This window comes from Aplidium turbinatum, chromosome 10 (genome assembly GCF_918807975.1).
Source record: "Aplidium turbinatum chromosome 10, kaAplTurb1.1, whole genome shotgun sequence".
Taxonomy (NCBI): Eukaryota; Metazoa; Chordata; class Ascidiacea; order Aplousobranchia; family Polyclinidae; genus Aplidium; species Aplidium turbinatum.
Window position 1 is genome coordinate 24638703 of NC_137481.1, and position 60596 is coordinate 24699298.

At 38.9% G+C, this 60596-nt stretch overlaps 3 protein-coding genes across 3 annotated transcripts; 1 reads left to right on the forward strand and 2 right to left on the reverse strand.

The window, feature by feature from the left end:
* The first annotated feature begins 6944 nt into the window (after positions 1 to 6944).
* On the forward strand, positions 6945 to 21871 carry LOC145778821 (CDK2-associated and cullin domain-containing protein 1-like). The gene is made up of 8 exons (XM_082590405.1): positions 6945 to 7039; positions 8688 to 8820; positions 11674 to 11905; positions 16025 to 16127; positions 17920 to 18030; positions 19663 to 19783; positions 19941 to 19983; positions 20133 to 21871. Exons 1-8 carry the CDS (start codon positions 6946 to 6948, stop codon positions 20187 to 20189), a joined length of 894 nt encoding a protein of 297 aa, XP_082446531.1. The 5' UTR covers position 6945; the 3' UTR covers positions 20190 to 21871.
* A 4176-nt stretch (positions 21872 to 26047) lies between these two features.
* Positions 26048 to 27856, reverse strand: LOC145779088 (general transcription factor II-I repeat domain-containing protein 2A-like). Its single transcript, XM_082590660.1, has one exon. It carries the CDS (start codon positions 27854 to 27856, stop codon positions 26048 to 26050), a length of 1809 nt encoding a protein of 602 aa, XP_082446786.1.
* Positions 27857 to 38405: 10549 nt separating this feature from the next.
* LOC145779089 (uncharacterized) lies at positions 38406 to 41987 on the reverse strand. Its single transcript, XM_082590661.1, has 3 exons — positions 41877 to 41987; positions 41163 to 41807; positions 38406 to 40886 (listed from the first exon to the last, which is right to left on the reverse strand). The coding sequence occupies exons 1-3, from the start codon at positions 41985 to 41987 to the stop codon at positions 38406 to 38408; spliced, it is 3237 nt and encodes a 1078-aa protein (XP_082446787.1).
* Between the last annotated feature and the right edge of the window lie 18609 nt (positions 41988 to 60596).

Genomic DNA, 60596 nt, shown 5'->3' on the forward strand with positions numbered 1-60596 from the left:
GATACGCTTCCTTTAAAAGTTCTACGCCTCGTAGCCTACAATTTCTACCTTAGTTGCTTTCAGATTAGCAAGAAAGAGGAACATTTCTGCAATGTCACTGTACACATTAGCTCTTCTTCTTCAATTGGCTTCAAGTGCGTCGAGCATAAGGATAAAGGAATTTCTTTTAAACCTTTTCTTTGAAGAGAGTTCCCTTAAAGCGTCAGGTGCATTTCTTTGTCTCCTAGTGACAGCTCTGTAGTTAATATTCGGCAACGTTGCTTTTGGTTGCTGATCAAACTCGTCAAACTCATCTCTAATTTTGCTTGAAAGTCTACAAATGAACTGCACAATTATGGCACAAGTTCTTTACATCGAGTGTGCAGGGAGCTTTGTATCAAGCGTGTAATGCTCTCTATTCTTCTTGCAAATCATCTAAATCTTCTTCGTTAATAACAGAAGAAAAGTTGATGCTACCACTCTCAAAATTAAAAAAATAAACACTAGATTCTCCAAGAAAACCATTAGACTACTATATTATTTCAAAAACCACTAGATCTAGTGGAAAACCACTAGGAGCAGTGGCGTAGCCAAAGGGGGAGTTTCAACCCCCCCACTTTAGCACGCGTGTGACGTCACGATATTGAGAATGATGCTTTCAGTCTCTTTATGTCTCTAAAACAAAGGTTGCCTAAATTCAAGCAAAACTGCATTAAAAGAGCGACTTTTGCCAATACCTAATCTTCAAATATCACAGCCAGGAATTAGCAACAAGAAAACATAGAGACTTAGCTTCATTTCCGAAAAATGCAGAAGAAAACATAATCTTATCCCTTTGCTGGGCGACCGGATAGCACCATTTTACAGAAATATTCATACCCACATTTTTATTGAAAATGCTCTCAGAATGCACCAAATTCAAATTAATTTTTCAAAAATTTCTGGGGGAAGCCCCCAGACTCCCCGCCGCTGGGTGTCGTCTTCGGCGAAATCGCCGTCAGAACCCCCCGTTTCAAAATTCCTGGCTAGTCCACTGACTAGGAGTGGCAGCCCTAATGTCAACTACAGATAGGCTACTGTTTTTTGCAGAGAAGACTATGGTACTTTAACATACAGTAGAAGCTTCCAGGAGAATGCGCGTAATAATTGCTTTTTTTATGATCGATGCAAACGAAGTAATAATGACTGTTTACTACGTGGTTGCAACCAGTTGTGTATAGTATTTTCTACTCTGAAAAGCTTGATATATATATACTTTAGGTAGGGTTTAAACTTGTCAAGTTTTTAAAAGAATTACAAACTTCGAAACCGAATTTCGAGGCCCCTGGACGTTGAGGCCCTAGGCTTCAGCCTGCTTAGCCTATTGGTAAATCCGGCCCTGCCCTTACGACCATCAGCACTCTTGATAACGCACCATGGCCGATCTTCATAGCAACTGTCCATACAAATCTTAAATATACTGTATCAGCTAAAGCTATGTGGGCTAATAAAGCTAGAGCCTAAATTTATTTTATTTTTATTTTATTTTTTTTGTTTATTAACATATTCTTTTTTTATTTTCTTATATCTTAAATTTTTCTGAAGGTGTTGCGACCGTGCCAAATTTTTTTTTTTTTTCAACTCAATAACTTACTTCGGTCACAAGCACGTTTTTAACGTTCGCGTTTTGTCGCTTTTACCTTTTTCTCGACCTTTGCTATGTTGACGTGTATTGTTTTGATATGATGGTCAGAAATAAAAACAACTGAACTGAACTGAACTGAACCGACTGAACACATTACTGTGATATTGTAATTTTCTTCCTTGGGTAGTCATAGCTAAATGAGAAAAGGTTACAAAGGCTAGTTTCCTTTAATGCTGTAGGCTACTAAACAAAAACGTGATTGACATAAGTTATGACCACTGAACCGTAGCATGGTAGTGCCACACAGCAGTGCCGGTCTTTTTGGGATGTGCAAACCGTGCGATCGCACAGTGCCCAAAAATTAGGGGGCCCGCAATTTACTCAGAAAATGCAGTAATTTTGTCATTTTCAAAGGAAAAATTCAACAAGTAAATTCAGCAAAGGAATTCGCAACAAGAAAACATAGACACTCAACGAATTCAACCTATTTCGTCGCCTGACTATTTCGTACCCTAAAAAGATCGGGAAAAAAAAAACGACATAGCCGAAATCGCTGATCGGAGTTGCCGCAAACATTTCAAAATTTCTCGATCTTTTCAGGAGACGAAATGAGTCGAAATTTAATTTTGTTACACGATTTCAGGGGACGAAATAGGTTGCATCCAGACTCAACATACTGTAGAGACATAGCTTTATTTCCGAAAAATGCCAAAGAAAGCATGATCTTATCCTTTTGCTATGCCACCGGACAGCACCATTTCACAGTAATATTCATACCTAAATTTTTGTTGAACATGCTCTCAGAATGTCCCAAAATCAAACTAATTTTTCAAAATTTTCTGGGGGAGGCCCCCCAGACCCTGGTTGTCGTATTTGGCAGTCATGCCGCCACCACCGCCCCTCTTAGCTACGCCACTGAATTGGGTTATTGTCATTGGGGCCTGCAAAAGCATATTCCGCACAGGGCCCGAAAAACCCTAAGACCGGCACTGCACACAGTTTATCAATGGGCGTGGACATTAACATAAAAATGTCACAATGCATCATTTTAATGTTTGTTCTTTGATAAAAATTAAATGCCCCCCCCCCGAAAATATTTGCTGGTTGCGGGCCTGGTTGATGATGATGATTGATGATATCCAAAACGAGTCAATTAAACTTCTTGAAAAAATGTAAAATAAATTCTTCTGTTGTAAGAGAAGTGAATGACGTGAAATGCCTTTCTTTAATATCAATCAATCATCAATCATTTTTATTTTTTACGTACGGCACTAACTACAAAAATCGATATAAGTCAGACAGTATAAGTCAAAATCGATATAAGTTTTAAAGTCAGACCAGCACGTTAATGAACGGAAAAAGGTGGCAAAACCTTGAAAGGTTTAAAACGTGCCTGAATGAAAAATTATGTAGTAGGCTATACCGTATATCAGTAGTTAGCACGGCCACAAAATCCAAAAAACAACAAGCAAAAAATAAAACAAAAACAGAGAGAAGCACACACGCAGTAATGAATGACAGCCTAATGAAAAGTGTTGTGGATTGAATTTGCCAGTTCCAATATTGATGTGGATGAGCAGTCATAATAAAAATAATAGGATGGAGACAGAAAACCGGACATAAAAGAAACCCATCCTCAGGCAAAAGCCCGTTTCGATGTGGCCCAGGAGAGCAGGTGTTGAGCTCTTTCTATGGTGACTGCACATCACACAGTAGCCTAAGACGATTGAAGTTTGATATAAAGTTATTGTTTCTTGTCCTGGTGGGTGATGGAATGGATGAGCTGGTAGATGACGTATTTTCGATGATGATCTATGATTTAGATAATGATCTATTTTCTTAATCTTGAAATGAAAGAGAGAAAAAAATGTAATGAAATACTACATTGTAATCATTAGTCTCTGAAATACTGTAGATTAGCTATAAAAGCTGAATCATGGCTAAATGGGAAGTTACCTATAAGGCTATACTTGACTACGATATGTAATACCTACGGTATAGCCTACGCATTTTGACTGTTGACAAAAAGACGAGCGACGTATCTCAAGCAAACCTTTCAACAATTTAGTTCAATATTGGCAACATTATTATGTTGTGCACCGCACTTGGGAAACCACTGAACCAGGGATGCCAGGTTGGCATGTTTAATGCCAAATTTCACAAACTTGGCATTTTTTTATGTTGTTTGGCATGAAAAAATCCTGTTTGGCATTTTTTTTAAATTCTTTTTTCTGAAGAATATGGTACTCTCAAAAATGGAAATAGCTAGATTGTGCAATAGCAGCAAGTGTAGACTGAGCTTTGTTGCAGTTTTATTCATTTTTTTTACTGAATTCAGTACTTATTAATGAAGAAACCTTCGATTTTGCACCGTTTTTCCTGTTTAGCATTTTTTTTAGGTCATTTGGCATTTTTTTGACCAGTCGTTTGGCATTTTTTCCATAAGTGAACCTGGCAACCTTGCACTGATCTGAAAAACCATTTACAGTAAAAATGAAAAAAATTTCTGAAATTAATCCCGAATTCCCGTCCCGTAGACTAGGCGAAGTAAAAATAGCCACCATCCTCTTGGAGGATTCCTCAAGGTGTTAAAGATAAAAAGAGTCCAATTGCCGCAGTTTGCGGGAAAATGCTTTGATCATACAACCGATTGCTGACAATGCACTGTGTTGTGTAACAAAGCACTAACAAACTTGGATGAGCCCTGAAAAGATCGAGAGAAAAAATTAAAAAGAGCGGAAGTCACTGATCGCAGTTTCCGCAAACGTTTTAAAATTTTCCCCCTGAAAAGATCGAGAGAAAGATAGCACAAAGCCGAAGTCGCCGATCGCAGTTTCCGCTAACCGTAACCCTCACCCTTGCTGATAGCAGTTTCCACAAACATTTTTCTGCACTTTTCGCTAACTCTAACCATAGACTAATCTATGCTCTAACCCTAACCCTCGCTGATCGCAGTTTTCGCAGACATTTTTCCGTAGTTTCCGCTAACCGCAGTTTCCGCCAACTCGTACCCTAACTCTAAATCTCTAACCATAGAGTAGCCTAATCCATGCTCTAACCCAGGGGTGGGGAACCTTTTTAGTATTGCGGGCCACATAAAATGAGAAATAACACAGGCGGGCCACTAAAAATTTCGAAATTTTATTTACAGATAAAAAATGCAGCGAAGTAGACAATGATTTATTTCACTTTCACAGCTAGTAGGATGGCTGAAAGTTTTTTTTTTTGGTGAGTCGTGTGAGTCTGCTGACACGGAAAATGTTGCAACTCTTAACTGCATCTCTACGTTTTTATCAGTCAGTCTGGAGTGAAGCCGACTTTTTGTAAGATTCAATTTGGAAAAAAACTGTTTGCAACGCTAGGTGCTTCCAAACAGAGACACATATTTCAAAGCATGTTTCCGCATGACTGAAAAATCATCAGCATTTATGTAGCGTTGATAAAAGTTGAGCAGCGGAATGTTTTGGTACATCGCTTTCAACGTAGGCTACCGGTCACTCTGGAGCTCTACTATTTCATGTTGAAAATTACTAGGAACATCAGTTGCAACCACATTGAAAGGAGAGGCAAAAATATCTAACTCCATTTCTTTACTCTTTTTGTCCAAAAATCTTGCACTAAATGTCTCCATAAGATTGACGCATACATCGGCATATTTGGCTGTTGTAGAAGGCTTTTGATCTTGCAAGGTAGGGAAATGTGCGGTGTTATTGTTTTCAAGTTGTACTTTCCGCAGATGTAGTTTAGTTTCAAATGATTTCACTTTTGCAAACAAGGAGTTCAAAAGCTGGCTCGGGCCCTGCAACATGAGGTTAAGCTCGGAGACGTGCTTGCTAATGTCAACCATAAACGCTAGGTCACACAATCATTGGCTATCACTCAAAACGACATGGTCTCCCCGATTATTCATGAACTGATCGACTTCGTTCCGCAACAAGTAAAAGCGTGTAAGCATGTCGCTACGACTCAGCCAACAAACTGCACACTGCACAGTGGTAGACAAGGTCGTGGAAATCAGTATTCAGATCTTCCAGTAGTTGCTTAAACAAGCGGCTGTTCAAACCTCTGCTTTTGATGAAATTGATGAATTTTATCACTATTGGCATGACATTACTAAGCTGAACTGACTTCCCGCACAAGTTTTCTTGGTGAATGAGACAGTGGCATACCACTAAAGTCATAGAACATAGAAGGCCATTCGCAATATACGGACATTGCAGAGCCTACTCTTTTTTTGAGCTTTTGTTTCAATATATTTTGGGTAAAGAAATTTTGACGCGGGCCACATGGAACAGTCACGCGGGCCGCATTTGGCCCGCGGGCTGCAGGTTCCCCACCCCTGCTCTAACCCGTAGTTTCCGCAAATATTTTTCCGCAGTTTCCGCTAACCCTAACCCTCGAGTTATTTGCGAAAACTCCGATCAGCAACTTCGGCTTTGTGCTATTAATCTGCGATCAGCAACTTCGGCTTTTTTTAATTTTTTCTCTTGATCTTTTCAGGGTACAGACTGAGGGTACGAACTGTTCAGGGTACGAACTAGGTTGCACCCAATAAACACCTCCAAGTTTAATGAAACTTGTTAACAGTTGTAGAAATAAACCCCCACAGCTGTGAAGCTCAAGGTAACCGAGTTAGCTCATGCACATTCCCAACCATAGGCTTATGTCTGATCAGTGATCACAATAAACTTATTTTCTTAAGCAAATTGGTTAATCGTATCAAAAGGGCTGATACGATTAACCGATTTGTCTATGCTTATTTAATGAAATTTCAAACATAAAATTACTTCGGATCTGTTTCGATTCTGGATCTGAGATATTTAAAAATTGCCGGATCAAAAAACAAGATTGGATCAGAATCCTAAAAATCTTGGATTTGTATCCTTTGATAGAACATCCACGGTACTTTTTCACTGAAAATCGAGGCCACATTGTTCTCTCATGCATGAGTCTATATGTTTCTTGGAAATTGTAAGTATGTAAATGGTTACATTTGATTTCCCATTCCCAATTATTAATAAAATTAGGATAAGCTTATGGAAGTTGGTAAGTAGAATCCTATTATTTTCATAGATTTGTGGCATGAAGGTGAAGGCTCAGCTAAATCTGTTTTCGGGATTTTGCTCTGTACTTCAGTACCACAAATCTTACATGTTTTTGATAGAACACAAGCGTCGGCTTGCCTTCGTTGAGCAACCCAACATCGGGAGCTCTTGCATGAAAGGCAACGTAGAGCAATGGGTTTGAGGATTAGTCACCCTCTCCCCCAGATTCTAATAACTAGACATCAAAAAACTTTAAAACTGTATTTATTTTCAGGCCTTCTTTTATATAAGAACTGCATGGTGACAAGTGGGTTAATAGTACCTAGGTGTAATTATTCTGGAAACAGTTTCAACTTATATCAAGGTTGGATTGAAGAAATGGATTCAAAATGTAATTCCTTTAACCTGTTGTTTTTATAAAAGATTTTTTGGTTACGCATGTTTGACACTGATTTATAAAATTGATTGAGCTTGATGAAAAATCATATTGTTATTAAACAAATGCATATGTACTACATTAACTTCAGACACATTACAAATTTAAACATTATGTAGGACATTAATAACTCCTATTCTACAGCTCATTATTCCTTGTATTGCCAGGATTGAACATCAGCAAATGTTCATCTAGCTTTCTACGCTTTCTCTGGACATCTTCCAAAGATACCAACAGAGTGTTCCCCATGGCATGATTTCTTTTATTTTGTGACTTTAATGCATACTTCTCAGTGCTTTGTTCACCAGCCGTTTCAGCATATTTACCTCATCATAGCATAGTCATTGCAGTTCAAATAGTATGATATGGTAGTTGTCAACCTCAGGGACTGGCCTGCCTTACTAGCATAAAGCATTATGCTTCTGACATGCATGTTGTAACCCTGTCTAACTTCCGAAGGCAATACTACTGCTTGTCAGAATAAGAAAGATCTCTTGAAAAATTTTCTGTGCAGACCTAATTGTAGGTGTGACCAGGGCTGCGGAGTCAAGCGTTTTCAATGAAGCTGTAGCCAGAGCCTTTAGTCTATAAAAAGGTAAAGGGGGTCCTATACTTAATTCAAGTGTCGGGTATGAGAAGATAAGGTTCTCATTGTACTAAGCCTTTGGCACTAAGTAAGGAGAGTAGGGTGGCCAGTTCCTTTCTCTCGGCCGCCTTTACTTCAGCAATTACGCCTACCCAATTTATTATACCCTGGGTAGAGGTGAGCGGTGTTTTCAACAACCAGCATAAACCAGGACCAACGCCTTATCCATTGTGCCATACCACCGCAATGATGGTAGGATGGCACAGACACTTTTGACACCAGTCCGGGGGGTGATAAAGCGGCATTACTCAAACATTACGCCTCCCGCCACTCTTTGTACATAAACACAAAACCACCTATCGAAGACTGTTTCACAGTGAGATTTGTTGAAAAGACACCCGCTGCAGATTTGGACATGTGCAAAGACAAATGGGCTTTACTGATCAAATCTTCGATTAACATCAAGAGAATGATTTTGCCTCTTATTAAGTAGAGGTTTCAGTTCACTGGTCCTGCTTTCCAATTTCATTTCATTGTGGATTTACCGCTGCGCTATCTTATTGATTTGCACTTAACACTTAGGTCGTGGGCCCATTGTTTTTTGCCATGTTCTGTCACTTAGTTTTATTTTGACGTGCTGTCTTTAGTTACACAGTTTCATTGTGTATTTATTGCTTTAGCCAGTCGACTCTCAACCTTGCTTTGCTTTTGCGCATTGTCTCTCATCATTATTTTGTCATAGTAGTTAGGTTAGTGTAGTTTAAATTTGCCTATAATATTTTTACTGGTTCCTAAAATCATCCCGGACCAGAGTCCAAATGTAACTCCTGGACCCCCTGTCAATGCTACTGCTTTTATGCAAATATGGTCACACTTAGCATTTAATTTAACTCTTTGCAAACACCAAAACCACTTTTTTCGTTAACATTAAAGAATTGGTATCGGCCTAAAAAAGTTATATTGGTGAAATATTAGTATCAGTATATGCATCTCTAGTTTTTTTGTTATTTTTTTCAGGGGGTGATGGAGAGCAAGCATTGGAGATTTACAATAACATATATTGGCCCAAGTTGAGAAGCTTCATCATCAATACTCTCAGAGATGATGGACAAAAGCAGGCCTCACTTCAATCATTTGAAGAACTTTACAGGTGGTTGAAAACTTCAACTACGGTATTGCTTAGTTCTGAGAACTGCTTTATTTAGTAGAACTAAGGAATTAGTTTGTGAAAAGCTACATACCAAAATGGATTATAATGCCAAGCGTGTACGACGTACGTTTGCTAAATCATCTCAATGCATAAGCCTGGAAGCCATTTCAACCTCATGTCAAAAGACTTGTCATCGTCGTGTGAGCCTCTGGACCGTGGGTCTATATGTTTACGGAATGGCCCGTTTCGGCTAGTCCGATTTGGCTATTTCCCTATTCAGCTACAGTTTTGAATTGTATTTTGTATTTTATTCCACAATATCGTTTCTTTTGCATTCCGACAAAGAAAAATAAATTGAAATGAAATTTAGCGCAAAGTGTTTGAATTATTAAATTGAAATGTTTGCTCACATAAAATTGACATGCATCCTACGTCACCGTCTGTATGCAAACTTAGAATATATTAGAATCCTCAACTATTACAAAATTCCAAATCTAACGACGCCTTCTGTTTATTTAGAGAATGTTGTATTTTATTCCACAATATCGTTTCTTTTATAGTTGAAATTATCGAAGCTTTAGATGAGTGAGGTTTAGACCTAACCACTAACCAGGGGCAGCAAAAGTGGTTATTACATGTGGTGTTTCAAAGATAAAACACTTCGCGAAAGAGATTTAGATTATTTAAACGGACTTAAAGAGTGCCAAAAGCGAAAAATAGCCTACGTTGCTCTTGCCCGCAAAACAGCAGCTGATCGCATGGCTTTTCTCATACGGTATGGAAATTTCAAAGTAGATGATAGAGTTACTTATGCTGCTGGAATAGTCTCGTAGCTATTCACTGCAATGTTAGGTAAACCAGCTAAATTAGACGCGCTATTTTCAACGAGGTCTTCCCGCTGTGAGATCAATTATGATTCAACAGAACGCATTGTTTTGTTAGCAATGTGTGAGAATTAAATTGAAAACCGATAAAAGAAAAGGTGTTTAATGGTCTTGGCCGCAGATATTGCCTGCAGTAACGACGTCTCTTACCGCTATTATCACCTAGCTAACCTGACCTCATTGTTTTATGCGACCGCTTAGGTTTAACATTGAGTTCAACGATCATGGAATGTTACGTAATAAGAATGATTATATACATCCTACACGCAAAAATAAAAAAATCGATTTCTTAAAATCAGCTCTTTCTGTTTTGTCTTGTGAGCTTTGCATATTGCTCAACAAGTGCATAAAGTTTACAATTGACAAGAAATCATTGAATTTGAAATTGAGGTTTGAATCACTGGAAATAAACGTATTCAAAACTTTTACTTTTCGACGCCGTTTCAAACTTCGTAATCTACGTCAACAATGATTTTGCGGCAGTAAAAATGCGTTCATTTTGAAAACTGCCAAGCTGGAGACAATAGCTTGTCCGGTGTATAGGTTGAACCTATCTTTTTGAGGTGAAATTTACTTGTGAACATTCCGACTTTTACTTGAGTATATACGGTATTCGATAAAAGACTGTAAAGACTTTCGATAAAAAACAGAAGAGAAAACACTTTACCGTTGTTAACGCTTTGAAGGTAAGTAATTAGCAAAACGTGCGATACGAGGTTAATAAAACCGATAGCGGGTTTCCACTCTGCTTGAAATCATGATTTTTTGCGTTTTATTTCGATAACTTCACTGTCTTGATCGTTGTTATTCACTCGCACAAAAAGGAAAGGAATCGGCTTGTTTTCCAATTATGAGCTAACAGTATCAAAATTTTTATGACTAGGCGTACTGCATGCGTAAAACTAATCGTTTCAAGCAGCGGTTCTAATAAATTCGATTTGCGACCTAGTCCTAGGTGTCAATATAAACAAGACACTAAACTTAATCAAAAACTACTTTAATTGAGTAAAATAGCGTTATGGTTATGACATCATCACCTTTCTCGCCCCCTAAAGTTTTTTGAAAAGTCGGCGCCTATGATTGTGGAATAAAATACAAAATACAATTCAAAACTGTAGCCGAATAGGGAACTAGCCGAATCGGACTAGCCGAATAGTAGCAGACCCATCCGTTTACCACCCCAGATTCACAATGTTCCCGGACTACACCGAAAGGCTACTAGAGAGCAGCTAGTCTTTGGTTTCATCATCCAAGGTGCGCACACCTTCCACTCCGTTAGGTGGCTTGAAGATGGTACAGTCATTGATGATGTGGTCGGCACTCGGCAGTCTGTTCCTTGGCACCGCATTTACAGGAGAAGGAAGAGGCCTTTCCCCACGGTTGAGCAGAAAAGCCAGACACCAGAGAGTTGCAACTCTCTAGCCCGAACAACCAGCTTCCAGCCGAAATGTTGCATCCGGTGCCTCACTAGTTGTTTAGCGGACTTGGGTTGAATTTGTACTTGTATACAACATCACTCGTCCAAGTCTAGCATCCTCACTACCACGTCAATGTCGTGGTTTGTACAGAGTGATTTATATGATGCACTGGCTTCAAGCACTGAAAGTTGCTTAAAACTATTTTGTTAGGTCCATTGAACTATTTGGCGTGGGTTATAACCACTAACGCGACTTTGAATGCGTTTTAAAGGAAAAATTACCATCAATTTTAGTGTGACCTTTTAAGTAATATATACACTTGTTTTTTTTTCATCTGTTTTGTTAACTTTTCACTATTATTGCAATAAAGTTTAAAATGTGAACGTTCCTCAGTGTGAACTTTTTTTACCTTGATATAATGTATCATATACCCTAACTAAATGAAATATTTTTTCATGCAAAGTATCACCTACACGCTTTTGTTTAATTTTGCAATTACCGTATGTTAGTTTTCGCAATGACAGGTGACAACATTATCGTTTATGTTTCAGTTGTGTATACAAGTGCATGCACAACCAGCATGCAGAGATGCTTTATGAGCATCTTGTTGCACTCCTAAGGAACCATGTGCAAGAAATTAATCAAGATCTATGCGCTGCAGCCAATGAATGTTCACAAACAGGCGGCATTCCTTCCAAGTGCGAATATATCATCAAGTTGTGTTCCGTTGTGAAGCTTTATGGTCGAGCATTGCAAGGATTCGTGCCTTTGTTTAATTATTTGGTATGAATTGATTTTATTGATTAGTAATAGTAACCACTGTTCTTGATCTTGTTCCTTTGGTATGTTGGTTTTAAGAAAAGTTATTTTAATTATTACTTTGCTTTGTGAGATGTTTAATCTTGGTATAAGTTTAAAATTTTTCAAAATTTTTTTTTGCATTTTTAATATTTCTTTGACATCTACAAGTATGCCAAATTTCAATAAAATCTATGACATGTGGTGTAATTTTTCCAAAAAATTTGCTCATTTGGCATGGAATGACCCATTATCAAGGTGTTAATTCTGTTTGTGGTGTGAATAAGTAGCAGAATGACATCTTCAAAAAAGTGTGAAAATGACCCTGATGTTCTTTGTTACAAATGTAGCAGTTATAGGCTACTGTTCCTAACCAAAGGCAAACCATAACAAGTTTTGTGAAACAAGCATATCTTACATACTTTAAAATTCGCCTGGGTGATCAGGACAAATCATGGGCTCCACACATGCTGCATGTAAAGCTTGTGTGGAAAACCTAAGACGATAGATCAATGGAAATCCTAAATCCACTCACAACATTCACAAAAATCATGCAAGCAAAAGTTTGTCTCAGAGTAACGTTTCCCAAATGTGCATGTGAATTTCCTTTTTTCTGTAGAATTGAACCTATTTTTAAGTGTCTATTCTATTCAATTTCTTCAATTTTATTTTTCTTTGCTGGCGCAAACATAATAACGAATGACATTACAAACACACAACTGTAGCACCAACAAAAGGAAAAGATGGCAAAACCAAAAGGTTTAAAATATGTATTGGGGATTTGCACAGCCACCAAACCTACTTCTTAACACGAAAAAAGTAACAATGTAGCCTACTCTTGTAAAAAAAATGACGTTGAACGTTTAGTGTTAGCAGATAAACTTTGAAGAATTGGGTTCAAGTTACCACACTTCAATAAAATAAAATAAAAATCAAACAGGTCTTGAAATAGGCCTACCTCAATGTTTTCATTAATATTATGTTTGTATCTCTTGTGTAGACTTTAGACTTTATCACAGACCTTGTTGACAAAAAAGAGTTCAAATTCCATGAAACGCCATAGTCTACCAATACAGATCAGGAGTCGATTTTACCCATTTTTACCAAAACAGCATTCAGATATCATAAAATCCTGATGTGATACAAAAAAATCTGATGTGATTTTTGAATTCAGCACCCAAATATACCCTAGAATGACATTTACTATGCTGACACAAAAAGTGTGTTGGCTTGTGTTATAAATCCAAGCTGTCATTTTTTTTTCATTTCAAAATATGCTTTCCTTTTTATGACAAGAGAGCAACGGTATAAGTTATGCTATAAAAAAACCTGGATTGTGGATTATGGTTTATAATATAAGCACAGCGTTGTACAGTATTTCTCACACGGCAAGTCGCTACTTGAAGGCTGTCCCTATAAGATAAAGTCATCTGAACATCTCTGGACTGTTACTATCCCCTTGTCTGTCTTCTTAACTCCTGGCTGTCTGTCTGCTTACTACCCTGCATCAATTGCATAGCTGAATGGTGAGAGCTATGGTTCGACGTTCGAAAGGCTGCTGGATGGACAATTTTTGCCACCCGTCTATTGATTTCATGCCATTTCAAATCATCACTGAGCAGGCTTCTTACCTTATCCTTAAAGCTCTTTTGAATATTCGACTCTTTCAACCTCCATGTTTTGATTCTCTTCAATCCTATTCAATGTCGACAAGTATTTTCAAGTAGAATATCCATTACATTGAGGCGATGTTGCATCATTACCTTACCTCTTCTGGAAGTGCTTTTATGTTTTCACCTTGTCCTCTTTTCTGACCAGAATATAATCAATCATTGTCTTGTGGCCACCAGATTCATATGTGACTTGAACTGTGTTTTGACAATCTTCAATTCAAAGCTTTCAGCAAATTGTAATACATACTCTTTCTCCGTCATTTTTGATGCCCTCCATGAAAACCTTTATAACTTGCACTATCTTTTCCCACATGGCCGTTAAAATCAACTAGTACTACTGATTTCTCTTGTGCTTTCAACATTTCCATATTATATACAAATTATTATAAAACGAGAAAATGAAATATCTTCTGACGGGTGTCAAACCCACAACAATGTTTAATGTGAACAACTCGGTTACATGTCTTGTAATACAAACGAATTTATTTTCACACGAATCAGTTCAATCATAAACGTTCTTGCAGTCTCGCTACATCCATTCTACGTCTGTCGTCTATGCTGCATATCTAAAAATTCAGCACTTCTTCCGGACGAGCCAACATTTGCTGTAGCAAATCTAAAGGTCTGTTGCGGTTTTCGTCGATCTGTGTGAGGAATCCTGGTCTCCGTAAAGGTTGTCACAGAGTCCGTCATAAAGCGTCCCCTAGTAACCACACCAGACACTTTCTTCACTGTAGCACCATTAGTCCCAACTGACCTGGGGGCTTGCAATTGAGCCATTATAGATATAGTTTGGTCACTGCACATAACTTTTAGGTGCACAAATATTATGGCCCTTTCCCCTTGTTGGCTCCAACCAAGTATGCCATTGTAAATGGTAGACACCTGCCTAAAGACTGCTTGAAGCGCCTGCATGTTTTTATTGAGGTTTGCCTTCTAGATCTTCCCAGATTAGCGAAAGTAGGCTTACCACATAAGTTTTAGGTGCACAAATATTATGGCCCTTTCCCCTTGTTGGCTCCAACCAAGTATGCCATTGGAAATGGTAGACACCCGCCTAAACTCTGCTTGAAGCGGCTGCATGTTTTTATTGAGGTTTGCCCCTAGTATGGTAGTTGTCGACAAAGATCTTCCCAGATTAGCGAAAGTAGGCTTTCCACTAGGCTCTGGGATGAGTGGGATGGTCTTGTTGGACAACCTGGAATGAGGAGAACAGTGATCAGAGAGAGGTTATTGACTTGCGCATCACCTTTTGAAAGGTGCTTTCCCTCTAGAGCCCTTGAGCCCAAATTCACTTCTGCTCCAAATATTTCGGAATATTGACTTCAAACTCCACTTCGATTCCAAATGCAAATCATAATCCACAATCCAGATTTTTTTATAGCATAACTTATACCGTTGCTCTCTTGTCATAAAAAGGAAAGCATATTTTGAAATGAAAAAAAAGACAGCTTGGATTTATAATTAATCCATAGAAGTAGGATACAGACAAATAACAACTGCACCAAGTACAACGCAAATATATGTAAGCTAAAAGAATGATTTGGACATCGAACATCACTAAATGGACAAAATTAAGTTATGAAAATGCAGTACGAACAGCTCATGGTCGAGAACAATGGCGCATTGTGTATCCAACCCTCAATACGAGGAAGAAACAAAATGATAATAAAAAAATCATACTCCGGCTCCTGTTTTTGCCAAGACTTTTAGACTCTGACCAAAAACAGTGACTCCGGCTCCTGTACATCTCTGGTTTCTAGATACAACCCTCTCTACTTTTGTTTTGTTTTTAGTCTGTCCTATATCACTTCGTGACCAGTTAATCTCATTTTAGTTCATTGTGGCTTCTTGGTTGTTTTACATTTTGTAGTATTTTTGAGCTTATATGACTGTAAGTTTGTATATGGATGCGCTTTTGAGTGCCTTTTCCTGCCTTTCCTATAGCTAATCTTGTTTTATCCCCCCTTTTTGTACTCACTCCAGTATACCCATCAGCTTAAAACAGGGGTTAAAACTCAAACTGCTCTGAAGACCAAATGCATGGCACACGCAGGCTGCATGTTTGAGAGTTGAGACCTTCAATGGTTTATAATTTAGGAGCAAACAAGAAACCAAATTGCCATTGCATCATGTTTTGTCGACCAGCCAATCCGAAGGTCTGTGTGTCTTGGAGTATGAAACCAAAGACTGGCTGCTTTCCGGTAGCATTTCATTGTGGTCTGGGAAACATCAATCTGGGGTGGTAAAATTATAGACCCTTGTGCCTCGGCCCTAGATACTCCAATGGCCACAAAAAATGCTTGGAAAATATTCACCCTAGAATCTCATGTCCAGGCACTTTGACGTATTGTTCTAAATGTTTTCAGAATGTAACTTTGATTTTGGCGTCAAAATTACATTAATTGATTTATCTGTGGTTGTTTTCCAGAATCGTGTTCATGTTCAGCCAACTTATCATGTCAATCTTGAGGAACAACTGTTGGATTTGTTTAAATCCGTAGTTGTCGACAATCATGCCCACCCTGTGATAGGTGAGTGATGCAGTGGATCAAGACATCTTCGTTTAGGCGTGCAACAATTCTTCAAGAATTTCATAAGTCATTGAATGAACTCATTTAGACATCGAAGACTAATGCATTCTAAGTTTTTGTGTGGGTGATTACTGATTAGGTACTAGGCATGCACCGATAACTGCTTTAGTTTTACAGTTTTCCTGGAAAGTTTAATGTTGTTACCGGTATGCTTGTTTTACAACAAAAAGCATGAAACTTTTGGTCTTTTTATGTGACTTTTTTGCATGAAGTTTATGATTTGTTATGGTTTGTGACTAATGATATGAAACTGTTATGAACTCTCTTCTCCTCCCACCTCACTTGTAGTTTCCATGAGAACCCAGGCCCAGCCATTGTGTGACAGAGTTTTGTTGTTTGGAAGACAGCACGTCCTGTCAGGGTTGATCGGTTTAAAACGCCCGGTTAAAACCTGGTTTAAACTGGGCAGTTTTGACCACCTATTACTGGTCAAAACCCCTTTAGTGTATGAATCAAGTTGCTTTTCAATTGAATTAAAAATATTACCCTCTATGTTTAGTAATGATGTTCAATTCAACTATATTTTGTTTTGATCAACAACAACCTAAATGCTGGATTTGGAACAAAAAATATTCAATTTCTCTGTTTATTTTTGATATTTCAATCAGTTGGTTATTTTAATTATTGAGAAAATTCAAATTCTAAAAATAAGTTTCTGATGAACCAAAAAAATGCTTGGTAGAACGATGAACCATTTGCACAGCCAACTGAATTACAAGAATTTTTTCAACAATTTTTTTTTATGAAAAACATTTGTCATCAATTTGCGCATCATTTGCCCTCCCGTTGCGTAGCACGACATGTAATTAAGGTCGGAATGGCCCGATTCGGTGAGTCCGATTCGGTGAGTTCCCTATTCGGTGAGAGCCTTTTTCGGTGAGAGCCTTATTTGGTGAGTTTTTTTTTTAAATTATTGCGCGCCGTAGCCTAATTATCATTGCCGTTATAGGGTTAGGGGTTTGAGAGTTTTGGGGTTTGGGGTTTTGGTTTTTTTTGGTTTTTTTGGGGGGTTTGGGTTTGGGGGTTTTAATTAGGCTACGGTACCCAATAATTTTCAAAAAAAAATTTAAAAATATCACCGAATAGGGCTCTCACCGAAAAAGGCTCTCACCGAATCGGACTCACCGAATAGTAGCAGACCCAATTAAGGTAGTAGTCTTAACGCTGTTTGATGTCTTGTTTTTGGCGGCACTGAAACAAGAGAAAAATCCAAGATAAATATAATCTTTTGTACAGATTTTACAGGCAGCCATCTCGGTATTGGCGGCCATTAATGAAAGTTCAGGCGGCCATGGCCGCCGGCTATTTCGAGGCCTGCATATCAAAATGGTCACAACTCACAACTGCTTTTATATTTCCTAAATAGCCCATAGCCCAGGTAGCTAACCATTCACTACATAAAAATGCTTTTCTGGGTTTTAACCGGTTAAAACCAGGTTTAAACCGTTTAGTGGTCAAAACCAGTTTTGACCACTTAGAGATCAACCCTGTGTGCTCCTTCAATGTTTTTCGGTTTTGTTTGGTTTTCAACAAATGAACAATAGATTCTGAAAAACTTATAGCCTTCTATCGTGTGGTTGTGGTTAGATGTAACGTGTAATTTAATGCGTTGTGCGTAAGACGTTTAAAACCTTGTCAATCAGCATCATTTTTTATCAAGCATTGATGGGTGTAGTTTGGCGTACTTCAGTTTTGATCTTAGAAACCTCTTGTTTAATGTGTTGATTGACAGGTGCAATGATAGAAGTTCGTAAGGTTCCTTTTGCTGTTGATCCGGCAATTATGACAGAGCTTGCGATTTCTCTTCATTCGATGAATCTCAATCTCTCCTCTGCGGAAGCCGGTAATCTTTTGTTGAGTAATTTGTTATAGCACGATACATTGAAGTGAAATGATCTGATTTGCGGATGTGTTGTGCTGATTACATTTTGGTTAAATCTAAGTGTGTTGATGATCTTTACGGATGGCTTTTCACATCATTTGTTTTGTATCTTATGCCACACAGCATGACAAGCTGTCACAATATTATCCTCGCTGGCTTGATCAGGGTCTGCTACTATTCGGTGAGTCCGATTCGGAGAGTTCCCTATTCGGAGACAGCCTTTTTCGGAGAGTTCCCTATTCGGAGTTTTTTGAAATTTTTTTTGAAAATTATCGGGAACTGTAGCCTAATTATCATTGCCGCTTTTACATCGTTTTAACGTCGCTAAACGTTCAAATCGTGCAGAAAAAAAATAGAAATAAAATGTTTGAACAATTAAATAAAAATTCGTCATGTCAGTTCAGTTGAATTGTTTTTATTTGTGACCATCATATCAAAAACAATACACGTCAACATAGCAAAGATATTTAAGATATGAAGTGAGCATTCTGTCGCTCCGGTTTTCTTCGGTAAAATTATGAATATGGAACGTACCATATCACTAGGGTCTTTCCGGTGTCATAAATATGATTTAAGATCTCAGTGGTTAGGTCTAAACCCCACTCATCTAAAGCTTCGAGAATTTCAACTATAAAAGAAACGATATTGTAGAATAAAATACAAAATTCTCTACTGTAAATAAACAGAAGTCGTCGTTGGATTTAGAATTTTGTAGTAGGCGAGGATTCTAATATATTCTAATTTTGCATGCAGAAGGCGACGCAGGATACATGTCAATTTTATCTGAGCAAACATTAATAGTTCAAAAATAAATTTAATTCGCTTTTTAGTCTTAAGATCTCAATGGTTAGGTCTAAACCCCACTCATCTAAAGCTTCGACTATTTTTTTCTGCACGATTTCAACGTTTAGCGACGTTAAAACGATGTAAAAGCGGCAATGATAATTAGGCTACGGTACCGACGAATTTTCATTTAATTGTTCAAACATTTTATTTCTATTTTTTTCTGCACGATTTGAACGTTTAGCGACGTAAAAACGATGTAAAAGCAGCAATGATAATTAGGCTACGGTACTCGATAATTGTCAAAAAAAATTTCAAAAAATCTTTGAATAGGGAACTCTCCGAATCGGACTATCCGAAACGGGCCATTCCGCTTGATCAAGCCTCTGGGTTGTGTCTTAATAACTATTAAACTAAACTGCAATTGTCACCTGCCTGGCCAAGCGGTGAGAGAGTTTGACTGGTATTCCGATTGGCCTCAGTTCAACTACCATCGAGTGCACGGCTGCTCGCGGCTTTATACCAGTAAGGTGATTGAAGGTGTATGCCAATATTGGCTTCTTTGTTGCCTACGTAGCCTAAACCTGCAACCACTGATCATAAACTTGTTTTCGATAGAAAAGACCAGCGTGGTGGAACAAATATAATTGTAGTAGGTGCTGAAGGCATTGCAACAATAACAACAGGTTGGCGTTGTCTTGAAATTAACTTTGAACCTGTGTAGGGCCATCAACATTAAATGAACATAACTCATAAAGTCACGACTCTTCTGGTGGTGAACACAAGCTGAAAGTGTTTTATTTCACTTAGACTTTTTCTCTTTGTACATCCCAAACACGAAGCCCTTGTCACACCCCGATGACTTGGAGCAGGACATTCAGTTCACGAAGCAGCTTCAATTTCACCTTAAAGAAGAAACCAACTTTCAGAGGTCTGTACCATTATTTGAAGTTCAGTTTGGTAGCTCACACGCGGGCAAAACTCCGTGGAGGTATGAAGCCCTGGCCGAATAGATGTTCTGTCATGGATTTGTTTTGTTATGCTCTTTCCCACTTGCCATTGCATATTCCATCATTGATGTGTTTCAGGTCGAGCGGTGGCAAGAGATCCTCAGAACAAGTAAGAATCGAGGTGAGTCGCGACATGTTTTTTCATAATGATAGGTGTTGTACAAACCGTGGTCCGCGGAAAGGTCCGGATTTTAAACAATGTGTGGCTCAAACAATGGAGCTTGGTATGTTCATGTAGCTCTTATATCGTGAAGTCTCATCTTGTTCCAGGATGAGGAATGCCAGAGCTCCATGTTGTCATCGATTCTGAGTGGCTACCACTCGTGACGTCATCTATGTGTGAAGCTACAAAGCATCATGTTAGTCGCAAGAGGCAGCACACTTTATTGATGATGATGGAATGATACAGGTGGTGCACCACCAGGATGCTGCTGGCTCATCAAGCAGGACGTGACCATGGTCGCATCAACCAAACTTTATCTGATGTATCTCCATGTCCACTGTGATTTCTACTAAAATATATTCCTAAACAGAGTATGTACAATAGATGTCCTGTTTTGGCTCACTAAACCAATTTTTCTAAGTTTCTTTTTAATGTCATTATCAACGTTTTCTGAACAAGCTTTATAACATCTATACAAAGGAACTGGCCTGAATAGTTACTGTCAAGCGCCAAACTGAACTTCATTTATCTATATGCGAGTCATTGGAATGGAGTAATAAGGCTGAAGTATTTCTTAAAAGATTAATACGTATTTATCACAACTTTTATCCTTCCGCACAAATTTATGCAGATACTTGCACACCATGTATATCCTTTTAAAGCTATCGCACTTCCGCATGGCTTTACTTGCTGTAACTACGTACCAGTTTGTTTCACTTTCTGTTGCGGTTATGTGATGTTCTAAGGTTTTCTCAAATAGATGGAAATTTATTGTTTTTAAAAGCTTCACAACCAAGAATGAGAAAAACAATATTTGTTAAATAGAGCCTAAAAAGTAGAAATAGTACTACTCATGTTCAGCAAACGTTTTGAGTAGTAGTAGTGCAGTTTTGATCCATTTTACCAAGGGTGCACGCTTGCGCGGATCCACTTTACGTGCGCAATTGCCTCCACATCGATCTGTCTAAAGCGTCCCCTCTTGTCAAGCCCACCTTGCTGCTTTCCTCCTCACCTTTCTCTTTCCACCTTTACTTGGGTCTTCCTTGTTTTCTACGACCATCCACTCCCTAGTCTCTACCCCACCGCTTTTCTCAAAGCATTATCTTCATTCCTTTTCAAAACATACCCATACCACCTCACTCCATTCACTTTCGCCAACTTATCAACATTCTTATTTAACCCAAGCAAGTTCACAAGTTCCTCTTTGTTCCTTTTGTTCATCAACTTCACCATCGCTCTCTCAGTTCTTCTAAAAATCACCAATTTGTTTTCCCAAAAGAACTCACTTCTGTACAGCATTGTAGATCTCACGCAACTAATATAAATTTTTCCTTCCATTCTCAACAAAAATCTTCAACCAATCTATCAATTCAACCAATCTATAACTATTCTGGACACTCTGAATTTCACCCATCTAAATCTTACTCTTGTAGTCCTGCCGCTTCACCACCACCACTGGCATTCAACCTATTTAGCTCCTAGATAGCAAAAGGCATTCAGTTTTTCAAGAAGACCAATCACTCTTTCTCCACATACACCGCAAGGGTCGATGTTGCTCATATCGATTTCCTTTTCCGTTCCTCTTATTACTTTTTAGCGCCGTTCAATGGCGCTTTAGTGCAAACTATTAAATAGCACTGAAGATAAAAACAGTTCAGTTTTCAAAACGTTTGCTGAACATGAGATCTACAATTTGGGCTGTTTATTTTTTAATTAGATTAATCAGACGTTCCAACTATTTTGCTTTTAAATGTTTATATGTTGTATTCCAGAGTTCAATAACTACCGTTTGTAATCTTCCACAAACGCACTCTTCTCACCTACACCATGTTGGTTGGTGAAGGGGGCCTACAGTTATGTTTCTAAAAAGATGTGTCCATTGGCGGTTGTGTTTCGGCACCGCCAAGGACCTAAAACTGGAAAATCTTTATTAAACAAATTCAATTAACAATAACATTGTTTACAATTGGTCAGCTTTCTGAAATGTCTATTACAGTGGTTCCCAACCGGGGTGCCATTTTCAATACTCTGGGGTGCGGCCAACTATTTCTTATCTTCATTATTTATCTGTCTTCAACTTTTTTGAAACATAAGCAAAGAAATAATTCCATAGATTACCCAACATCTCAAATAGAAAAAAGATTTAAAAATTGTTTTCCAAAGTTGTACACACAAAATTAACCATTTTTACCACCGGACACTCATCTTATTTTGAACCATGAAAATGAGTTGTGAATAAAAATTCAAAATAAATATCCTTAGGATAGACTCAGGCAAGTTGGCCCAGCAAAAATGTAAAATTAAATCTGTGAGCTAACAACAAAACATATGTTGAAGCAGAGGCCATTGATTGAATAGGGTTGCAAAATTCCCGGAAATTTTCAGTCGAAACTTTCCATGGAAATTTTGGGAATTATCCGGAATTTTCGGAAACTTTCAAAACAATCTGTGATGAATGTATTGATAAATATTCATAGACCTTTAGAAGGTTTTAATTCATTGAACCACTGCTATGTCTAAATTCAAATAGAATATTAATTGAACTATCATAAACATAATTATTACAGAATTAAACGCTATAACTTAACATGAAAATCTTTAACAAAACTGCTCTGCAAAATAACTGCCACTGCTCACTACTCAACGACTTCAGATGAACGATTGAAATGAAGCCAGCAGGCAAGCAGTGCGACAGAACTACCAAAGGCACACACACACATGCAATTATGACGTAAGCAATTAAGCAGGGCTTCGACCAGACAGCAGTTCAAATACATCACACAATCTCCATACAACATACAACTCCAAAAATGAATCATCACCAATCTGTTTTTTACAAAGAAAAAAAATACTGAGTTAGTATTACTATACTGAATCAGTTACAAAGTCATTGTTCTAGTTGCTGCCGGTTAGCATCTCCTCCTGCTCGACTTCTTCAGATGATGTACTAATGACTGTGCTCGCAGCGTCATCGACTTCAGAGTCAACTTCAAAGTCAACTTCAATTTGAGTTGACTTGTCTTCACAGGTCTCAAACAATGCCAAGTTTGGCCTGACTGATAATAGTTTTTCCACCCTTTCATTTGCGAGCCTATTGTGGACCTTGGTGTGAGTGTTCCTTCCCAGATAGGCTACTGACCAGTTTTTTTTAAATATTGAAAAAGTATGCATGAAAATTAATTATGCATAAGCCTCATTCTTAATTAACACCAAATTAGTGTTTATAATTGAAGTGTTTATAAGAAATGCTTAAGATAGATTTTTAATATTTTCTTCTGGTTGATGAAATATTTAACAAATGTTTTAAACATAGCCTAATGCCAAATTTGAAAATTCCCGATGTTCCCGGGTCCTTCAAAATTCTCGGAAAGTTTCCAAAGTTCCTGGAAACTTTCTACCCCTTTAGAACCAACCATTGAAGAATAGTGAATTTATCGCTCTAAAAGTGGACATATTCTTGCATCAAACCAACATTCTTAGGTAGGTATGTAATTTTTCACATTTTTCATAAAAATTAAAATGAACCGTCTTGCTCACCTATGCAAGTAATTTGGCGCATCATGGAAAGTAAGTTGGCCATGTGGCCAACATGTCCATCTCTCAGTATACTTAACAATGGAAAAGCTCTTTCTCCTCAATTTTACATTCTAAAGATTGCTTGGATTTATACAGGCATACCTACATAATTTATTCTGTGTGTGCATTCATGTATGGTTTATAATATTATCTACTATTGCAATGCAGTATTTTACCTCAGTAAACTTTTTTTTACCTGGGTACACCAAGTAAACTTTCAAAAATGATGAAGGCTATATCTAATATCATGTAGTTGAAACGGCATGCCTTCATTCCTAACGATCTGGACACCTTAACACTAGAATGCCCCAATTTTTTTTACTACCTAAAACGCCCTTTTTCAAAGATAATGGAATTTCTCTCCTGGTATAGTTTACTTTTCCCAAAAGACTTGTCTGCTTTTCTTTCAATTGAGCGGCTAAGTTTACAGAAGTAAAATAATTATCAGTTGTTAAATTTCTTCCTTTATTCAGATAAAAGCCCATGAGTTGCATTACAACACGATCAGAAATGCGGTCATTTGCGGAGCGTGTTTCGTCCTTTCGGACATAAGGAAAACCGTTTATCAAATATTTGCTTTCCTTGTCTACAGCAAACCATTGACCTTTTTTTGCCCAACCTTGTCTGGCTTTGATGCCATAAATTGCGTGAAAGGGCATCTGGCTTTGCTAGGAAAAGCTGCTCGTCCACTGTGATAAACGCTCCAGCTTTATAAGATGTTTGGCAGTTATCTACAAATTGGTCCCAGACTTCCGAAAATAGAACAAGTTTATCGCTGTAGCTGTTGTGAACAATTTGATCTTATATCGAAACGAAGGAACCGGAGAATTTCACAGAATTGGTTTCTGGACATAGCGCTTTTGCACAATAGCACCCCATCTTTCAGTCCACAGATCATGCAAAGGTAGATCACTTTTTCCTGCAACTCCCCACGCATACATGACAGCAATGAAAGCTTCTAATTCTTCATCAGTAAGAGCAAACGCCTGTCTTTGTAATTGGCGATGTGCTTCTGTATGGTTCATTTGGTAATAAAATTATCGACAAGAAGACGTCATGCACTTGTTTTTCCTAGCTGGTCTTGATTCATTTTCCTACAAAACCTTATATGTTTCATTTCGATTTCGAAGCTACTGTTCAATCATGCTGTTTATTGATTTAGCTAATGTATAACTTGTAATGTCTAACGCTGCAATGTCTGATGTCAGGCAGCACCTTGACTGGTTAACCGCAAAGTTGTTCGGTGCTGCCAGACCTTTCTATTGCTATAATTTGATTTGTATGTAATTGTGTTTCTTTTTCTCGACTCGTATTAGAAAGGCACATAAACAATCATCTCTCTCTCTCTCACTTGCAGGGCTGCCAGCTAACACGTTTCTTTTTGCATAAGGTGTACGTCCAGAAGCTTCACTCCATACGTTCTGGTGTGAATGCCTTCCTCCAGAATAATTACCAGGAGTTACTTGATATCTTGCTTTGTCAACCCCAGAGACTATCGCAGCATTTTCCTTTCAGCCACTTTCATTTTCCATTCCTGCGTCTTGGTTATTTTACTAATTTTAGACCAATTTACGTTCTGATGTGAATGCCTTCCTCCAGAATAATTACCAGGAGTTATTTGATTCAACTCCGTTCCATCTGGAGCTGTCAGTACTATGCCTTTTTTCTTAGCAGCATTATCAACATCTGGAGAAGGAAGTTCACTTTATGAAGTGTCAGCTGTCAGGTGCCAACTTTATGATAAATCACAACAACACTCACTGGTTCTTGGACACTTTCTGTACCCGTTTCGTCGGCATTCCACATTCTAGCTGGTGTAAACTTATATTTTTCAAGCAACTTCGCAAGGTTATCTTAAAATTGAGAGGTGGTACGATTGTTAAATGCAGTTGCACGTGCAATTGATGTCGCTTCTGGTATTTGTACTGAAAGTTTATGATGTTTCATCATTGATGATTTCCAAAGTTTTCTTCCCTGTTATTTTCTATCCCTGTATTTGGCATTTTAATTTGATTTACTTTAGCAAACTCATATACCATTTTTTAATGTCTTGCTGAATAAACCTTTGTAGCGATTTGACATATCCAAAAATACGTTACCAGATCCTTCTCCATTACCAGTGGAAACATTTTTGGTTCTCCAGAACGAAACCTCATTTTTGCATGGGTACCAATATCAGAACATCCCTGATGTATCTCCGAAATGAGGTACGTTTTAAACCAGGGGCGGGCAACTTCTCCAACCGGCGGGCCTGATATAGGAAAATGAAGTACTTGGCGGGCCGGATTCATGAATCGCTACATTTTAATCGCGTATTTATCTACCTAGACAAGGAATAAATCGTATTTAATGTAACGTAAACTTTAAGTTTAAGGCATAGAGACCAAAAACAGCATTTAATGAATTTATTAACAATTAACGTAATGTACTTCAATAGCTGCTGAAGTCAATGAGACATCTGTGGTCGATCAAAGTTGTCAACAAGTTCTTTGAACTCTGGCTGCATGTCGGACGTAGAAACCCTCAGTAAAGACTGCACGTGAACATCAGTGAGATTGGACCGCAGCTTTGTCTTGTTAATGTTCATGGTCGAAAATGTTTGCTCGCAAATGTATGTAGACCCGAACAGAACAAGTAGTTTCATGGCCATCTTTCTCAGGTTGGCAAACTTGGACTCATTCAATGACGCATAAAATTTGTCAATGCTTTTAGATTGGAATTTCTCTTTCAGGGTAGAGTCACACTGCAAATCAATCAATTCCAGCTGTAGAGCATCAGACACCTTTTCAAAGTCAGTTGTAAAGGGTGATGACAAGATATCAAACTCAGCAGAAAGTTTCTGAAAGTCCGCAAAACGACGACCAAATTCATTGTCTAGTGCAGATATCATATTGGTGTACTTCTCAATTGTCATCATCTGGGGTGCCATAGTTTCGAGTGTTGGAAAATGTGTTGTGATATTCTGATTGAGCTGGCGAGAAAACAGTTTTAGCTTCATCCTGAATGCCTTCACTGATGAGTACATTTCGTGAGCAAAAGTGCCCTTCCCTTGAAGTCTGGTGTTCAATTCATTCATATGTTCAAAGAGATCAACTAAAAACGCCAGATCTGATAGCCATTCGGAATTTTTGAGTTGTGGATGTTCTGCATCCTTCTCTTTTATCTCCAAAAACCGTACTATTTCCGTTTTCAGGTCCCAGACACGTCTCAGAACTTTCCCCAAACTCAACCACCGTACAGCAGTATGATACAAAACATCACTGTGATCCGAGCCGCATTCTTCCAGAAGTTTGATAAACTGTCTGTGATTTAGACCTTTCGCCCTGATGAAATTAACAACTTTCACAACTGGATCCACAACATGTTTCATGTTAAGCACACTTTTACATAGCACTTCCTGGTGTATTATACAATGTAGAAATATCAGCTCCCTGGTGCAATCGACCTCTGCTACACGGTCACCTAGTCTTTTCAGTAGACCAACTTTCTTTCCTGTCAAAGATGGACAACCATCCGTAGTAACACTGGCCAGTTTTTGCCATGGTAGTTGCATTGTATGCATGGCATTTTTCACACATTCAAAGTAATCTTTCCCGGTAGTAGTGCCTTCCATTGATTCCATTGAGAGCAATTCTTCTGTGATTTCAAAGTTTTCTGAAATGCCTCGTACAAAGATGAGCAACTGTGCAGTATCATCAATGTCAGTGCTTTCATCCAATGCCAAGGAAAACAGCTGAAATGAAGGTACCAGCCCTTTAAGTTGTAATGTCAGGTTTTCACCAATTGCTTCAATGCGGCGAGCCACAGTTCTTCTCGACAAACTGACTTCTTCAAACTTCTTTCTGTGTTCTGGACAGACTAGATCAGCTACATTGAGCATGCACTTTTTGACAAATTCACCATCACCGAACGGTTTGCTATGCTTAGCAATGTTGTATGCGACCACAAAGCTGGCATTAGTTGCAATTTTCCGGGCTGTTTTGGCTTTTACGAGTACATTCTGCTGCTTTACGAGTCTTCCGTCCAGTTCTGTTACTCTTGTTTGCCGTTCCGTTGCTGATAAAGTACTGCCATAGCCTGCATGTTTTGTCGCATAATGGCGGCTAATGTTGTACTCTTTAAATACGGCAACACTTTCATTGCAAAGCAAACATACTGCTTTCTTGCCGACTTGTGTGAAAAAGTACTTGAGCATCCAATTTTTGTTAAATTCGCGACACTCCTTATCCACTTTACGTTTCTTGGCAACATCCATAGGAAAATATTTATTGTAGGCTAAATTCAAAATCTAATTTTAACTAAAAGAATCTAAAAACACAAAGAACTAAATAATAACCAACGATCACTGTTATTTGTATACGTTCCACGTTTAATTATTACACTAATCAGCCAAATTTCACTATTTTTCTGGCTTGAGGCTAGGCTTGAGACTAAATGAGATTTTTACAAGAGACAAAGAAAAAGGATGGAAGGGCTCGTTTATGACGGAACATAACATGTTTGTCACTTGACTAAAAACCGAAAACAAAGAACTAAAGAATAACCAACAGTCACTATTATTTGACGTAGTAAGCAAGTAGTGGGGGATTGCGTCAGAGTGTGGCCGCGGGCCGCATTACAATGTAAAGATCTGAAACTGTGTGCGGGCCGTTTAAAATCCCGTCGCGGGCCGGATCCGGCCCGCGGGCCGTATGTTGCCCGCCCCTGTTTTAGACCGTCGTCTATTCCATCTATTAGGTGCTGCTGAATGGATAGCAGTACTCATAATGCGTTGCTCATGTACACACCCCGAGAGTCAAACCCGTGCCGCTTGATCGTGAAGCTTCTTTGTCCGCGAAGTGACGTCTTAACTAACTGAGATTTCGGAGCGGTTGCAGATTTTTCTTTGACTCACATCATTCCTCAAAATCTTTAACCCCTCTTCATGCACCTGCTGAGGCACATTTCTGCAATCGGTTTTCTTGCTATAGTTACTTACCATTATTCTATTATTACAATACGGGTTAGGAACAAGTTATCGCAATCTATGACATAAAAATGATGTTACGAAGTGTAGTATTGTTATTATTCAGGGTGGTCCACAAAAACGTGACACATTTTGTTTGTTCATAATTTCTACAAATCTAAAGATTTTTCAAAATCCTTTCAGACGGAGATGGGGCATAGCTATAAGTTTTTGCCCTCAAAAGCACTTTTGAAAAAACGAACCGGTTTCTGAGGTATTTCAATATTTGATAATATGTTCGATCCATGCTCCTCGCTGCTGAATCATCGCTGTCACTCTCACATTGAAATTGTCGATTACTCTCCCTAACATGTCCCTTGGAATTCTTCTAATTTCTCTTCTAATGTTTTCCTTCAGTCTGTCAATGGTATCAAGATTGTCCTGGTAGACTCTATCCTTCAGATATCCCCAGAGAAAGTAGTCAGGAGGGTTAAGATCAGGTGAATATGGCGGCCAGAGGTTGTTGGTCCTCCTTGAAATCAATCGATCCCCAGGAAAGTACTGATGCAGATACTCAAGGGTACGATTGGAACAATGTGGTGGGGCACCATCTTGCTGGAATACAGCTGTATTCACGTGGGTCCCCCTTCTCCTTCTTACTGCTGGAATGAATTGTCGTCTGAGCAATTTGATGTAACGTTCAGTGTTAACAGTCACCTGGCATCCCTCGTCGTCCTCAAAAAAGTAGGGACCAAAAATGCCATTACGTCCTATTGCACACCAAATTGTGATTTTTGTTACACTCAAGGGTGCTTGCACATGCGCATGAGGCTGTGCTTCTGCCCAAAATCTCATATTTTGTTTGTTCACATGGCCACTCAAATGGAAGTGGGCCTCGTCGCTAAAGAGAAGCACATCCAAAAGACCGGGATTGTTCTCAATCCGTTCACTGATTTGCTGACCAAATTCAAATCGTTCATCCTTGTTGGCTTGACTTTGAGTCTGAAGAAGCTGAATTTTGTATGGGAAAAGTTGCAAGTCAGCATGAATAATTCTATTGACAAAAGATCTTGAAATCCCCACTTCCTGAGAAAGTCTTCTGGTGGATTTCCGTGGAGACTTATCCACACGAGTTCGAACATCGTGAACTTTTTCGGGGGTTCTTGCGGTGGAAGGTGGACCACTATGGTTCTTATTGTTGTTAGTCACACTGCCAGTGTCTCTAACTTCTCCAACAAGCGTTTGATAGTATTTCGAGACGGTGTTTTCCTTCCAGGAAAGTCATGACGAAAATATCTCTGGGTCAAGATTACAGATTTTGTCGAAAAGTAATGTTCAATGATTTTTGTCCGCTTAGCCACTGAAAATTGATATCCCGGCTCCATACTGCTACACATAAAACTTATAGCTGTACTCTATAACTAACCTGAAAATCAAGAGGTAGAATTAATTTTTATGAAAATGACAGATAAACAAAATATGTCACATTTTTGTGGACCACCCTGTTAATCACTTAATGCTGAAATAAAGTCGCGATTTACTTACTTTAAATACTTAATAATTGAAGTATCTTTAATCTTGCAAAAATAAGTCATCGTATTAATTAGTAAATTATTGTACACATGTAATGCCTCATGAAGGCATGGTGGCCAACGTACCCAGCCACGAAATGGGCCAACTTCCCTGCATGGCAATCATATTGTAAAAACTAATATGTATGTCAAACTATCAAGCTTCTAACAACAGTTTCACCGTCAAAGTGAGCATTAATAACTGCCCTAGCGCTGCACTGATTAAATAATAATCTTTTTTATATAGTAATATATAAGAAAAACTCGCTCGACATCAAAAAATTTAAAACTTATACGTTTTCATACAAAAATCGTGCTCATATGTTTATAGTGCTTGCAAGAGCCTCCCAACCTGGTGATAAGGTAGTTTCAGCAGCATTTACTGGGTATGCGCATGTTACGTCACCATAACTATTGTACCGGTACTTAAAAATTATTCAGAGTGGGCCAACTTACTTGTGTCTCCTTTACATTGGAGAACAGGCATTGGTAATTTTTCTACAGTTATCCACATCATACCTATGCAAAATTTGATTTTCGCCAAAACAGAAAATCCAAACAAAAAATAGAAAGGCCACATACACTCGAGGAAGAAATGAGGGTAGATTTACCAAATGTGCACTCAGATATGAAGAGGATTTGCACGAGAAAACGATTGCACTTGTGAGGTAAACCCTTTTTTGTGCAATCACCTTTCCAGGTTTTTGTACTGATGAAATGCCAGTTTCATCTACATTGTAAATCTGTCTGCTGAAAAGTTATTAGCTTGCAGCACCTCTTGCAACAGGTCGCCTCCAAAATACTCTTTAAAAGTGTTTCTTTTGTCTGTTGCATGACGCCTTGGACGTCTGCCCGATTGCCTCATTGGCTGCATCTGTCTGATTGTCTGATCTTCTCTGCAGTCGCCTGGTTGCAGGTTTCCTCGCTCCTCAATATCCATCGAATGCCTCCCTGCGCATTGGACTCCAGGTTTCCCGCTCAAAAAATTGTGCAGAACAAAACAAGCTTTAATGACTGCATCGACAATGTGGAGTTGCATCAACATTGCTCGACGGAAAATGCGAAGCCGTGATGCCAAATGCATTCTCAACTATGCGACGTGCCCTGGACAGCCTGTAATTGTACATTTTTTGATGATAGGAAAGATTATTCTTGGATATGGCCGCATAAGATTTTCCATTAATGGAAACGCTTTGTCACCAACAAATACGTGAGGCATAGCAGGTGCTGAAGTTCCGGGTAATGGCTTGTCGTGTGGGAGAGGCAACTGGTTGTTTTTCAACACTTGTCCAAATACGGACCATGAAAATATACTTGAATTACATTGTCGTCCATACGAACCAACGTCAACTGCTACAAAGTGATACTTGGCGTCACCGATCAACACAACACATCAGCCATCAACACAATACTGAATGTTTTTTGTAATTGAAAAACCAAGACCCACTGTTGGATGGGGCTTGAATCACCACATGGTTGCCATTTATGCTTTTCAAGCAATGAGGAAAGTTCCAAAACTCTTTAAATTCTTGGGCGATTCTTTGCTACGCTGCTTCATTGTGAACCGGCATCACCTCCGGCTGCAAAATATCCCAAAGTACCTTGCAGGTTTCGGGGATAATCTTGGCAACAATCGATTTGCTCATCCGGAATGATGAGGCAATGGTAAAATAGCTGTTGCCGGTGGCTAGAAACCTGAAGAGCATCGACGATTACCGGTATAGAAATCGAGATGCCGTAACTGAGATTAGAAAATTGTACTTTAGGTGTGGACCCCATATAGTTAGGCTACTAGTATCCTATTGTAGCTTGCTCACCTCAAACTTTCTGCGAGTCTTTCACCGATATTGGAAGTCGAAGATGGGTAGTTTGTTTGACAATTTTCGGAGCAAATTTTTCCAAGAGAGCATCAACTACCTCAGGAGTCATCCGAAACATCATGAAAAAGTGTGATGGGTGCAATGAGCTTGAAAAAATCACCTGTTACCAAGAAATAGCGTCATTGTAATGAAAATATGCAGCTACATTTCGCTTCTGCAGAAGAGGATGAACCCAGTGCAATCGTTTTTTTATTTTCAGTAGCAGTTGCCTTCTTTTCATATACCACCACACAATAAGTAGTTGCTGCTGCATGCAACGCTTCTTTGGTTCTGGGGGCACAGCACAAACAAGTACTCTTCTGTCCATTCACTATTAAATTGTCTGTTTTTTTAATCAAGTTTGCGCTTCTTACTCACCATGTTGATAATAGCTTTAATGATGCGAGAAAGGAAACATAATGGCAGCCTCAAAAACTTTTTTTTGGGCTTAAAAACTGCTCACAACACTGACAATAGACCTTTTGCATAACAAACCAACAGAGCGTGACGTTGGAGCCGTGATCGACTAGCCGCTGTTTACAATGCATGCTGTGCCCTAGGGTTAGTGGGTGGTTTGCAGGCGAATAAATTGTTTAACGTTTGCTTGAGCTGTTGTTTTGTGTTGTCCATAACACCCGGTCAAAATGCACACGCTCCACAAACATCGACTTGGAAGTTAGCACAACGTAGTCACACCACTGTAGTCCACTTAAACCTAGTTGTCCTTTGATCTGAAAATAGTATTCATGTGTTGTTTTAAGGTGTATGTCGCCATCCATAACATGAAGGTAGGAGTCCTTGTTTGTAGCCATCTCTTCTATAGCGGAACGGCCCGTTTCGGCGAGTCCGATTCGGATAGTCCGATTCGGCGAGTGCCCTATTCGGAGAGAGCCCTTTTCGGCGATTTTTTGAATTTTTTTTTTAAATTATCGGGTACCGTAGCCTAATTATCATTGCCTTTTTAGGGTTAGGGATTGGGGTTAGAAGTTAGAGGTTAGGGTTGGAGTTAGGGGGTTAAGGGTTAGGAGGTTAAGGGTTAGGGGGTTAAGGGTTAGGGGGTTAAGGGTTAGGGGGTTAAGGGTTAGGGAGTTATTTGAACGTTTAGCGACGTTAAAACAATGTAAAAAGCGGCAATGATAATTAGTAGGGCCATTTTTATATGACCTTAAAAAATCAATAATATGACTTTATTTTTTGAAAAATATGACTTTATATGACTTTATGTGAAAGTCGTTTATTTTTACATGCGAACAACGTCACTCACCGAACTAAAGAGTAAAACATACGCAACATAACAGTAATACACATTCATTTTTATTTTAAACCACTGTAGTAGTACAGTTTCATGTAGTGTGGAATGTTAGAGTCTTTGAAGTTACGATTTGGACGTAAAAATGAATTTAGTAAGGAAAATGAGCGCTCCACAGACGCTGACGTGGGTTGACACTTCTGCAGTTTTGCATAAAGCGCTGGTGAAACGTCTTGTAGCTGTGTTTGTAGCTCCATAATTTGTTTCACATCGTTTTTGTCCAATCGCTTCTGTCACGATTTCTTGCTATCTCTTACCAGGAAAAAGACTTGGAAAGGTTCAATGACGCAGTTTAATGGGTCAACCGAAAAGCAGTCAATTAAATGTCGAATAATTCTACTAGCGAAATGATAATCTGACTTCTTGAAGAACTTTAACGAACGGCTTCTCAAATAACTCTAATTTCTGCATCAACTACCAATCTACAACTCATAGCACAACTCTCATAACCAACTCAATAATAATCATCATAATAATAATCTCAGAATAATCAGAATAATAATTCCGCAAATTACACCACTATTTATAGAAGGTGGCTTTGGTCTGGTAACATCGAGAAGGTTACGTAATGTCACATTGTTCTGTCAAGTTGCAATAAATGTCAACAAGCAGAAGCTTATAGAAGTCTAAAGAATGTCACGTTCGCAAGAAGATTCTTACATAATAACAATTTCGCAATCGGACATTTACTGATAAACAACCTTATGACGTCATGACAAACGACGCTCAGAAATCATGAAAAACAACAGAACCTTCTAGATTTGCATGCTTACAGATGATTCTAGAAATACGTTACATAATACAAATTTCTCAATCAGAGGTTACTTCAGGTCATAACCGATAATAACACATCGCTCAAAATTCCATAATGAAAACAGCACATTGATTGTGACAATACGCCCCCCCTTAGAATATTGTTGCAAACAATATAACAACACAATCAATACAAAACACACTACAAATTAAAACACCAAAAAAAAACGTTATTCGCCACAGCGGTATACAGCTGAGCAACTGTCAAGTTAATCAATGTTTATTCGACTCATATAATCGGCCACAATATTGTCCTTGCCCGGAATGTCTTCAACATGATAGTCATACACTTGCAATGCCAAAGCCCAACACATTATCCGATCGTTTTGAAATTTGGCGTGGGAAAGGAAAGTTAATGGCTTATGATCCGTTTGCAAAATAAATAGTTTTCCCATCAGAAACAGACAGAATTTATTAATGCCCCAAATTATTGCAAGGCATTCCTTTTCTATTGTGGAGTATTTCTGTTCGGCCTTGGTTAGCTTCTTACTGGCATATGTGACTGGATATAGTTTGTCATTGTGTCTTTGCATCATCACTGCTCCAATACCAACGTTTGATGCATCGGTTCGCACGATGAATTCCTTATCATGGTCGGGCAATTTCAGAATTGGTTTTTGCAGAAGACTTTCCTGTAGTGTTCGAAACGCTCTCTCTTGTTCTTCTTTCCACATTACGTTGTTTGGCATCCCCTTCTTAGTTAGATCACTTAGAGGCGCAGCAATCGTAGCAAAAGATGGAATATGATCCCTGTAATAACTTAGCAAGCCAAAGAAAGAACGCACCTCCTTTTTAGTCTTGGGACGTTTCGCGTTACGAATTTTCTTTAGGTTTTCTTCATTTGGCGTAATCCAATCATATCCCACTATATGACCCAAAAATTCCACATCCTTGGTCGCAACAACGCATTTTGACGGGCGGGCTGTTAAATTAGCGACACGAAGGCGCCCAAACAGTTCGTCGAGTGTCCGTAGATGTGTGTCCCAATCTTTAGTGTGTATAATCAAATCATCAATGTAACTTTCTACATTATCCATTCCGGATAGAATTTTTCTGATTGCGCGCACTAAAGTCGTGCCAGAGTTTTTCATACCAAACGGCATTCGAATGAACTCATACATTGCATCTGGCGTCACAAAAGCAGTCTTGGGAATATCCTTTTCTTCCACTGGAATTTGCCAATAACCCTTACTTAAATTAGCAGTGGGCTATACTGGGGTGATTTTTCAAAAACAACAGAACTAGAGTTTAAAAGGTGCCTATGGACATACCTAGGAATGTTAAAAAAAAATTTTTTGATTTCGTGCAAATTCCGGATGGAGTCCGGACTTTATGTGAAAAATACAAAATGGCCGCCATACAAATTGACAAATCTGCAATAATTCTGCTTCCTGTCAAGCTTTTGGGCTGATTTTGGTGTCAGAAGAAGCAGAAAGTTGAGCCTGTTAGTGTAAAAGAACAATAAACACTTAGTGTGTATGGGAACTACAAAACAAGGGGGAAAAAAGTGCCTTTTGAAGCTTTTTTCAGCTTGTTTTCTGTCAAATTCTTCAAAAAATTTTCACATTTTACTTCATTTCAGACTTTTAGATTTGAGTTATCAGAAATTGCATGTTATTAGCTTGAATAATAACATGAATAATAAATTGAACTCCCATCAGTTCCAGAGCAAGCCTCATCCCCAGTCAGCAAAAAGCCTAGAGCTAAGGTGGACTACGAACGGTACAAATATGTACTCCCATCACCAAAAGTAGTATCCACACACAAGCATGCCATGGCAATGTCACAAGAAGTGGATGCTGCCACCAGTCTTCTGGCTAAAGATGATATAACAAAGGCGACTCTCCACTATGACTCAACAACGAGGTCGAGGATCGAGGGTGAGTGGCCCTGTCTAATCTTAAACTTCCTCTCCGATGATACCTCCCACAGTCCCACAACAAGATGATTCCTCTTCGACCCATTCATTTTGCCTACGAAGATTGTCAGCAGATCATCAGCTTGTTTGTTGAGACATTTCGGCGTCTAGCAGTAGCAACTGGTGAAAGGGCTACTGCAGGTGAGCTCTGGGCAAAGATCAATGCTGTAATGACGGACGCCGCGTCAAAGAATTTGATGGTAGAAGGTGAGGTTTCGAAGAGGCTTCAAGCAACACATGTTCCTAAACACATACTGTGCAAGTCACATGTGTGTGAGAAATTGGATGAGTCATGCCTGCATGCCCTAAAATCAGCAGAAGACCAGATCGGTTTATGCCAGATGTTAGAGAAACGAGAGCCAAGACTGAAGTCATACCTTCGAGTAGGCAAGTCAATTGTCGCCTCAGTTGTAGTCCCGGCTCTAGTGAAGCTTGTGGCTAGGGGTGGTGATGGCAAGACTACTTCCATGGCAGACGAGTTTAGCCTGGTGTTGGAGGAGAGTGGTACTCACAAATCCTTCTCGCTCTATAAAGACCGCAGATTCACAAGATTGGGTCACACTGCTGGTGCGTTGGTTGATTGTGTTCTCCATTTCAAGAAGATGCTATCCAGAACTAGCAAGAATAACCTCCTTGTCAGAGCATATTCCCTTTACCTGGAGAATGAGTTCATTGTGGCATCACTAAAAGCATGGTCTCACTTCTGTCACAAGGTGACAATGCCTTACCCTAACATGGTAGAGCGTTGCCAACAATCCGACCTCGTCAGGATCCTTCCTAAACTACATAATGATTTTGAGAGGGCTAATCTTGAAACCCTGTCTGAGTTCCACGTTCCCTGGAAGCATGTGAATGCTGAATCACACAGCCCCACAACAGACCTTGACCACTACTTAATTACTGCTATTGCCAAGCAGAGTGCGCTTGGCCTCAAGATGCAATGCGGAAGAGAGTATTGGGAAGACGAGACAGAGAATAGTGAGAGGAGTACAAGAATCCATGCACTAACTGAAGAAATGAGGGTAAACCTCCCCACAGAGAACTTGCTTGCAGAAAGATACTTAGCCTGATTCGGAAACCTTGGAGGACTGTCAGCAGCACATTCAAATAGATACTTCAAAGCAAAACGAATAAGAGATGATCTTATGTTTGCTAAAGATGCACCAATTAACAGTGAGCTTGCATCCCGCAAAGTGATGAAAAAGTTAGATGAAATGGAGATTGCATGGACAGAGACACAGAAAGAATTGATGAAAACTAAACTGAAGGAACGCATGAAAAAGAGCAGGAGGGAGGGAGATTTCCTCAACCACCTGGTGGATCAATGTAAGGTACATGGAGGGCCAATTACAAAAGTAAAAGAGCTCCGAGCTCTTCCAACAGCATCACCATCCACGCTGAAAAAATCCTCCGGATGGAGATCCAGTACCAACGGATGATTCATCCACGCGACAGCCAGGCAAATCCCAGCCTCTACAAAGTAAACAGCTTGAATGTAGATACCATGCTGCTGAACCTAGTTGTCATTCTTGGAACTGAGGATGAGGATGTTGGGACCATCTTCCCAACAGAAGATGAGGTATATGCCATCTTAACCTCTACTGCTGCAACTTCCTCTGGTGACACAGATCAACCAGTGAAAATGTGTATTGCAGCAGCAATTCCTGAACTCCATAAAGAATACCCTATAGGAACAAATGTGGCTGTGGTGTGGGACGGAGAAAACAATCAACGTCAGTGGTTTTTGGCAAGGGTCTGCCATTTAAACAATGATGGCACTGTAGAATGTGACCACTACCAGCGGGTTAATGATAAGAACAATACCATGTGGAAGAGACCAAAAAGAGATGACATTCAGGATGTAAATCCTGTTCAATCATCCCTGTCACAGTAGAGACGGAATGGGTGTTCCAAGGTGTGACGACCATTGTGTCGTTACTAAAATGTATAAATGTTTCTCAAATATCTAGTGTATTTCATGACATTTTTATGTGAATTTCATATACCGGTAACAAGTTATGTGTATATAGTGTTGAAATTGTCATTATTATTCTTGGATGCAACCAGTAATCTCAAGTTGCACCAACAAACGTGAAAAAATTATGAAAAATATTGACCAAAATATAATAGTTTCAAAGTTTTAGAGAACATTCAAGCATGCTGGGCGTTTTGTTGCTCTTTTAAAGTAACAGGCTCAATTTGCTGCTTCTTTTGACACCAAAATCAGCTCAAAAGCTTGACTGGAAGCAGATTTATTGCAGATTTGTCAATTTGTATGGCGGCCATTTTGTATTTTTCACATAAAGTCCGGACTCCATCCGGAATTTGAACGAAATCAAAAAATTTTTTTTGCACGTTCCTAGGTATGTCCATAGGCACCTTTTAAACTCTAGTTCTGTTGTGTTACTTGAAAAAAGTCAAAATCACCCCAGTATAGCCCACTGCTACTTAAATCAATCTTCGTAAAATATTTGCTCTTACCCAGGCGTTGGAATAACCCTTCGGCCGTGGTCATCGGTTCTGGATCTCCGAGTGTAATCTTATTGAGCTTCCGATAGTCGACGCAAATTCGATTGGATCCATCTTTCTTTTTCACGATAACAATCGGTGAAGCATATGGAGATGTCGATTTACGAATGATTCCTTGCTGTTTCATTTCTTCCATTTCCTTCTTCAAATTTTCTCGAACAGCGTATGGCAAAGGATAAGGTTTAGAACGAATTGGTATATCAGTGGTCACGTTGATTTGATGGCTAGTGACTTTTGTTTTTCCAGGTAGATCTGAAAATAATTCCTTATGTTTCCTCAGTAAATCATTGATTTCTTTCCTTTGTACGTCCGGCAGCTTGGAGTCAATAACCACATCGTTGATATTCTCTCTTCTATGGCAATTTCCTAACTCTAGTAACTCATCATCATCGACACTATAATCTTCGTTATCTTGATGTTCCATTAATCCTGTTAATGTCACCATGGGCTTTGACACTTGTAAAGAATCTTGGAACATTTGCTTCTTGCTTTTAGCGTCTTCATCTCGATCATAGTACAACTTCAAAAGATTAGCATGATACGTTTTTAACTTATTACGAAGAGAAACGAGAAAGTCATTTTCTCCGACCTTCTTTTTAATTTGGTAAGGGCCTTTCCATTGCATCAACAATTTGTTGTTGTCACTCGGCAGCAAAATCAGCACCTTGTCCCCTTCCTTCAAGTTTTTCCTTGTCGTTTTCCGGTCAAAATATTTTTTATGTTTTATTTGGCTTTTCTCTAGCTCTTCCTTGGCAATCTTCATAGTTTCTTCCAGGCGTTCCTTAAGTTCCAAAACATATTGATAGCTAGTTTTTACTTCTGAAGAATCGGATTCATTGGTCCAGAATTCCCTTAGAATCTTCATTGGTCCTCTAATGGTCCTCCCATACAATAGTTCAAAGGGGGAGAATCCAGTTGATTCTTGAGGTACCTCTCTGTACGCGAACAACAAGGGATTAATAAATCGGTGCCACTGTCTGGGCTGTTCGCTACAAAGCCTCCTTAACATCTTCTTTAGTGTTCCATTAAAACGTTCCACCAATCCATTACACATGGGATGGTATGGAGTAGTCCTGAGTGACTTAATGGAAAGTAAACGGGATACCTCGTTCATGCAATCAGAAACAAACTGTGTTCCTAGGTCGCTCAAGACCTCCTCAGGAATACCCAGCCTACTGTAAATATCGATCAAAGCCTCAGCTACAGTTTCAATATCTATCCTTTTCAATGGTACAGCCTCTGGATACCTTGTGGCATAGTCTACTAGGGTCAGAATGTAACGATGACCGTCATCACTAACGGGAGCAATCGGTCCTATCAAATCGATTGCAACTCGTTTAAAGGGTAGGTCAATTACCGGCATCTTCCCTAAAGGAGCTCTTCCAACTCTCCCCTTCGAAACTGTTTTCTGGCATATATCACAAGATCTACAGAAGCTCACAACGTCACTATGCATCCCTGGCCAAAAGAAATTGGTGTTGATTCGATCTTCCGTTCTTTTTACACCCATATGTCCACCAAAAATGGAGTCATGAGCAATCTTCATCACTTGTTTCCTTAATTCCTTTGGCATTACAATTTGGCTCCATACTTCTCCGGTATCTAATCTTTTACGTTTTCGACGAAGGATTTTTCTACACTTTTCATATTGAACCTCAAAATTTCCTCTTTTAATTGGCTCTTTCATATTAACAAATTTCTTCAGAGTCAGGTCGTTTTCTTGAATCTCAGCCAATTTATCCCTCGTAACGGTTAATTTGGATTGTACCTCAGCTACCTTTAGAGGCTTTACATTATCTTCCCTCTTCCTTGCCTGTGCCCTCGTAACAGCGGCGGCAGATATACCCCACTCCGGATCAGGTTCACCAGGTGCCCTTGCTTCATCCACATTACCAATCACTAGATCAAACAAACACCTTTCCAAACATAAGGCTTCCACAATTCCGGTAAGGTAAGGAGTATCGATATGCACTCTCGCTAAAGGTCCTTGAATTAAAGTGGTATCAATTGTCGTGGTATGACCCGATTTACCAGTCAATTGATCTTCACTAACTAAGCTTATTTTAATAATTATACCGGTACATCCAGTATCCCGTAAAACCTTCACCTCCTTATGTCCCACTTTTCCAACCGCTATGGGCAAATTAGTGTTAATTTGTTTTTCTTCAGATATATCTTCCATTTTATTCCTTTCTGACCAACCACCACTCTCATCTGGAATCTCCTCTTCTGGTAATAAAGTTTGAATTTGGATAGCACATCCCACTCGGTGAGCTACAGTACCGGTCACGTTCCTTGGCGGCTGATTTGTGGTTTGAGAACGCGGCTTGTCTCTGCATTCCTTCGTTTCATGTCCATAATTACTGCAGAAATTGCACCACCTTCGTCCATCCCTGGGTTTAGTCCGACAATCAATAGCTTTATGACCTATCCCATTGCATTTAAAGCAACGAATTTCACTGGTAGAAAGGCTCTTGTGAAAACTACTGGTATGACCTTTGTCAGTATTGCGACGAAATGGTTCTTTTTGCGCCAATTTCTTGCCATGAGCAACCAAGTACTGTTCCGCCACACTGGCTATGTCTTCTAGAGTCTTTGGACTTCTCTCCATTAAATAAACAGACAGATCTTTTGAACATGAATCTGTGAATTGTTCCTTAACTATAAGGTTTGCCAATCCGTCCAATGTTTGTTCGGCCCCCGAAAGTTCAAACCATTTTAACAAAAGGTTTCTCAAACGTTCAATAAATTGACCTGGACTTTCGTGTCGTTCAGGCTTTGCCTCACGGAATCTTTGACGGTATCCATGCTCGGTAAAATTGTATCGCTTTAACAGAGCTAACTTCAATCTGTCGTAGTTCATGGCTTCTTCTTGCGAAAGTCTTGAATATACATCAAGAGCTTGTCCCGATAATAACATGCTTAGCTGGGTAGCCCACGTCGACTTCTCCAATTTGGCTATTGTAGCATATCTTTCAAATCTTAACAAATAACTATCCAACTCATCTTTTTCTTCAACAAATGATGGCAAATCTGGACGTCTAACTTGCGCCACAATAACATCTCGAGCATTATCATTAGTAGAATTAGATCGCTCACCAATGTCCAGCTTTTGTCTTTCTAATTCAAGTTTTAACTTTTCCAATTCATATTGCGCTCTTCTTTCTTCAGCTTCTGCTTCGCGCTGCGCTTGTTTCTCTTCAGCTTCTCGTTGAGCTTGTTTTTCTTCAGCTTCGCGCTGCGCTTGTTTCTCTTCAGCTTCTCGTTGAGCTTGTTTTTCTTCAGCTTCGCGCTGCGCTTGTTTCTCTTCAGCTTCTCATTGAGCTTGTTTTTCTTCAGCTTCAAGTTCTGCTTTCCTTATTTCACGAGCAGCTCTTCTATCTTCTCTTTCGTCAGCTTCTCGCTGAGCTTTTTGTTCCATTATCTTGTGATACTCTTCCATCACAAACTGAGACTTCTCATTACCAGTCAGCCCCATTCGTTCAGCCATGCTCCCTAAGTCTTCAATCATCTCATGTTTGACAGTATCCGCCATCTTGACATTAATTTATTATTCTTTTAATAAATCTTCGGTAATCTTCGGTTTTTCGGTTAATTCCCGGACGAGCCCCCAGAATGTCACGATTTCTTTCTATCTCTTACCAGGAAAAAGACTTGGAAAGGTTCAATGACGTAGTTTAATGGGTCAACCGAAAAGCAGTCAATTAAATGTCGAATAATTCTACTAGCGAAATGATAATCTGACTTCTTGAAGAACTTTAACGAACGGCTTCTCAAATAACTCTAATTTCTGCATCAACTACCAATCTACAACTCATAGCACAACTCTCATAACCAACTCAATAATAATCATCATAATAATAATCTCAGAATAATCAGAATAATAATTCCGCAAATTACACCACTATTTATAGAAGGTGGCTTTGGTCTGGTAACATCGAGAAGGTTACGTAATGTCACATTGTTCTGTCAAGTTGCAATAAATGTCAACAAGCAGAAGCTTATAGAAGTCTAAAGAATGTCACGTTCGCAAGAAGATTCTTACATAATAACAATTTCGCAATCGGACATTTACTGATAAACAACCTTATGACGTCATGACAAACGACGCTCAGAAATCATGAAAAACAACAGAACCTTCTAGATTTGCATGCTTACAGATGATTCTAGAAATACGTTACATAATACAAATTTCTCAATCAGAGGTTACTTCAGGTCATAACCGATAATAACACATCGCTCAAAACTCCATAATGAAAACAGCACATTGATTGTGACAGCTTCTTAATGTAATTTTTGAGCTCAAGCTGATCTTTTCAGAAATTAAGGGCATTTAGATCAGCATGGGCCTCTTTGATGGTGTAGCCTACGTACAACTTTCCATTTTGAGTATTAAGTTTGAAATATTGTTATGGTGGCGGCATATTTCTGTTAACTGACTAGTCAACTTTGGATCGTTGACTGAATTTTTGACGCTCTTTACAGTGACTCTTACATTCTTAGTGCTTATTTGCTTCACCGCTTAAATTGGTACTTTTTATTTAAACTATACAACGGTATGACTTTATAACTCAAAAATATGACTATATAACTTAAAAAGCTGATATATGAATTAACCAGGAAAATATGACTTTATATGACTTCATAACTTTCTTATTATACCTCGTAGGGATGCGGTTTTTGCGTCAAAATTGATTTCACGACTTACTGATGCATAGAAAAAAATATGACTTTAATGACTTTAAATGGCCCTAATAATTAGGCTACGGTACCCGATACTTTAAAAAAAAAATTCAAAAAATCGCCGAATAGGGCACTCGCCGAGTCGGACTAGCCGAATTGGACTCGCCAAATCGGACTCGCCGAATAGTAGCAGACCCCTTCTATAGTGCTATTCCTCCACTTAAATTGACATTTTATTTCTAACAAACCAAAGTTACTTCCAGTTTCATACGCATCAAACACTTTACCATCGGAAGAACCTAAAAAGTTTATCCCTGGATTAACAATTAATCCGCAGTCGACAACATGTACTTCTCTGTTGACTTTGTTCTTTATTTCCTCAATGTACATTTACGGGCTACATTTTTCTTCGCTAACCCATACTTAATAGATGTGATATGATCAAGGTTTGGTGATTCAAGTATGGTTTTTAAAAAAGTCAAGGAAGGATTAGACTTTCAATTGATCACTTTGCCGAAATTTTAGGAAGTCAGGCGAAACTCGACTTCTGTGCCACAAATTTGATGCACTTTGAAGAGATGTGGACTGCTCCAATGAATGAGCTTCTTGTAAACTTAGTTGTAGATCAAACAAAAAGTCCTTTTGGCATTAGGGTTTAGATTTGAAAAAGTCACCAAGAGAATAGTTCAAAGCCACTTCAGGTAAACGTTGGTATTTTATCGCCGATGATATGTTTATTCGAAAGAGTGGCTTCTTTATGTTTAAGAAGGTCGCAGCAACAGTCTCTTCTCTTGATTGTAATAAATCCTTTAGTTGGTAACTTAAAGGACTCCCCACTTACATTTTTTCAAATATGGTATTTGTATATTGTTTCTCTTCTACTGCAACTGCATATTTAACAGATAAGAGAATGGTGAATTGGAAGCATAGGATGACGTTATTGCTTGTACTTTACTCGAAATCAGTGGTCGCCTAATTTGACTTCCCCTTCAAACAACCGTGTTTTAATCGGGCTTTTCATACGCACTTTGGTCCTGTCTATTGCAGATTTCGCAAAAACACAATCCATTAAGCCTACTGGGTTCACCTGTAATGTTTTCTCCTCTAGGCTTATGCCACTGTTGTTCTTTACTGGTGCATGACTCAGTTGCTGGAATTTCCTTTGCTCCTTTCATAGAAAAGTCATGTAGCTTATACAACAAAGCTGCCACATGACTAGGCATTTCCCACTTTTTCTGCAAAGTAAAAATGAAATATTTTGAAATGAAAATGTATTACAAAATATTTTGTAATAATGAAATTTTTTATCTTATGTCTGGTTATTAAAAGCTCTTGAAGTATTATGACAATGTGAATGTTGGGTTGATGTCACTAAAGGCTTGTAATCTTATTGCAAATGTTTCATACATTAACAGTTCACTGAATAACAATTAATTTTAGATTGAAGTAACAAATAATACTTTAAATAATAGGCCTAATACATTCAATAATCGTAGTATGAAATTTTGAGCTCATAACTAACAGTAATCAAAAATACAATTCGTATCTAAATTCTGTTTACAAACTTTGCAGAAAGCAGCTAAGGCACGAATGCAGCTAAAAGTGAAAACATGGAAATCAGCATGTTGACTTTGAAGTTTTTGCATAGTTTATATTATGGAAATATTTACATATTGTGAAGATAATTGTCAGCCAGCACTATGATTAAAACGAACAAGAACTGAAGTGTACTGATAACCTCAACAATTCATAAACACAAAAAATTTACTTTCACCTGCCAGCGACCTCACGCTTGCTTGCATTAACAAGAAATGCCTTCACAAACGCCTAGTAAACAAGCGATTCTTAACTCTCAGACCAGAGATATAAATACAGATATATATTAATTCATTTATTAAATAAATAAACCTATTTTCTTCAGTGAATGTTTTTTTTTTACTTTTTTCAGAATTAGATCCCAAAACTTCCAAACACTTTTTATTGTTTGCGCTACCATCACAAACAATTCCCACCACTTTCAAATTGCAATGTGTCTCCAAGCTGTCTACACTCTACAGTTCCCCAAACAATGCTCACTAAATGACATTTAGCTGTGTTTGTTGAATAAAAGGCCAGAGACCGACTGATATTTCCTGCAAAACTTTTAACATAAACCACCAGCATATAATTGGCCACATCTAAATTGGTTGATAAATTTGATCCATAATCTGTAAAACCTATGATTTTTTCGGTTTTCGGTTTGATTTAAATTAGATTGTACTTTCATTTCATCAAACGTTATATAAACGTATTTCTCAAAATCTTTGCATGGTTCACTTTCTTCTTCCTGTTTTACGTCTCATTTCCTAGAATCAGGGTAGGACGGGGTCTGGCAAGGCACATCCTCAGTCTCCATTCATCACGATCTAGGGGGCTAGTGTTGGTCATCTGCCACCGCTTCCTGTCATCGTTACGGTATTATGTATGCGGTATCACTCCATGTCTTCCTGGGACGTCCAGGCTTCTTTGTACTAGCTACTGGCACATCTCGGCATTGATTTATCCATCTGCTGCTCCTTTCAACATGTCCAAACCAGCGGAGGCGGTTGAATCGGAGGTCATCTTCAATCTTTCGCAAGCCCAGCCTGGCGAGTAGAGTGTCTGAGCTGGTGTACTGGTTCTCTTGTGGTCTGATGTTGCAGATCCACAGTATCATTGCGTTGTCAATTCGTTTGATTCTTCCCAGTAGGAAGGCGGGGCAAAACGGACATGTTTATTTTAAAGTTCTTTAATTTAATTTCTGTTTACAATATTTTGCGTTTAATGCGTTAGGTACATTGAGGCACCAAACAAGAACACATTTGCAATGTTTAAAACATGATTATTTATTCAGATCAATAATTATTTGCAATTCTTTTTTTTTGCTTTGGTGACCGTTTTGCCCCAGCCATGGGGCAAAACGGTCAGGGTGTGATGTTTTTAGTTTTTATTATGTTTTTAGTATAAAAGGCTGGTTCTTAGCAAATGAATCTCACTCTTAGCATGCTTTTCTGACTAAAATTTGTTTTTACTTGCAAAGAAGAAACGCGAATGACGGCTAATTTTTATGAACCATATGTACCAAACAATAAAATTGTCAATAGGAAAAAAACAAGGTCACCATGATGGCATGTGCATTACATGTGCAAATTTTCGGGCTTTATTGATAAAATATGCAATCAAACATGAGATATCCCGTGTTTTAAACCGGCATTCTAAAAACCAAGAACTTGCTGAGTGTGTCCGTTTTGCCCCAAGCAGCACATGTCCGTTTTGCCCCAATGAAGTCAGCAAAAAAAAATGGTTCTTCTGGCATTACTAATAAACTTAAAACAATATTTTTTTGCTACACACACGCAGAATTAATGCTAGTTTGACCAAATTAAAAAAAAAATCCAAACGGTATACAAATCTCCTCAGAACACCTACTCAACCTAACGTAGGCTACTTCTTTTTGAAAAACCAATGCAAAACGAGCTTCGGACTATCAGTTGCTTAAAACTGGCAGCACTGTTGCTAAACATTTACACACGATTTATTGGACTTCATTCCAGCTGTTGCGCAAAACAAAACGGAACCATCAGTCCTTTCAGTATAAAAATAACGGGGTGTCCGTTTTGCCCCGTATGTTCGTTTTGCCCCGCTTTCCCCTACTTCTTTTGTCACAGCCCAGCATTCACTCGAAAACAAAATCACACTCCTGACACAGCTGTTGTAGACCCTGCCTTTACTGGAAAGGGGGATATCTTTGTTGGTGAGTATGAGCAGTAGTTGTTTGAATTTAGCCCAGGCTGTCTTCACTCTGGTAGTGGAGCTGAAGACGGTACCTCCACCTGCACTGAGCATGTCACCTAATTAACAGAAAGCGTCTACCACTTCTAACTTTCCATCATCTATTTGGATGTCAGTGATAGTTCTACCCTCTATGGGCCGGGCTTCTCCTGCACATCTTTTACACTTGAAGGATGGGTCGGGTTTCAGACCTCCTCTTAGGCCACTGCACTTTTTGTGAACCCAGAGGAGGCAAGTGTGGCATTGGATGGAGTTTGTGCCCACACCGGCCCTACACAGAGCACAAGGATAGCGTCCTGAGTCTTTCAGTCAATGCAATTCCTTTCCGCTGATCATGATCTTGGTTTTGGCCATGTTGACCTTTAGGCCTTTGGCAGCCAATCCGTCCTTCCATATCTTCAACCTTTCCACGAGCTCGTCTAGGCATTCAGAGATGATGATCAGGTCGTCAGCATAGAGGAGTTCCCAAGGACAACCCGTGCAGAAGTCACATGACAGTGCCTCGAGTACTATAATGAATACATGTAGTACAGGGCTGAGGACAGACCCCTGATGCAAACCGATTTTGACTTCGAAGTCGTCACTGTGACTGTCTCCTACATGTACTTTGCATTTAGTTCGCTTGTACATAATCTGAACGAGTCTGACAATCGCAAAACTCCACGAAGTTGATCATATGCAGAGGAACTTTTTAACTGCAGGCTGAGAGCAAATCGGATAATCTCAGGATGATATTTTGTTTTACAATTATTTTTATTAACTTCAAGTTGAGTTACAAAAAACATTTTTTGAAAATCCGTCAACATTTCATTTTTCCTTGCTGCACTGCAAATTGTAGATATGTCGTTATCCAAACTACCCACTAGTAGTGTATTTTGTGAGTCTACAAAAGCTTCTGCAGCCATTCGCTCCGATTCCATATCTTTAACTTGTTTTCTTTGATGTTTAATTGTCATAATAAGCCTTTCTTTCGAACATAATGCAAGAGGTGCTTTTGCTTACACTTAACTGTAAAGTAGAAGGTGTTGCAGTTGACTTTACTCCCTTGGCCATGAGCTGCATGCACATAGAACAAGGACTTCCGCAATCAGCATATCCCAAGCAATTGTTTGACCTAAAGTTTGTTAGATATTTTGGGTAGCATGAATTCCACAGATCTTGATTTTCGTCAGCTTTGTGATGTACAATGCAATTAGTGTCAATGGCCGGCTTTGTAAACAACTGGTCCCCTGCTTTTCGAATCAACTGAGCAGCTTTTACCTGTCCTAATGCTGGTGCAATGTGCTTAGCAGCTATTAAAAGCCGACATTCCCCATAAAACTTGTTTGCATCAGGAAGTAATTTATACAGATTTTGCAAAGATAGTAGCATGTTCAATTGTTCATTGTTCATTTAAGGTTAGTAATCAGCATTAATTTCATGCAAAAGGTTTTTCAACTGTTCAAAACCAATGGTTAAAGCTTCCATGGGAGCATCATCAAAGTTGTCATCAAATAATATCTCAATTTGATTTAACTCTTCAATAGATAAAACTTTCATTTTCCTATAGCCTCCAATATATCGTATGTTTTTATTATCTTCGTTTTCAAAACGTGAACTAAGTGAACTCCGAAATCAGAAATACTGTACTGAATGCCTCGTAGCCTTATCGCTGTTGATCCGTATCCACGCACCGTGACGGTCACGTGATCGTTTTTCAACATCGATTTACGAATTGGCCGCTATGCCTATCTCTGTATTTATATCTCCGCATTACCAAGCGGTGGCAATAAACATGTGAGGGCATAAATCGACAAATCTTTGAATGCAGGATGCTCAAGCGCACCAAACCAAAATGCTTCACTGTCATCCACTGGTATTCCATCTTTTCCGTTGACATTGGAACAATTGTAGGACAAGATGATCGACTTTGCATAAAAACCTATAGGGGGCGCTTTGCCCCACTTTCCCCTGTTTACTTTCTCCACACTATGGGCTACCAGGTCGGTGACCGAATGGTAATTGCTTTCTGTAATCGCCTTCTCCTGTAAGTCTGAGATCGATTCCAGGTCGGGTCATACCAAAGACTTTTAACGGTACCGATTGTATTGTTTCTTGCATAACGCAGTGAAGATAAGTCGGGTAATAATTTTGTGACATCGAAAATCTGATATAAAGTTAGATTCTGTCGCAAAAGACCTTAGCAGTTATAGAGCGACAACAAATAAACCATTATTAGTCTACCAACAAACAACTAGTCTACCATTTACAACAAATAAACCATTATGAGTCTACGCCCCTGCTGAATACTGTGCTGCTACTTGGTGCAGAAGCGCCCATACTAACCTTGTCGATGTGCCAATCAACAACTGCCTGCGAACTGTCACAGGTTGCCTTCGTCCAACTCCAACTGACTGCTTGCCTGGCCTTGCAAACATTGAGCCAGCTGCACTACGGCACCAACGTGCTGTTCTTTCCCTGAGCCGTAAGGCCCTAAACCCCGGCCATCTGCTACACGCAACCACGCTGAGATGTCCACCAAAGCAGCGGCTAAAATCAAGAAAGCCATTTGTACGCGCTGCACAAGACCTTCTGACAGCCTCTGGTGGAAGCCCTAGCAAACAGTGGTGCCACGCGGCGTGGAGTGAACAATGGTCAAGCAGCACATCCCCACTTCGCCAAGTATTCAGATCCCCGCCTGAGAACCAGCTGGGCCATGGCCTCTCTAGACTTGCCTCATCAAGGCGTAACCGTTTGCTCACTGGTGTTGGACGCTATGGTGCAGACAGGCGCGGATCTAGGAGTTTTTTTCGGGGGGTGGCAGAAAATTTGAAAATCAATTAAAAAGAAAGAAAAAGATAAAGCACATATGAACAATAATGATACTACGACATATTGCCTAGATATGATATAAAATAGACATTAAAACAGCCATTTTCATCAATTGTGAATGTTTAAAAAATAAATGTTGCTTCAATAAAAATTGCTAAGCATGCAAAGTAAACTTATAATCTGGTTTAAAACCGTGCATGGAGTATCCATGACCAATTGGATATATTTTATGTTTGCAGGCATATACGTAATTGATTGAAATTATAAAGAAGACTAAAAACTATAAAACAGGCATTCCAGTGGCGTGGCTAAAAATTTTGAAAGGTTTTTTTTATGACGTCGGGCGTGTTCGCCTAAGACGACACCCAGCAGCGGAGGTCTGGGGAGCATCCCCCTAAAAATTTTGAAAATTTACTTTAAATTTTGTGCATTCTGAGAGCATTTTCAACAAAAATGTGGGTATGAATATTCCTATAAAATGGTGCTGTCCGGTGGCATAACAAAAGGATAAGATCATGTTTTTTTCGGAAATAAAGCTAAGTCTCTATGTTTTCTTGTTGCTAATTCCTGGCTGAGATATTTGAATGTTTGGTATTGGCAAAACTCGCTCACTTAATGCAGTTTCATTTAAAGTTAAGTAAACTTTGTTTTAGAGACATTAAGAGACTGAAAGCATCATTCTCAATATCGTGACGTCACACGCGTGCCAAGGGGGGGGTTGAAACCCTCAACCCCCCCCCCTGGCTACGCCACTGAGCCATTCAGGGGTTTCAGATTGTTGCAACTGACGCCATTTGGTTTAGCGTTGGTTTCAGCTCCAACAAATGTTACTATTAAAATGTATTTGAAGTTGTATGAAAGAAAATAACAGAGTCTGATCGATGGATAGTTTCAACCATAATAACAAAAACCTATCCCCCCCCCCCCCCCCCCCCCGGGGGTAAGTTAAGTCCGCCGTGGGACTAACATCAGCTGTTTAGAAGCATATCAAACCATTTGATGCGGAAACATACAATTTCAACAATTCCTCACAAAATTTTGGGGGGGGGCCGGCCCCCCCCCCATAAATCCGCGCCTGGGTGCAGACATGCTGCGCTGGGGCTTGGCAGAGAGTGCTGCTTGTGAGTGTGGTGAAATGCAGACGGCGGCCCACATTATCAAGGACTATACAGACCACCTCGTGGTATGGAAGGCCTAGTTTCTATAGATGACGACACTAGGCAGTGGCTAACCAACGGATGCCCTGACATATAGCGACAACACGAGAGAAGAAGAAATAAACCATAACATTATTAATATTCACATTGCATTAAGGCTAAAAGTTAAGCAGAAAAGCTATGATTACCACTTTATGAAACAATTAGGCTTAAGTTCCCACAAACAGCTGTAGCTTATTCAAGATGAAAGATTGTTGAGGTGCCAGTCTGCCAGAACATGTTTTTCTTTTCTGTAGGGTACAATAAGCCTAAAAAGGTTGGGAACCACTGGCCTATTACATCATTGTTCGCTAGCGAAAGCTTGGTTACTGAAGTTCTACTTTAAAAGCTAAACTTGGCAGTTAGCTTCTAGCACTTCCATAAACATTGACGGCAGCCCGACAGGCTTATGAGACATTATAAGTTACCTGGCTCCTCTGACTTTGCTACTCGCAATGACTGACATTGGAATACAAGAAAGTTGTGCTAAATGCTATCTGCAGTATATTGTTACTCTTATTGTTTGCTTTTCAAAATGTCAATCGATTGAAATGTGCAGTAGCGTAGCAACGCAATTTACCGCCCTTGGATTTTTGCACGAAATGCCGCCCCCTTAACACCGTCGTAAAAGCTGATTAAAATTCCACAAAAATATTGAGAAATACTTTGCTGTCTTTATCTCCTCCAGAATGAGATCTTTTACCTTTTTACCAAGAAGCTCGATTAATTCATTTTGGATACCGTAGCTGGTGAAAGGTAGGAACGTTGTCATGCCCTTCTTAGAGAGTTGGGTACCAAAATCTGTTAGAGTGTTCGGTACCAAAAATGTTTCGTAAGTGACTGTATTATAATTTGCAAAGAGTTTTAATTAGGCTCTGCAAGATTTCTCTCCATTTATTTTTTTTTATTCATAAGAATTTGCATTTCTTTGTCAATTGTTTGATGAACCTGAAGCCTCAGTGCGAACTCATTCTATTTATGAAAGCACTGTTTGTGAACTTTTGAATTTTCATGACTGGAAATACACGGATTAAGATGCCAAACATTTACAAAAGGTTTGAAAACAAATGAAGAATTATCATTTCTCGATTGAAATAACCTGCAACAGAAACAATATATTCCTGAGACCCTGAGTGGCTATTCGAATATAGCAACCATGATCTGAGAATATCATCACCATTCTTTAGCGTCTTATAACACCATTTCTTAGAAAGCTTAAGGATTCTTTCTCTTTATCTCCTTCTTTAATCGCTGGCTTGAATGGCCCTTCTTTATTTTTAAACCTTTCGGGCCCTAATTTGATCATCTCAACTCCCATGTTATGAGTTAATATTTCTGACCAAGTAGCCACATCGTTATGAGAATAATAGATATAATCTGTTTCATTTTTATCTGAAAGTGTTTCATTTGTCGGCTGACTTCTTTCAATGATCACTTCGTTATTGTTTTGCTTGAGGTACACTTCTTCTTCCGTCTCAACTTGAGGTGACGATTTACTGTGACTGCTAACTTCTGCTGTTTCTTTAGCAGAGACAATTTTTACAAACTTCAAGCTGGCTCCTTCATTCTTTTTTAGTTCCTCTTCTCTAGCTTTCTTTTTCTATCTAAAAATAGCTCCACTTTCTTTTACTCTCTTCATAGGCAAAAATTAACATTAACAATTTGCAACTTTAATCTTGTTCTGGAATCTGCAACAAAATAGTTAAAAAACAACAACCACAATTGCAAATTTGCTGAGTTAAGCTAAGTGATCTATTTCAGACGTGAAACTTTAAACCTTCACAAACCTAACCCTAACCCATCTTCGCATATGAAGATGGAGGAATCGCGTCTATCTACTACAGACAATGGTAAAGGTGGCAGTTGACTCGATGACCTCAGGTCCCTTCCTGTCTCCTCGCCAAAGTGAAATAAACTGAAAACTAATCTAAACTAAATTGACTGAACAATGCTATAGCTTACAAGTTACAACCGATATTCCATGATGACTTCAACAGCATGAGTATCATTATACCGTCACCAATAGCCTACCACATAGTGGGTCCCCATCTAAATAAGTGGCAAATTAGTTTAGAGGCATAACTTTTGTAATTTTTTGGGTTCACTTAGACGAGATCAGTGTTTAGTTAGGTCGTTGACTGAGTCTCTCTGAGCATAAATTAATGTGACTGTCTTTGTTTGTTTAAACTTTAAAATGTTATTACATTTTGCCGCCCCTGGATTTATCCACAAGATCCAATGGGTAGCTACGCCACTGCTGATGTGTTTTATTTTTGTAGTGATACACCGGTAGGCTAGCAACTTACGCAAATAACGTGCGGCCCTGATCTATTCTTGGTGCTTTTAGGAGCAGGGAGGCGTGTTGAGCCCTATCATTGTTTGCATGGATGATTTATGTACCGCATCAACAAGGTCTAATTGGCAATTCTGTCATCAACCATTGATTGTTGGGAGATGACTTGTTTTGCCTCTGTCCTATTATAATTGACACGAAAACATCCTCAAAGTGTGTGAACAATATTCTCATGAGGTGGTATCGTACTTTTGATGCTTTTGTGTCCGACCGTATGCCTACGAGTCTGCTGATACTGGGTTCAATTGCGTTGTTGTCACATTGTTATGTGGTCTACAACAGGGCTACTCAACTGGAGGACCGCGGTCCGAATCCGGACCTTCTGGTTGTTGAAGGTGGACCTCAGGCTTCTGGAAGAATAACCTCATTGCCACATTTTAGGGCCTCATTAAACAGATTTCCATTAGGGAAAAGCAATTTTTTGTGATTATCCAAGGAGCTGGGGGCTTCGCCCCCAGACCCACACAGCTACACTACAAAAGAAACACAATACACTTTTTTTTCCTTCTGTGTTTCTTTGTTTGTGTCATACAAAAATCCAAATCGTGTTACATACTACCTAAAAAGTGTTTCGGTGCTCGTAGGTTATGGTTGTTTAATTTTCGTGGTTGCATTATGAAATATTCACCGGATCGCAAAAATATTCAACTTGTCAAAATGGACCTTTGCTAACATTAGTTGAGTAGCCCTGGTCCACAAGGTCCAGAATCAACAATGTATTAAAAATCGGACGGCAGGTAAAATTATTCAGAATTCTCATTTTGATTTTTAACCTTTTACATTACTTTTAATCGCAAAAACTATGAAAGCTACTCTCTCAATACCGAAATTACATTTGACTCCAAACAATATAGTTCAGTGTTTCCTAATTCTTTCTTGGTAAAGAATTTCGTGAGCTTAGGAGAGAAACGCCGATTATAAAGATAAGTTAGTCATTACAAGTGCAGTACCGGTATTTCACTTGTGTCTGGCTTCGAGTTGGTAGTGGCTCTTTTATTTGATTATCCTACTCCACCTTATATTTGTAAGCCTACTTATTGGATTATCTACCACCAGGCGCGAATCTAAGAGTTTTTTTCGGAGGGGGCTATAAAATTTGAAAATCAATTAAAAAGAAAGAAAAAGCTAAACAGATATGAACAATGATACTACGACTGTAGGCTACGACATATACGATATGCTAGAAAATAGACATTAAAACAACCATTTTCATCAATTGTGATGCCGAGGGACTAATATCAGCTGTTTAAAAGCATATCAAACCATTTGATGCGGAAACATACAATTTTTTACAAAATTTCGGGGGGGGGCCCGGCCCCCCCCCCCCCCCGTAAATCCGCGCCTGTCTACCGCCATGGTTTGCGAATGAGAGTTAGGAGGCGGTTTGTGAAATCTCACATGGTGATTCAAATTAAGGTGAAGAGACATGTTTTGTCTGCAACGTCATGATGCAATTACCTGCTCATGTCAATCCACGTGACGTCATCACTGCTCAGTGTGCGGCGAGCTGTGACCAAGAGGTCATCCTGGATGATCCTGCTGTCTTGGTCAGGTTGATGATTTCGAGGAAGAGTTGAAGCAATTTTTAAGGCTCCTGATATGCCAAAAGAAGCAAAAGTGTTGGCATGCCGGTACTGTTCATACAAAATATTAAGGCTACAATCGTCTGGAGGGCCTGTTGAAAATCTCCTCTGTGTGTCGTTGGCGGCATAGCCCGCCGAAAAAAAAAAGTTTTCCGGGCAACATTGATCCAAGGAATGTAGAATAAATGCACTTACGTCAAATAACCATTGTTTGTTTTACAACGTGTTGTCTGTTTTTTGCCGCTGGAGCAAAGTGTATGATGTAGCCTAACTTACGAAATGTGTAGCCTACAATGCAATTTTTGCCAGCAAGAATCGCCATAGGCTATTTAGATAAACCTGCCTTTTTAGTTTTCATCAGCCGACCCAAATGCACAATCTGGCTTACCTAAGCATAGCTTATATCAACTGCACAATTTTGCACTGCACCATTGCTCAACTTTTCTCCAAGCATTTTGTAAGGGTAGCTGAGTTGAGTAATAAGTTAGACCTCCGTCCGTAGGCTATGTTAGTATCAAAAGATTTGAATCGTGGCGTAATCGAAGTAAAATGTAGGCTAGCTGCAGGGGGGTCTAGGTGGTACTTTTATACCCGGGCCCGGATTGAAAAGATTTCCCGCGACTTCAAACATCAAGATCTTAATCTAATCTAAAGGAATTGCCATCATAGGTTAAAACAGCTACGTCAGATGGTAAGGTACCGGGCTCCCTTCCGGGTACCGTGCCCACTTCAGCTCTCTGGTGGTAAAATAGCCACTTCAGCCACCAAACAGTAAAATAAAAATTTAGTCTGGTGTATAGTGATTTCCCTAACCACAAATACTTAGTAAAATATAACCCGAATTACGAATTTGAAAATAAACAAGCTAATGTTTGTTAAAACTGAAATAGCACAGATAAGAAGATTGCTATCCCTATTTCTGGGCTAAAAATCAGACTAAAACCGCTTTTCAGATTGCCGTAGCCTAATCATCAAATGTTTAACCTAGGCCCAAAAACCTTTCCCAAATCAAATTGAAAACTTTCTGACCGTCTGTACTAACTTTGCTGTAAATTCTCTTCTAGTGAGCCTACAATGACCAGTGAAACATCAATGGAATCGGAAAGTAATACTCTAGTGCCATGTGACAAATAAAAGTTTAAAAAAGCAAACGTTAAATAAAGAGAGTAAGTTTTGTGGTCCGGGAAATTTTAGGATTGCACAAGATTTGTTAAACAACTATGCTTTTGGCATATCGGGTTTGATCTATTCCTCTTAATTTTCTACTTTGAACGGCATGTGTCATCCTCATTTTAACAGCAAGCTTTATATTCATAACATTGTCGATGCAAAGGGCCCGAAAATAAATTAGTTCCGGGCCCGAGAAATCCTGTCAACGGCCCTGGCTAGCTGATTTACCAGCGTGTCAAGCCAACCTTTTAACTAACTAAAATTTTTCATATAAAATTAGAACAAAAACCATAAAAAATATTATAGCCTACGGTCGCTAAAACCTAAAAGACTTCCCACGGCCAAACTGAACACACTGACACGACCTACACAAACACTTAGAACTTTTATAGCCTGTAACGACTAGGAAATGTGATGGAAGACAATTTTTCATCATTAAATTTCTAACAGATTATTAAGACATATATTATTAACATAATATAGGCTATGTCTATGATTATTAATGATATATGATTATTAACACATATTAGTACTGTCCACAAACTTTTTACCAAAATCCTTTCCTATAGGCTAGCTAATCAACTGGATGAATGCCAACCAAGAGAACAAGCTGGATTTAGGAGTGGCTCCTCCACCATAGATCATCTACAAACAATCAACCAAATAATCGAAAAAACAAATGAATACAACTTGCCTCTCTGCCTTGCCTTTGTTGACTACAGTCAGGGCCGGATTTAGCTGATGGGGGGCCCGGGGCACTTTTAGATCGGGGGGCCCCCGTGCAAAAAAATTTTTCGCGCCTATGGCGCGAAAAACCATCTCTACGTATACAGTAGCATCAGTCCAGTACTGCACAGCATTTTGCAGAAACTTTAAAGGCCAAAAGGAAAAAAATAGCACAAAATCACATTTTTTTCCACATAGGGGGGCCCTTCAAAAGTCGGGGGGCCCGGGGCAACTGCCCCCTCTGCCCCCCCCTAAATCCGGGCCTGACTACAGTAAAGCGTTTGATTCAATACAGATCCCAGCAGTGCTACAAGCCATCAGAAACCAAGCAATTGACCAGACATAGCCTATATCTATATCCTTCAACACATCAAAATTGCTTTTCCTACATCAGACTACACAAAGACTCAGCCAAATTTCAACTTAAACGAGGTGTTAGGCAAAAAGACACCATCTCTCCTAAGCTTTTCACAGCATTTTTAGAAGAAATTTTCAAAAATTTAAATTGGGAAGAAAAAGGTATCAAAGTAGATGGCGAATACCTATCCAATCTCAGGTTTGGTGATGACATCATTTTGATAACTTCAACACCCAATGAACTCCAAACAATGTTGACTGCACTCGACGAGACAAACAAACAGGTTGGTTTCAATTTGACTAAAGCACAGGTTATGTTCAATCACCATGTCAAAGGAAACCAAAACATTACATTAGATGGAGCCAATCTTCAAAACGTAAACAAATACACATAGGCCTACCTTGGCCAAATAGTAACCACATCACCTGATAAAGAAGAAGAAATTAAAAGAAGAATTACACTTGGTTGGCAGGCATTTGGAAGAGCGAGCTCAATCTTTAAAAGTAAATTACCGATCTCAATGAAAAGAAAAGTGTATAATCAATGTATTCTCCCAACAATGACATACGGAGCAGAAACATGGAATTTCACGAAAGCACTGACACTCAAACTACGCACTGCGCAAAGATCACATGAAAAAGTACTCTTAGACATTACATGGAAAGACAGGAAACCAGCCAAATGGATATGACAACAAACACAAATCAAAGATATCATTCAAACAATAAAAAGTTTAAAGTGGAATTGGGCAGGACATATCATGCGAACAACTGACAACAGATTGATTGATTGGTTTATTTTGTTGTGCAATATTATAACAGCAAAATCATTAAGTGATGCAGCACGCTTAACAAACACAATTGAAACAAAGAAAAATACAAATGTACACTGCATCTTTGAAGTAAATCACAACGGGAAGCTGCGAAGTGACCATGACGGTCTTCGAGTCAAGCAGCCACCTTCAGCCAAGTCGATGATAAACATCTAATAAACATTACACTAAATTATCTACACTTGTAACAAAGAGTCAAGACAGAAACAAACTTGCATCCATAATATGTCAAAATTTTAAGTTCCAATATTAGGTGTTGATAGTCATAACAATTAAAAACTTAAAGAGTATTGGTCCACATTAGTAAATTACACTGCATTCAACTTTAATATTCTGCAATTAGATAGTTTTTGTAAAGTTTTTTAAATAAGTCAAAAGATTTTTTTTTTATATCTAGTGGGATTGAGTTCCATATTTTTACTCCACTATACTTGATGCTTCGTTGAAGTTTTGAAGTAGCATACAGAGGTACGAAGTAATTATCATTTTTGATTGAACATCTAGTTGAGCGATTATGAACGTTTGATGTTTTTTTGAAGTAATTCGAAAAAGTACACGGTAAAGCATTATGGTTATATTTAAAAATTAATTTAGCAATCTCTAGTTTGTATATGTCTTTTATTTTTAGAACTTTTACCTGCTTGAAGTAAGGCGTAACGTGTTCTGACCACAACCCTCCAGCAACTATTTTTATTGCTTTGTTTTGCAACTTTTGTAGTTTCTCGATATATGCTTTGTATGTAGAGCCCCAAATGGCTATTCCATTCATAATATGTGGGTGTATGAGCGAATAATACAACTGCAGTCTAGCATTGAAAGGAAGAAAGTGTTTAAGTTTCGACAAAATACCAACAGATCTAGCAAGTTTACATCTAAGAGCATCAATGTGAGGTTCGAATGAGAGCTGTTTATCAATTATTATTCCAAGATACTTAGCGTGGTCGACGGTTTCTAGCTCAACAGCCCTATAGAGAACATGGAATTCATCGAATTTGTTGTAGCCTTTTTTAGGAGGAATTACTAATAGATTGGATTTAGAGGCATTAATGGTCAATTTGTTGGCATTAATCCAACCTTCTACAGCAGCTAATTCAGCATTAAGTTTGGTTTGCAATAAATTTAAGTTATCAGCTTTAACTATGAGACATGTATCGTCCGCAAACAACCTTGGCATTGTCGACATGCTGTTTGGTAGGTCATTTATGTAAATTAAAAACAAGAGTGGACCTAGAGTTGAACCTTGAGGAACACCATACTGGATAGATTGCTGTGTGGAAGTATCTTGATCAACCACAACATATTGTTTACGGTCATTCAAGTAAGATGAGAGAAGATCGTTTGCAACTCCACGGACACCATAGTGGTCAAGCTTCCGCAAGAGCCGTTTATGGCATACAGTATCAAATGCAGATGGACAAGAAGAGCTACTGACTGGATACCGCTTGACAATAAACGCAAAAGAGGGAAACAGAAAACAAGATGGCGAGACGAACTCTACCAATTCGACAAACACTGGACACAAACGTGCAAAGACAGACAAAATTATAAAGATATGGGAAGGCCTTCATCCTGCAGTGGAACAACAATGGCTGATAATGATGATGATTAAGACATAGGCTGAAAAATTTGTAAAAGAAGACAAGTAGGCTAGCCTAAAAGTTTTGTTGGATTACGTTTTTTAAACGGAAATAATTCGATTTTCGGTTCGTATTGAACCAGTGCAACTGCTGCCAGTAACGAGAAGTCGACAACATTCGCACCTCGCGAGCGGCATAGTTTTAGTTGTTTAAATACAGTAGCCTACATTAGCCTACATCGCTCCTGAATGATTTTGTGTGTTTTAACTTTTAAACAAAGTAAGAGAAACAAACAAGAAGCATATGCCTGTGTGGCAGCCTGCATAGCACTTTGAAAACCGAAGTAAACTTACGAGGTTATACAGCATCTTTGAGTAAAAGAAAAGAGGAAAACGATTATTGTTCTTTGTAGAAATAGAGGACAATTTACCATTGCAATGAAATTAACTGTTAAAACATTCTGGCAGGTGGTTGTGTTTCAGTTTAAACATAAATTTTCCGTTTTTACTGTACGCAAATTATATAAATGGATTGGATGCTATGTGGATTAATAACTTGAATTTGTGCTTAGCAATCATTGTCATAAACTTGTTGCAAATGTTTTGCAATTTTTTAACTATATAGTTAAGAGCAGGGCTGGATTTCAGCCGGAACGATCAAAAAGTTGACTTGTCCGGAATGGCGTTCCGGAAGCTCAAATATTTTATACTCTTATTATGCTTTCTCCTGTTCATTAAAAGTATAGGCTATCTGTAATTCTTGATGATTCGACCACGTTAAATCGGGTATCCACTCGGATAATATATCTTCGTACCAGTCTTGACGGAAGCGAACCTGTGAATGTATTTGTAGATCTTGTTGAGCTCGCTAGTCTTACGGCGAATGGCATCTTTGATTCCCTGAAGAGCTGCCTAAAATCATGTGGCATGTCTACAATATTTTTATCTTCTTG

What these genes read in the sequence shown, in the direction of transcription:
- LOC145778821 (XM_082590405.1), top strand. Translation starts at nt 6,946, where the DNA reads ATGGTGACAAGTGGGTTAATAGTACCTAGGTGTAATTATTCTGGAAAC. An exon ending in TGAAGAAATGGATTCAAAAT is followed by an intron (nt 7,040 to 8,687) that starts GTAATTCCTTTA and finishes TATTTTTTTCAG; the next exon opens with GGGGTGATGGAGAGCAAGCA. An exon ending in TCATGCCCACCCTGTGATAG is followed by an intron (nt 16,128 to 17,919) that starts GTGAGTGATGCA and finishes GTTGATTGACAG; the next exon opens with GTGCAATGATAGAAGTTCGT.
- LOC145779088 (XM_082590660.1), bottom strand. Translation starts at nt 27,856, where the DNA reads ATGGATGTTGCCAAGAAACGTAAAGTGGATAAGGAGTGTCGCGAATTT.
- LOC145779089 (XM_082590661.1), bottom strand. Translation starts at nt 41,987, where the DNA reads ATGGAAGAGTATCACAAGATAATGGAACAAAAAGCTCAGCGAGAAGCT. An exon ending in CAGAACTTGAAGCTGAAGAA is followed by an intron (nt 41,808 to 41,876) that starts AAACAAGCTCAA and finishes CAAGCTCAACGA; the next exon opens with GAAGCTGAAGAGAAACAAGC. An exon ending in GTTCAAAAGATCTGTCTGTT is followed by an intron (nt 40,887 to 41,162) that starts TATTTAATGGAG and finishes CATGAAACGAAG; the next exon opens with GAATGCAGAGACAAGCCGCG.